The sequence below is a fragment of the Rissa tridactyla genome, chromosome 26, assembly GCF_028500815.1.
Source record: "Rissa tridactyla isolate bRisTri1 chromosome 26, bRisTri1.patW.cur.20221130, whole genome shotgun sequence".
In the NCBI taxonomy this organism is placed as follows: domain Eukaryota; kingdom Metazoa; phylum Chordata; class Aves; order Charadriiformes; family Laridae; genus Rissa; species Rissa tridactyla.
The window spans coordinates 1,989,794-2,060,107 of record NC_071491.1 but is presented as its reverse complement, the minus strand read 5'-3'; the positions used below and the strand labels follow the sequence as shown (position 1 = coordinate 2,060,107).

At 54.5% G+C, this 70,314-nt stretch overlaps 1 protein-coding gene across 1 annotated transcript; it reads right to left on the bottom strand.

The window, feature by feature from the left end:
• Nucleotides 1-48,142: 48,142 nt before the first annotated feature.
• On the bottom strand, nucleotides 48,143-49,105 carry LOC128901552 (olfactory receptor 14A16-like). Its single transcript, XM_054183623.1, has one exon. It carries the CDS (start codon nucleotides 49,079-49,081, stop codon nucleotides 48,143-48,145), a length of 939 nt encoding a protein of 312 aa, XP_054039598.1. The 5' UTR covers nucleotides 49,082-49,105.
• Nucleotides 49,106-70,314: the final 21,209 nt, after the last annotated feature.

Here is a 70,314-nt window from a genome sequence, read left to right as displayed (position 1 = left end):
GCTGTGTTGCGCGGGGCAGAGCTTTCTCGCCCTCCTTCCCAGCCCCCAGGTGTCTTTTTTGATGGCTCTTTGGTTCCAAAGCGCCTGAGCATCCCTTTGGGTGATGGCCACAGTTCCTTCTAGCCCCAGCCTGAGCTGCAGGCAGCGGTGCCCATTTCTGCCCTCCCTGGGGCCATGCTGGCGGGCAGAGGGTGGGGAGCTCTGGGTGGGGGTGGCTGAGCTGCCCTGCTGCCCTCCTTGGGACATCCTTCCCACTCTGCCATCCTGGTGCCCTTCCTGCTGGGGGACAGGGAGGGCTGATGGCCGCGGGGCAGGGGCTGGGGTGGTGATGGGGAGAGGGGCAGGGAGGGGGCGAGGGTCCAGCTCCCTCTCGGGGCACTGGCGGCAGCTCACCAAGCCGAGTGCCTCCTGCATCGCCCGGAGCTCCTCTTCCAGGTGGGACTGCGCCTCCTTCATTGCGCCCATCTCCTGGAGGAGCTCCTCGGAGAGAGCTGTGGCCTGGCAGAAAGGGGTGGTGGGGGTGAGCCCCAGGAGAGGGTCCCTGGGGACCAGGACCATTGCCGCCACTGTGGCCTGCCCAGAGCCGGGGGGCAGTGCCAGGCTGGCAGGGCAGCGCGGGCAGCACGTCCCATCCATCACATCTTCAAGAGCCGAGATGGGGCAGCAGCTCCCCAGAGACCCCCACCCCTGCCCCGGGGGGGCCCGTTGCACGGCCCGGCTCAGCAGGGACGCCCCCAGCCCTGCTGCCCCTGCCAGGCTCCCAGTGAGATCCCTGCAGCCCATCCAAAGGGCAAAGAGCCGCTGCAGCCCCCTCGAGCACAGCCTGGCCAGGGCAGCAGCAGCCACTGCTAACAAAGTGGCCACCATCATCTCCAGCTGCGCGGGGAACCCTCCCTGCCGCCATCTCCCGCGGTGTCCCAGCCCTGGCACGACCTGGCCCGGCAGTGCTGACGGTGGCTCTTTCCTTCAGCCCGAGCTTAGCTCTCCCCACAGGGGATGCTCTGGCGATGCATGGTCACCCATGGCTCAGCACCATGCAGGGTGAGGCCCCTCTCCGGTCCCCACCAGTGCCGGCTTTAGCCCGTGGGCAAGCGGTGGGAGATGAGGCCCATGAGCCTCTCAGCTGCCCCAGGAGTGGATGCGGTACCGGCTGAAGGTCAGGAGCGGGGAAGAGAGGGCTGGAGAGGGTGGTGGGGCCGGACCTCCAGGGTGCCGAGCCTCCATCCAAGGGAGCCAAGGGCACCAGGGACTCGCTGGGTATCGGCCCCACCAGGACCGGCTGACGGCAACGTGGGGAAGACCCAGAGCAAGCGGAGCAGCATTTCAGCCCCAGCTTTTCCTCCCCAAGACTTCACCCCTTTCCTTCACTGAAGCCCCACGTGCCACCCTCAGCTCAGGCTTATACCAGCCCTTGGTCTAAGGGCAGCACAACGGCGGCTGGACCCCGGAGGATGGGGTGTCGTGCAGGGGAGCAGCCAGGGGATGGGCAAGAGCCTCTACCTTGGAGATGCCGCTCTCGTTGGCTTTGATCTTGTCCCTCATCCAGCCCACGTCGGTGGCCACAGAGGCCAGCTGGGGGCTCCTCGTGCTCTCCTGGAGCAAGTCCTTCCCAGGCAGCCACTGCCCCGGTTCCTGGGGCTGCTGCCCCCTGTCCTGGGCCCTGTCGCCCTCCTTCTCCAGCACAGGGGCTGCCTCTGCAGGCTGGTCCCCCTCCCAGAGCAGGGTCAGGCTGTCCCCCTGCTGCTGGGCGGGCAGGTCCCGCAGGCCCAGGTGCCCGAGCATGGCGAGCAGCAGGCTGCGCAACGCCACGAAGTTGACTGCCCCGAGCTCGGGCGTCCCGATGGCCTCGTCCAGCAGCTGGTACAGGCTGAGCTGGGCCATGGCTGCTGCCCTGCCCAAAGCCATGGAGGCACCTGAGGGGGATGGGAACCTTTCTGCCTGAGGGGGGGCCCGGGATGGCTGGAAGGGATGGGCACTTGAAGCCTTCCTCTTCCTCTTCCTCCTCTTCTTCCTCCTCCTCCTCTGCTGGCTCCTCGCAGCAGAGTGGTCGCACCAGTGGGACCGGTGACAAGGGACAAGGCAGCGTCCCCTGTTGCTAGGCGATGCCCCGCCCCCCACAGCCACCTACCAACGGGGACACTGCATTGTCCATTGTCACCCGTCCCACTGCCGAGTGGACGCCCTCATGGCGAAGGTGGAAGCAGACAAGAACAACCTGATGCTGGGACTCGATGTGGTGGGACCAGCCCCATGGGGGTGATGGGGCGAGCAGGGCCACGTAGCCACTTCTCCCTCTCCTCCCAACACGAGAATGTTTCTTCATCTCTGTGCCACGCTGACAGCTGCTCTTTGGGACCTAGCCATTCTGCACACCAGGAATGCTCCGCTCTTCCTAATTTGTCCCTTTTTCCAAGAAGTTCATCAGCAACTCCAACAGCCCACCCATCGCTGGCCTGGGGAATTACTTCCCAGTAGTGGCACCCCGCAGAGAAGCTCTGGGAACATGTCACTTGGCTGATGCGGAATCTCTTGGGCGATGGCTTTAATAACAGTGGATGTGCATCCCTACTCAAAACAGAAAGAAAGCCAACAGCCACCTAATAAACTTAACCCAAAAGTTAAAGATGGCAACAAAGAACCACTTGCCGCTCTCTCGGGCCTTCCCAATACGAGAAGAATCGGAAGAGAAAAGGCAAGACTCTTGGGTTGAGACAACGGCAGTTTAACAGAACAGCAAAGGGAACAAGAAAACAACAACAATCACACGCGGACAGAGGAAGGTACAAACACGATTACGGAACCGCCGCTCACCAACCGGACCCGGGACGCCCCAGCCCGCTCCCCAGCAGCGACTTCCTGGCCCCTCCTCTGGCAGCTCTGCCTGGCCATGGCTCACATGGCATGGAATACCTGTGTCCCTGATGGAGCCCGGGGAGAATTAACCCTGTCCCTGCCAGAACCAGGACAATGACTTGCTTCCTTCTCCAGGAGACCTGGCTCTGCCCCACATGCCCACTGGAGCACGTCCTCACATGGTCACACAGCGCCGCTAACATTGGGGTTTTCCTCTCCTGGGCACTTCCCACACCACTCCAGGCCCACCCTGTCCCTCTCCCACCTTCCCCGCCATCTGCCCAGCCCAGCCCAAAAGAGCCCCCTGGTCTGGACTGGCCCCACAGCAGTGCTCCCCACAGGGAACTGCAGAGCTCTGGGCACTCCCCCCACAGCCCCAGCCCCTCTGAAGGGCACCGCAGCTGCTGGGGGCAGAGAGGGCTCTCAGCCTCCCCGTCACCCCACGGCTGGAGCTGGCCCCAAGGGCCAGCAGAGGCCACTCACTCTCTGGCTCTCCTGCCTTCAGCTGCAGCTGATCCCCAGCCCAAACTGCCTTTGCCCCGCTCTGCCTCCCCGCCTGCCCTGCTCCCCAGGACAGCAGGAGACTCCTGGCCCTGGGGCTCCTCAGGCAGCTCCCGCATCTCTCCAGTCTCCTTTCCCTCTGCCTGATGCATCTTCACTGCCTCCCATGGCCCTGCAGAGTCCGGGCTTGTGGGTACCTGGATTTAGTGATTTGTCCTGGGGGACCTATCTCTGAGACTTAAACTCTTCTGTGTCTCCATTCACTTCCCATCCCAGAGAACATGGAGTGTCCCTGTCCTCTCCTGACCACTCCAGATTCCTTTCCACATGGATTGAAATCTGCCATCAGCCCCATCATACCTGTGACAGCCTGAGGAATGTTACTGGGAGGTCATGTACCATCTCCACTGCCCCTCTACACCAAGAAGACAGCCTTCAACTAAGTCTTGGTGTCTAAAATATGCCAGTGCTACTGTGACATTGTTTCCCAAAACAAGGTGGAATGACGCTTGGAAAGCCCAGTTCCTTAGGCTTGTTCGCAGCCAAAACTGTATCAAGCCGACCCAGCCATCAGGCACCACACTCAGGAGATCCCCTTTTATTGCAGAGATGCTCTTAGGGAGGAAAGAGGTGACACATGGTTCTTCAAGAATGAGACAGAACAGGAAAGAGCCTCAAGAGAAGTGCTATGAACCCAAGCAATCACTTCAAAGGATAATTATCAGAGAAAAAAATAATGGCTGAAGCCTGGCCTAGAGTAAACTTATAGCATGACACAGAGAACGGGAGGCACATTACTTTTACTGCCTCAGGATCCATCAGATGAGTTTCTTCAGGGCATCCTTGAGCTCCCGGTTCCTCATGCTGTAGATGAGGGGGTTCACTGCTGGAGGCACCACCGAGTACACAACAGCCATCACCACATTGAGGGATGGGGAGGAGATGGAGAGGAGCTTCAGGTGGGCAACCATGCCAGTGCTGATCAACACTGAGACCACGGCCAGGTGAGGGAGGCACATGGAAAAGGCTTTGTGCCGTCCCTGCTGTGAGGGGATCTTCAGCGCAGCTCTGAAGATCTGCACATAGGACACCACAATGAAAATAAAACACACAAAGAATAAACAGGCACTAAATACAATCTGGGGGATTTCACAGAAGAACTGGTCTAGGCCATTGCCTTGGCAGAGAGGTATTGAAAATGTACTGACCGTGTGCAGGAGAGCATTGAGAATGCCACTGCCCCAGGTAGCTGCTGCCATGTGGACACAAGCTCTGCTGCGCAGGAGGGACCCATAGTGCAGGGGTTTGCAGATGGCAACGTAGCGGTCGTAGGCCATGACGGTGAGAAGACAAAAGTCTGCTGACATCAAGAAGGCAAAGAAAAAGACCTGGGAAACACATCCCATGTAGGAGATGGTCCTGGTGTGCCAGAGGGAGTTGACCATGGCCTTGGGCAGAGTGGTGGAGATGGCACCCAGGTCGAGGAGGGCGAGGTTGAGGAGGAAGAAGTACATGGGGGTGTGGAGGCGGTGGTCACAGGCTACGGCAGTGATGATGAGGCCATTGCCCAGGAGGGCAGCCAGGTAGATGCCCAGGAAGAGGCAGAAGTGCAAGAGCTGCAGCTCCCGCGTGTCTGCGAATGCCAGGAGGAGGAAGTGGGTGATGGAGCTGCCGTTGGACATATTTTCCCTCTGCACATGGGGGCCTGTCCAAGGAGGAAAAGACAGTGAAGAGTGAGGACAGACAGGTCCGAGTAGAACCTGTTGCACTGGTCACAGTAGAGCCCCCCAAATGACCTCCGTCCGTCCAGGAAGGCGTTTGTGCAGATCCTGGTGTGATGCCTGGTTTGTGCTGGCTGAGGGTGCAATGGGGAGCCCGGGACTCTGCTGTGGGCTGCAGAGGAGTCAGTCGTGCTGTGCAACAAGAGGGAGAGAGGAACCAGGAGTGATCGCAGGGTAACTCTACCCCTGATATAAAAGAGCTTTTGAGCACTGTCACTCCCAGGTCCCCTGGCTGCAGAACAGAGCTGGGGGGCTTGTTTTGTTTATTTTGCTCCGGTTACCCCTGGCCCACTAGAAGAGTCATGTTTGAAGGTAGAAATCCCTGGCATTTCTGCTACCCTATGAGTGCTATTGTGAGAGTCCTGGGAGGCAATAGGACAGACCCTTAGTGCAGAAGGAGGAGAGCTGGTCTCTCCATCCGTCCTGCTCTCAGCTGCTTTTTGCCAGCCCCGCTTTGGTCTGGAGGATGATCCCACGGAGAGCAGAGGAGTCCAGTTCCAAAGTGCAGATCTCCAAACTCCCCTCCCCAGGGAAGAGCTGTCAGCTTTTGGATGCCCAGAAGATGGGGGGCCCTTTCTGGGAGTTACCTTTATCCCCACCCCATGGACTGCATTGCCTAGACACCCAGAGGATAGAAGAGGCCTTGGGCACCAGGGACACATCTGCATGGCAGGACCTGCAGGGTCAGTTGCTGAGCTGCTGATGAAGCCCCCACCCCAGAGAGACTGAAATCAAAGAAGCAGCAGCAGCAGCAGGGACGGGTGGAGAAGCAAGGAGCAATGCCCCGATGCTTCTGCCAAGGGAAACAAGGCCAGGGAGGGACAGAGGGTGCTCAGGAGAGTCCCTTCTGCTGCAGCTACGGCCACAGATGAGGCAGCTGCTGCCCTGGATCCCACGTCCTTGAGGGCAGAAGCTCACTGGGCAGGGTTAGAGTTGGCACTGGCAGGAGGCAGAGTTCCTCTGAAGCACCGGGACCCTGTTCTGAAGGACAGCCCTGGGCACCCCTGGCTGCACACCCACCTTCATGCCCCTGCAACCATCCCCAGGAGAAGGCAGCCACCGTGTCCTGTCCCTCTGACGGTGCTGCAGGGAAGCCCTGCTCTGCAGCACACCCTTCTCCTCCTCTACACCAGAGAAAGATCCCACAGGCTGTGGGCTACGACAGCTTTATGAGAACCCTTCAGGATCGGCAGTGGCATTGCCCTGCAGCCGTGCAGAGGGCTGGGAAGCTTCCTCCCACAGTGAGCTCTCAGCTCTCCTCCCAGTCACGACTGCCTTCATGCTCTCTCTGCATTGATGGTCCCATCCTCGGTGCCTGCAGGCAGTGCCCTCAGCCCTGCTGCCCATTCCACAGGAGCTGCTCCTGGGCAGAGCTGTCTCTCTGCAGCACTGGTTGCCATGAGCTTCCTCCATCCCAGGAGGTGGGCTCAGCAGAGGAGCAGCCCAAGGCATTTTAATGACCCCTCGGGTGGGTTTGGGGCAGAGTCCCTGAACCGCAGACACTGAGAGGAAGTTGAAGAAACCGCTCAAGATGACAAACTCAGATGTAAACTCCGAGGTTTCTTGGAGTGTTAATGGGTCCCACTGAGGACCATTACCAACAAAGCCTCCCCAGGGGCTCGTTAGAGCAGAAAACTGGAGGCAATAATGACAGGTAGGTAAAGGGAAATTAAAGGTGGCTCTGATGCTGAGCAAATCTGAAGGTGTTACTCCTTCGGTGTCCCATACCTGCACCTCTTTCTTTGAAGGCACCCAATTGTCTTTTTGATTTCACCCCAATATCTCACTACCCTTACTGATATCTCTCCATCCTCCCTGGCTGTTCTGGGAAAGACAAAGCCATGGGCTGGTCCAGCCTCCCCCTGGGTGTCCTCTTGTACCACAGCACTGCCCTTGGAGTGACAGTTTCTTCTGGTCATTTCTGGTCTCAACCTCCCAATCCAAACTTTGTGGCATCCTTCCTTTCTCCTGCTTTTTTTTCCACCATGAAGAAAAGCTACGGCATCTCTGAAACCACCCTTCAAGCAGTTACAGGTTATGACTGTGATGCTCTGAGCCCCCACTTCACCAGGCTGAAGGAGACCAGGACCCTCAGCCTCCCCTCACGGGGCGTGTGCTTGAGGCCATGAATCCCATATTGGCAGAGCTTCTCTGGACACTCTCCATTCCTCCCCACTTGTCTAGAACAGGAAGCCCCAGTGAGGGGCACACGAGCCCCGAGGTGGCCACTCCAGGTTTCAGTGGAGTGGGATGACAGCTCCCCTGGTGTGGGTGACCCACGCTCCTCCTAATGCAGCGCCCTCCCTACAATATGAACCACCTGTCCCCTACAATACCACCTCCAATATAGGAACACCTGCCTTTGAGGTTTCAAAGATCATTTGGTACCAATAACGCGCTACTTTTTGCAAAAAGAGATACATCTCAATTGTATTGGTTAGCCTTTATGTCTGTTTAGAATCACAGAATCATAGAATGTGTTGGGTTGGAAGGGACCTCTAAAGGCCATCTAGTCCCACCCCCCTGCAGTCAGCAGGGACATCTTCAACTAGATCAGGTTGCTCAGAGCCTCATCAAGCCTGGCCTTGAACACCTCCAGGGATGGGGCCTCCACCCCCTCTCTGGGCAACCTGGGCCAGTGTCTCACCACCGTCATGGTAAAGAACTTCTTCCCAATGTCTAATCTCAACCCACCCTGCTCTAGTTTAAAACCATTGCCCCTTGTCCTATGGCTACATGCCCTTGCAAACAGCCCCTCCCCCGCTTTCTTGTAGGCCCCCTTCAGGTACTGGAAGGCTGCTCTCAGGTCTCCTCATAGCCTTCTCTTCTCCAGGCTGAACAAGCCTAACTGTATCAGACTGTCTTCGTAGGAGAGGGGCTCCAGCCCTCAGATCATCTTTGTGGCCTCCTCTGGACCTGCTCCAACAGGTCCATGTCCTTCTTGTGCTGAGGGCTGCAGAGCTGGACACACTACTCCAGGTGGGGTCTCATGAGAGCAGAGGAGAGGGGCAGAATCACCTCTCTGGATCTGCTGGCCACAGTTCTGTTGTTGCAGCCCAGGATGCGATTGGCCTTCTGGGCTGCAGGCTCACATTGTTGGCTCATGTCCAGCTTTTCATCTACCAGTACCCCCCAGGCTTTTTTCCGCAAGGTACTAGAGATAGATACTCTCTATCACATCATCCCCCAGCCTGTATCGATAACCAGGATTGTCCCGACCCAAGTGTAGACGTTGCACTTGGTCTTCTTGAACTTCATAAGGTTTGCTCAGGCGCACGTCTCCAGGTCGTCCAGGTCCCTCTGGATGGCATCCTGTCCCTCTGGGCTGTCAACTGCAGCACTCAGCTTGGTGTCATCGGCAAACTTGCTGAGGCTTCAATTGATCCCACTGTCTATGTCATTCACGAAGATATCGAATAGCGCTGGTCCCAAGACAGATCCCTGAGGGACGCCACTTTTCACCCCTCTGCATCTGGGCATCGAGCCATTGACCACTACTCTCTGGATGCGACCCTCCAGCCAGTTGCTTATCCACCGAACAGTCCTCCCATCAAATCCGTATGGCTCCAACTCAGAGAGAAGGATGTTGTGGGGGACCATGTCAAAGGCCTTGCAGAAGTTCAGACAGAGTATATCCATTGCTCTGCCCTTGTCCACTGATGCAGTCACTCCATTGGAGAAAGCCGCCAGGTTGGTCAGGCAGGACTTGCCCCTGGTGAAGCCATGCTGGCTCTCTCGAATCACCTCCCTGTCCTCCATGTGCCTTAGCATAGCTTCGAGGAGGATCTGTGCTGTGATCTACCCAGGCACAGAGGTGAGGCTGACAGGGCGGTAGTTCCGGGGTCCTCCTTTCTACCCTTTTAAAAATGGCTGTAATGTTTCCCTTCTGCCAGTCACCGGGGACTTTACCTGACTGCCATGACTTTTCCAATATCATGGAGAGTGTCTTGGCAACTTCATCAGCCAATTCCCTCAGGACTCTGGGGTGCATCAGGCCCCATGGACTTGTGTATGTTCACGTTCCTCAGGTGGTCACAAACTTTGTCTTCACTTACAGTGGGAGGGACTTTGTCCCCCAGGTCCCCGTCTTGAAGTCCTTCAACTTGGGAGGTATGAGGAGAGAGGCTGCCAGTGAAGACTAAGGCAAAAAGTTGTTCAGAACCTCAGCCTTCTCCTTGTCTGTTGTCACCAGTTTGCCATTCTCAGTCATCAGGGAGGGCACGCTTTCTTTAACCTTCCTTTTCTGGTTTGACCAGCAGGTCCCAACTCAGCCATGCTGGTCACTTCCCTTTCTTGCTTGATTTCTTACACCTGGGGATCGAGAGCCCTTGTGCTCTATGGAAAGCGTCCTTGAAGATCTGCCAGCTCTCTTCTGCCCCCTTGTCCCTGAGGACCATTTCCCAGGGGGTCCTATTGACTAACTCCACGACGATCCGGAGGTTTGCTTTCCTAAAGTTCAAGGTCCTGACTACGCCCTTGTCTGACACGTATCCCTTAGCACTGTGAACTCCACCAGTGTGTGGTCACTGCACACCAGGCTGCCTCCAATCTTGACATCCCCAATGAGCTCACTCGCATGGGTGACTCTCAGGTGCAGTATGGCATCCCCTCGGGCAGGGCTGTCTATTTCCTGTCTTAGGAGGTTATCGTCGAGGCACTCCAGGAACCTCCTGGATTGTCTACGGCTCACCGTGTTACTTTTCCAGCGGGTGTCAGGGTGGTTGAAATCCCCAGCAAGGAGGAGAGCATTTGAGTGCTATGCCTCCTGTAGCTGCAGGAAGAAGGCTTCATCTGCAGGTTCCCCTTGATCAGGCAGCCTATAGTAGACACCAACCACCAGGTTCCCCTTGTTGCCTCTGTCTCTAATGCCTACCCATAAGCTTTTGACTTCCTCTTGGCTGCTCTTTAGGGACATCTCTTCACACTCTATCCCTTGCTTAACAGAGAGGGCAACACCTCTGCCCCTCCTTCCTCAACAGCTTGTAGCCATTGATAGCCACACTCCAGCCATAGGATTCGTCCCAGCAGGTTTCAGTAATGGCCACTAGGTCATAGCTTTCCAGCAGCATGGTAGTTTCCAGCTCCTCCTGTTTGCTACCCATGTTGCGTGCGTTTGTGTAGAGGCACTTCAGCTGGGCTGTTGCCTGTGTTACCTTCTTAGAGGAGATCACCTTGAAGAGTTTCACGCGTGTTTCCCTGTTGACTCCAACAACCTCAGAAGCCCCTGGCTCGTCTCTGTAAGACTTTGACAATGATGCAGTGTTCCCAGCATGCCTCCGGGCAATAGTCAGAGGCCCGTACTAGTGCCCCGTCCCTCTAACCCTGACGTGTTATCCCACAGCTGGTCACAGACAAGCCTGATATTATCATCCCCCTCCCCCTTCACATCTAGTTTAAAGCCCTGTCGATCAGCCCCACAATCTCTTGAGCAAAGACCCTCTTCCCCCTTTGAGAAAGGTGTCTCCCAGGTGATGCCAACAAGCCCGGTGCTGTGTAGGCCATCCCATTGTCAACAAAAATGAAATTGTGGCGGTGACACCAGCCATGGAGCCATGGATTAATAGACTGGATCCGTCTGTTTCTTCCAATGTCACTGCCTGCAACTGGAATGAGTGAGGAAAAAATAACCCGTGTCCCAGATTCCCTCATCAACCTTCTCAAGGCCCTGAAGTCCCCTTTGATTGCTCTTGGTCTATGAGTCACAACTTCCTCTCCACCTACAAGAAAGATCAGTAATGGGTAATAGGCTGAGGACTGTATCAAGCGAGGAAGTTTCCTGGTGATGTCCTTCACCCGGGCTCCAGGAAGACAGCAGACTTCTCTATGAGGAGGATCTACCCGGCATATTGGACCCTCTGTTCTCCTCAGGAAGGAGTCACCAACGAGCATAACCCTTCTTTTCTTCCTTGGGGTTGTGGTTGTGATACAGGCGGTACGCCATTCTGACTGTGGAGACGTCTCTGGTGTGGATTGCCCATCATCCAAATCCTAATTTGACTGGCCTTCCTCAACCAGAACCTCAGATCTGTTCTTCAGAGGTACCGGGATGGGGGACATCGTGGGCAAGGAGGGAGTTCGCCTGCTGCCCCGACCATGAATTTCCCTCCATTCACTCTTTTCATTTAGGCTTCTGCCTTCTGCCTGACAGGGCAGGATACAGGGGTCCCTGGATCCCGATGACTTTCTGATAGGTGCTCCTGCTTCTGTTTCAAGGAGGGCAGAGCCTGGCTCCACCAGTCCTTTTCTTGTTCAGCCTCCCTAATGCTCCTTAACCTTTCGACTTCCTCTCACAGCTCTGACACCAGGCTGAGCAGATGGTTCACCTGTTCACAACGCACACAGCAGCTGTTACAGCTGCCCCGCGTTACCAGTGAAAGGCTCTGGCACCCCCTGCAGCCTGTGACCTGGACGGCTGTACGTTCCTGTGGGAGCTCTCTCTGGGTTCCCACATCCATCCTGGCTAAGGTTGAGAGCACGACCTTCTGCCGGGTGGAGACCAGAGCTAAACTCCATCCGAGAGGGTGATGACCGCCTTGTTGTGGTGCTCCCCGGTGACGCCCTGGGTGATGCCCATGTGCTGCGTGCTTACTCAGTGCGCAGTGACCAGGTCGCTGTGCTCCCCAAAGGCTTCTTTTATGAGGGGGGAAGTGGTCCCAGCGAGTACGCCTCCTTCAGATCTGCCGCCGGTGCTGCTGGCTCTGCCCACAGCTCCTCAGCAGACCACCCACGAGCGGCCGGTTTCCGGCACAGGCTGGCCGCTTTTCCTCACTTCAAAAAGCCCCCAAAGGAGCCCCTCGCTGACCCTTTTTGCCATGATTCCCTTCCCCAGTGTGGACTTCCCTGCACAGAGATGGTCACCTCAGCGACTTTCTGTGTGTGCAATTCTATTTAGAAAACTATTGTAAGTCTTGTGGTTGCGAGTGTCTGATTTAATTCAGGAAAGTGTCGTACCTGTCCCGTGAACCTTTCCTTTTTTCAATCTTTAAATATGTCACTGTGTTGGCTATAGCAAATTTTGATAAATCACTTTGAGAACTGGCAAATGATGAAGTATTGTTAGAATCATATGACTTAACCACGTGTTACTAAATCTTAAATTGGTGCCCCCTCAAAGTTGGGCAGGATCCCAAATCAACATTCACAACGAGAGTGGACATGAGAAGAAAGAAATGTCCCATGAAGGACAGTGCTGTGACTGCTGAGGTCACCCAGAGGGAGCCTGGATCAGCGCAACGCTGGGTGTTCCAAGGAACAGGCAGGGAGGAAGAAGAGCTGCCAGGAAAGGCGAGGAGATGCCCCAGTGGGAGCAAGGGGAGGAAAGAGGTTGGGTGTCCACAGCCTGCAGGTCTTTGTCCCCTTGGCTGTGGCTGTTGTCTTTGCTACCGAGGCCTGAAAGGAGACACCTTAATCTCATGGAACCGGGGCCTCACTGCTTCCTCGCACCCCCCAGGGAGGCCGGGAGGTGTGGTGCCGTTGGCCTTCACTCGGCATTGCACACCTCACACCTCACTGCCCCAGGAGGAGCCCTGAGCCAGTGTGAGGGACAGGATCCCCCTTCCCAGGGCTGGCTGCTTGGCGGGATAAAATACAGCAAGGCTTTACTCAGCATCGGCTCCACCTGCACAGTGCCTTTGCCTCCCTGTAATCACAGCCTCCAGTTGCCTGCTCGAACAAATCCATGGGGAGGCTTGGTCTGTCATGGCCCTCAGTGGGGACAATTAATGCTCCAAGACACTTTGGCGTTTGCTTCGGACTTGAATTCCTGCACAGGTTGTTCAAGCTCCTCTCAGTATCTGGCATTCCTGGGCTCAGCAGCAAATACCCCATGGGGCTCGTTGAAGTGCAGAAAGCCCTAAGGAGCCACAGCTCTTCCATGATTTTCTTCAGGGCTTCTAGCCTGGTACAGCTCAGTGGAGAGGTCTCAGGAGTCTACTTAAAGTGGAAGGTTTCAAGAAGCACTTAATAAAAAGGTAATTTTTCATTTGGAAAGGGCTTTTCATTAGTCTTTTTATTTTTCCAGAGGAAATGCTTGCAGCTTTCTCCAGCTGATACTGAACCAGAGGGTCTCCTAAGGAGGACTGGAGAGGTAGCAACTGCCATCTCCTCGAGGTCCCCCCACTGTATGGACAACTTGCCCCCCCACCTCCTCCTCCCCACCGTTTCTCTTGGGGCTGCCTGGGACTTGCATTCTTTTCCTACATCAGACTTGTGCGCTGAGTCTGCAGCTGAATGTTCACAGCTCCTTTGCACCAATTCCTGCCCGATTCCCCCGCAGACTTGGCTGTAAATAGACAAGGGATTCTTATTAAATCTGAACAGCCAGAAGGAAAAAATGATACCAATGAATTAAAGAAACCCAATGCATTCCTCCACTATATGCCAAGTCCAAGCCTCCAATAAGCTCCACCTTCCTCAAACCATCAACATAAAAGAAATATGTTGGAGAGATTGATAGGAAATTCTAAGTATACGCACAGTTAGTGAGTTGGCTAAAGAGACAGTGTGGCAGATTAAGTAAACTTTGCCTTATTCTTGGCCAAATTTCCATCCCAGAGCCTTGTCACCCACTCATGTCTCTAGTGATGTCCCTAGAGGCCCATGTTACATTATGTGCTTGTTAAACAAAACTTTTCTTCTCCAGCAAACTCGGGCAAAACTCTTCCTTGGAGACAGTCTCTCCTCAAAGTCCCCTTGCAACCATACGGTGAATTGAGATGCAAGAATAAACTCATTACAGTTCCTTCACGTTAACGAGCTCCCAGGGGAAAGTCACGCAGTGTGGAGGGCCCTGGCAGGAATAAAGAGCCTTGGAGGTTCAGCAGGGTCTGCTGAGGGCTGTGGCTGACAAAGCTGCTTCAGGAAATTGAAGCGTGCCTCCCTGGGGGCTGATTGGAGCAGAAAACCAGAGGCAGTGATTTCAGGGTGACAAAGAAAGGAGGCAGAGACATCCTGTGTGCTGTAGCCCCCTGGATGTGCCCTGCCAAGAGAAGGGGCCCAGTGCTAATCCCCAGTTCGTTGCAATGGGGATGCTTTTGGTCATCACCACATGAGCTTTCCCTCTGCTCACCACCAGGGCCCATACACGCCGAGTGCCTTCCACACTCTTGCCCCTCAGACTCGGCACGACGCAGCTCCCCCTAAGCCTTTGCCTGGACCCTAACCCTAATCCCTCACCTGCAACTCTCATCTGTAGCCCTTCCCTGAACACCAACGCCAAAGCTGAAACCCTCACCACATGCCTCACGCCTAAACCCAAACCCAGCTCCCTCGTCCTGTCACCAACTCAGAGATACTTATTGGAGAGGCCAAGACTGGTGGCAGCCTGGGCTGCAGTGATCAGCCCCTGGTGGAATTCATGATCTGAAGGGATATATGCCAGCTGAAAACTATAGTCAAGACCCTAAACCTTGGGAAAGGAACTCTCAGCTGTTTTGGTCACTGGTAAATGGGACACGTGTGACCCTCTGGAAGTGCAACAAGGCCACGTGCAAGGTCCTGCACCTGGGTCGGGGCAATCCCCAGTATCAATAGAGACGGACTGATGAATGGATTGAGACCAACCCTGTAGAGAAGGACTTGGGGATGCTGGTGTGTGCAACATTGGACAAGAGCCGGTAATGTGCACTTGCAGCCCAGAAAGCCAATCATAGCATGGGCTGCATCTACAGAAGCGTGGCCAGCAGCTGGGAGGGATTCCCCCTCTCTACTCCAATCTCATAGGACTTCATCTGGAACACTGTGTCCAGTTCTGTGGGCCCCAGCACAAGAACGACATGGACCTGTTAGAGCAGATCAAGAGAATGATCATCAACAATCATGGGAGGGCTGGAAGACCTCTCCTAAGGAGAAAAGCAGAGAGAGTTGAAGTTGTTGAGTCTGGAAACAAAAAGCTCCAAGGAGACCTTCTTGCAGCCTTTTAATCTATGAGGGAGCCTTGTAAGAGAGAGAGAAAGATATTTTATCAGGGCCAGTAACGACAGGACAAGGGGCAATGGCTTTACACTGAAAGAGGGTGGATTTAGATTGGACATAGGGAAGAAATTGTTCACAATGAGGGTGGTGGGACACTGGAAAAGGTTGCCCAGAGAAGTTGTGGATTCCCCATCATTGGAGGTGTTCAGGGTCAGGTAGGGCGGGGCTTTGAGCATCCTGATTGAGTCGCAGATGTCCCTAAAAAACAGGGATTGGACAAGATGATCTTTCAAGGTCCCTTCAAACCCAAACCATTCTGGGATACTATGAGTGCAGATGTGGCCACACCAGTGCTGAGTCAAGGGGGACAATAACTCCCCTTGTCTGGATGGCCACGGTCCTTCTAACACCACCCCACATGCAGCTGGCCGTAATGGTGCTGAGCCTTTACCAGAGGCTCACATGGCATCCCTCAAAGTCCCCAGGCCCGGCTCCTCAGACTCACTCCTTGTCGGGGGCGGCTAGCAGAAAAGTACAAGTATGCAAGAAATTCGAGGGCATGCCGACCTTGCAGACCTGAGACAAATAACTCTGAGGAGCCAGGGAACAACTGGCCTTGCGGGTCTGAGATAAATAACCTTGAAGAAGCAGGGAGTAGGCAACAAGTTATCACTGTAGCTTTTAGCACATTCCAAAACTGTAGCTTCTAGCATGTAGCGAAACCGCAAGTAGGAGGGATTATTGTAATGAAACATTTAGAGCTAAGCCGATTAGAAATGATAGAATTTGTGTAATTTATGTAACTGTTAAGTAGCTGTATAAAAAGCTTTCCGACGCGTCTAATAAACCGACATCTTGCTTGCATCAAGCAGCGTCCCGTCTCTCAATCGCGGCATCTCCCAACCTTCTCTCCCTCCCTGACCTCCTCCTCCTGGCCCCAGCCGTGCCCCAGGGCCTGGCCCTGGGCGAGGGCAGCCCCGGGGAGGCGGCCATGGTTCCCGCGGGGTCAGAGGGCAGGAGGGGGCACCCCGGGGCACGCTGGGAGTTGTGGACCCGGCACAGGGCTCCCGGCGGCCATCTTGTGTCGGCTGAGGGGAGGCTGGCACAGGCCGACAGGACAGATCTGCAGAGCCGGGAGCTGCGGTGAGTCCTGGGCCCTTGGGCTCCTGTCAGCCCTCTTCTGCCTCCCTGTTCCTCCCTGCCCTTCCCCTTTCCCTCTGGGTCCTGTTTTTCGCCTCCCTGTACCTCCCTTCCTCTCTCCTGCTGTGCTCTGCTCCCTGTCGCCCTTTCTCTTCTCTCCAAGTCCCTCTCTCTCTCTGTCATCCTTCCTCTCCCTCTACTTTCCCCGTCGCCCTTCTTTCCTGCTCCCTGGGCCTCTTGGTTTCTCTCTCTCTCTTCTGCACAGAGGCCCCAGGCTGAGTGTGCAGCTCGCACTGTGCAGTGAGGTCAAACCCATGTGGCTACTGGACAGACCTCTCTCTCCCTGCTGAGCACAGAGTAACTAGGTTTGGGGTGTTTTTAGCTGCCTCAATTAAGGAACTCCAGTTAGATAGGATGAACCCTGGCTTCAGAGTTTTACTCTGTGACCAGTTAATGAAGATATGCCACTATTATGTACTGGTAAACAGTGGGTTCACTCATTTGTCTTCCTATTATGTCCACAATGAACAAACAGGCTCTATTAAGACTAGCTATATAACACGAGCTTTACAAACTAGCTTGACTAGTCCCTGTGAGCCAAATCATGCTTGCTTTACTTACAGGATTGTCCCCCCAGTCATTCTGCTTGCGTGAGAGGCCCTTCAGATGAGCTTCTATTTTTGCATTTTCTCTGAGCTATGCCATTAGCTGGGATTTGTTTGTTAAGTGGAAGATTAATGTCAGGCAATTTTAACACGTAATCTGATCTGGAATACTTGTTTACTGGAATTGTTTACCCAATGGTAGATCGTGGACAAGATCAAATCATTTATTGTTCTATTCAAAAAAAAAAAAGGTTCTGAATGTGAATGGAAAACCGTTTTCTGTATTCACTTACCTTTCTGTTCTGATGTATTTACTGATGACTGTCTTTATTCCCAGTCATGGAATTCATAGAGTCGGTTCTGTGTGAGTAGCACGCAGTCAGTTTGGTTTGAACTAAGCCGTGGGCAGAGCACTAGCGTAAGGTTTGGACCCAGAAATGTGCACTCTTGTGGGCCTTGTGTCAAATCATCTCTTTGTGCACAGAAATAAACCACACAAAATCATTTTCTAAAAAATTTCAGGCTGCTCTTAGTTTCACCTTTGCCTCTTCTCCGCTAATCAACATTATTTTTCTTGCTACAAGGTGTACAAGGAGTTACATTCTGGGTAAGAGCTAGAGTCAGGGGGATTTGTGTTTTCATTGCTGTTTTGCCCTCAGAGGGCTGCTGAGAGTCATGGTCACCGTCTTGTCAATCTTCTCAACCTCTCCTCTTCTGGGGAGGAGCAAGTAAGCGAGCCAGTATCAGGATGTCTTTTTAAGGGAAGAACCTTAGTTGAAGACAAGAGGATGTATTTACACTGAGACTGACACAGGCCCTTTCCTGTGCCGTCATTAACTTAAACAAAGTCTGAGCTGAGCTGAGCGGAACAGAGCATGTGCCTCTCATGTTCCTGCACAGGGGCTATAGGGTAGAAAGGCGTGGAGTTCACAGCACCAGGAGGGACAGTGCCTGACAAGAGAGTGGGATTTTCCTGAAAAGGGAGGAATGAGCTGAGAAAATAAATAAAAGTGGAGGGAAGGATGGGGCTACTCCCACAAGAAACCTTTGCCTTTTGTCAGATCTACAGGTGCAAGTAAACAAAACCCAGATCCTTCGGCAAGTTGGAAGGCACCTTGTGACCTTTCACTACCACAAGTTTTATGCACAGTTTTGACTTACTTAGGGGGTGGATGATGAGAGGGAGTAGACAGCTGAGATCAGATTTAATTTACTTATTAATTACTTGCTAAACTTTGTGTCAATTAAGAAATAGCGCTGTTGTGAAGACAGAGGGGTTTTGTGGCCAGAGAGGAGGCTGCTAAACTAGGTTGATAGTCTCTCCTAATCGGTCTTCCTTGTCCTTTTCTCCTTTTCACTGATTTCTCTGACTCTTCCTTGTGCTACTTCCCTCTTCTTAAAGCAAGGATCATTTGAATTCATATTCTTGCAATGCCAGTACCTCTTTCTGTGATGTTCTTCAATGGAAGGGTTTGAGGCAAGTGACAAATACCACCATGAAAAGTATATATGCAGTGGCGTTATGCACATGCCTGGAATACTGTTGCCATTTCTGTCATTATAGGTACTAGATATGGGGAGTGTCTGTTGCCAAGATCATATGCATAGTTAGCATCTTGTATTTTGCCTGTAATCAATCATCCGTCCTACGAGGGTATTGCCTGGACCTTTCCAGTGCGTCTCTAATTGTGGTGTTTAAAGCCTGGGTAGCTCTCTGTTGGAATGGGAGCCATCACTGGCAGAGCAATCACTACCTTTGTTTGATAGTATTTGCGCTTGACATTAGGATGAAGGGTGTTTGGCATTTCTCGCCAGCTGGATGTGTTGGAAGTGTGGACAGCTGTAATGTGGTGGTGCAAGCATAAGAAACTGATAAGTCGTTTTGTTTGTTATAGCAACTGCGTGGGCTGATGGCTGAGCACAAGCCTCATATAGGTAAGATGGACAAAACTGGGCCTCAGTTGCTGGAGCTGAGCCCAGGGGAAGGTTTTTCTATCCAAGTGGAATATGTGGCAGCACTACGTATCAAAGGCACCCCATAACCTATGGAGCCAGAATGAGAGGTTGTAATGACTTGCATTTTCTTCCTTTTAAGTTCTAAAACACCTCGTCTCATTCATTGAAATACGAGTACAAGGAAGCCCACTGAATGTACCAACAATTTTAAAATTTAATATATAGCTCTCCTAAAATTAGACCTGAATAGTGCCAATTTAATTTCCGTCTTTGCCACTTTTGTAAGGTTTTGTTGCTGCAATCAGTTTTCCAGAAGTCCGGAAGGTGGGAAGGCTACTTATCTTCCATAACACATTTTGCTGGCTCGTATGATATTCGCACTTCTAACAAAAACACTGAGTCCGTAACGTTGGTCACGGTGTCTGATGTGAAGTGGGTTGTGTGGTGGGAAAAAGTCATTACATTCGCATTGCCTGTATTCCTTTGCATAGAAAGGATGTAGCTATTTGTTCCCATCAGGCAATCTTGTTTTGCTGTGCTCTTTCTGGCACCTTTCCCAAGTGTAGTCAAGAGTGCTTTTTGTAGATCCCGGAGGGATTGTTAAATGCACCCAAGGTTTACTAATTTCTGTAAATTGAAAGGGGCACGGTGGTGAGGTGTTTTTAGGAGTCTCTAGGGATCCAAAAGCATATAGTAAAGGCTATCTTTGGACCTATACCAAAGGGTGAACCATGTTACAGAGCTGTAATTGAGTTTCTGGACACCTCCCTGGGCTCGGTCAACTGTGGGTCAACATAACACACGCTGTTGTGTGCTTTTAGTTGCAGAAAGTAACGTTCCTTTACTGCAGTAACAAGCATCACCTGGGCACTAACAGACGTCTTTTTGAATGACCATACATATTGAATCTTAACCAGTGGTTATATGCCAGTGTATTGGTCCTGATATGAAGAAGTATGTATTTACTACTCAGGTAAACAGCTTGCTAAAATGATGAAATGGCTCATGAAAGAGCCAACGAGTCATGGCTCTCCAAAATAAGGTACAACCTACTGTATGAATGACACAGGACTAAAGGCAAGTAGATTCTGCTCTATGTATAGTATCTTCAGATGGAACGTCTCAGGACTGAAACCGGACTTCATAGTAAAATTCTTCAATCTGAGAGGAAGTACCATTTTGCAAGGTCATTTTTGTAATGTAGATATTGAGAGAGGGGAAGAACCACGAAGGGCGGTATTGCAAGTGGCACATACGTCTGTTGGCTAGAGATGTTAAATATGTTAATTTTAAAGTACATTTTTCCAAGACAATTTGAAATGCCATTTTTCAGTTGTTTTTTTTTTTCCTAATTTCTCTGCCACTTCTTTCTGTCCTTTACCACCCTACCAGTTTCATGACAAGACAGATTTGACTCTTGAGAGTCTGAAAGGCACAGCTGAACGTCTGAGGCAGCCACCTTCAATCTCAGCAGAGGTTGAGAAGATTAAAGAGCAAATCAGTGAAGATAAGAACGTGTCAGTGGATCTGGAAAAACTTCAGCCGGTGTATGAGACGCTTAAACAGAGAGGGAAGGAAATGATTGCTCGCTCAGAAGGAGCCGATAAGGATATACCTGCTAAAGGTAATAGATGGAGGAAAGTTTCACGTAGTGGAAATGCAGCAAGCTGCAGCATATAAAAATGTTCATTTCTGATGACCACTGATCTGGGGATTGTGTTCTCCTGGAGAAGCTGGAGAAGATGTATAAAAGCAAAGTATTTGTTTAAAATAATTCATTGTGGATATGACCTTTGTTTTATTTTTTAAGGTTATGGTGGTTGTTTCCACTTAAGGTTATGAGTCGTCCTGTAAAGAAACAATTTTACAGTCTAAATTTTAAAAGATACCCATATGTTTCTGCTGTAGAACTGTAGAGAGATTTTTGGCCAAGAATCGTTTGCCAAGGTAGTAATCTAGTTCCTCTGTTGTTTAGCTGTTCAAGATAAACTAGACCAAATGGTCCTCATTTGGGAAGCCATCCAGACCTTGACTGAGGAGAGGGAGGCCAAATTGTTGGATGTAATGAAACTAGCCGCAAAGTTGGTGGTGTAGTCACGTGGCTCTTGCAGCTGCTATTAAAGATACTCAGGAGCTCATTGGAGAACTGGAGGGACCTGGAGTTGACCCATCTGTAGTCAAGCAACAGCAAGAAGATGCTGAGGTCAGTAGAAAGTATTTTGTTGACTTAAAGTATTTTATTTACGGTATGCGGAGAAAAGACAGAATTACTATGAAATACCACAGGAGGCTATTTTTTTAGAGACCAAGAGGGATAATTGTGTAGGAATTTACTATAGTGATATCTCAAGAGTCTGTGGTAAATAACATGTACCAGTTCTGAATTGCAATGAGCATGCAACATGTGCCTGTCCTTATATTTGCATATCTGCTTATAAACACGTATATAATAAGCACGTCACTGGGACTTCTGAAAGTGATACGTACTTGAGATTCCCTGAGTAATAGGTAACATCTAAATGAAAGGTGTACGCATGTATCGTGCTCTATGTATTATGCTCTAAGCCTGTAATTATTCATGCTGATAGTTAAAGATTTTGAGGGTTGACTGACAACCTCTGAAAAAGAAAACACTCTGATTAAAGAAATCTAATTGAAAACTTCCTGTTTACTTTTTTTCATCTCATGTAAAGTGACATCATAAGCCATTGTTCTAATTTAGACTGGTGTCAGTTGATTTCACTCTGACCCTGCAAAGGGATGCTTGTGTTTTAAGCGTCAGATTGTAAGTCCAAGGGACTTTAAAGAAACCACAGGCCGAATCCTGCCATGTCCTATCTTGAAAACAAGCTGTACATAGATTATTAAAGTTAGTGTGAGCGGCATTGATTTTTTTTCTCTTTGTAGGCTGCTAAAGAAGAAATTGATGGACTACAAGAGGAACTAGCAACAGTTCTGAGCCTTGGCTCTGACCTTGTAGCTGCTTGTGGAGAGCCTGACAAACCTATTGTCCACAAGAGCATAGATGAGGTATGGGAAATGCAGGTGCTTGAATCTGCTACGCCAGGTGCTTGTTCAGCTGAAATTGGTATATCCTCCCTGACCCCAACAAATTTTGCAAATAGACATTTTGCGGCAAATGCAAGATACCCCTGAAGCTTTTATGATAACATAAGGGTTGCTTTTCAAGTAAATGGATCTTGGCTCGTATTAGTTTAGAATGTATAGACAATTTTATTGTATTGATTTATGGGTTAAAAGTTCTGTAAAAGACAGAAAGGTTTTTTGTGGAAATAGTCACTGATTACTGCAATAGATGGCTACTTTTTGCAATAGGAATGCTGGAATAAATTTGAAAGGTATCTGGTTTATGCCAAGTGCAACATCTTGACTGAGACAATCCTGCTTGGATGGCTACAGAGTACTGACAGTTTCTCCAGTGTTCAGCAGGGTATGTTTCTTTTAAGCTACCTTTTTGATAAGGATGCAGTTCCAAATGATTTAATACTATTTCCCATATTGACTGTAATCCGTAGGTTAAGAAAACTATTCAGTATCAGTATTGAATTTTACAGCTTTTGTCATCGAGAACATCGAGTGCGTTCTGAAGGAAAGTAACTATGCAGTGATAAGGAGAACAAGAGTTTTAACATGGAATTAATGTGAACTATTCATGCTTAGTTTATTGGTGTTATTGATGAGTGAATAATGAGTGAACGCACATTATACAGCAGCAGTAACATTCTTTTGTCCATTGGAGTAAATTTCACCTACTTGCAGCTGAATTCTGCCTGGGATGCCTTAAGCAACACAAGGAAAGAACGGGCAGATAAGCTTGTTGAAGCTCTGCAGGCAGCTGTTCCATACCAAGAAGGACTGCAGGTAAGATGGTGTGATACACCTAACCCAATCTTGAGTCAATAGGACTTAATGTGGTTGTAGTAAAAAATGTTACGTGATTGGGAAGGTGACGTGTGTCACTGATTATAGCGACTGTTTTCTTCAGTAGGCAGATATTTTTTCTCGGGGTTGGTTGGGTTGGAGGTTTTTCTTCCATTAAAGACTAAATCTGTTCTTTTCTGCATGTAGTTGTTCACATACTCCTCTATGTATAGATTGGAAATTGATGTCCCCTTTATTGGTAAGACACAAGTTTATAGTAATCCTGCTCACATTTCCTGGTGGGAGTCAGTACGTAACATAGTAGGCGAGTTGAAGGTGTGACATGTTTACATGATCCAAAAGGAACAGAATACAGGTCCGTATACTCACCTGCAGCTGTTTTCTTTGAGTGGAGGACAGTGAAAGAACTTCAATTTTATTCCACCTTTTTTATAAGTCAAATATTTCAGTTTGACTATTTTAAGCCCAAAATAGTAACATAATGTTACTGGACCATTACATGAATTCTTAGCGTAATTATACTAAGAATATAGACATACTGGAGCATCATACTAATTCTTACCGTAATTTATCCAATCACAATACTTTGGAAGATGATTCACTTTTAAAATGGGTAGGTAAACTTTCCAGCAGTTTTTTAAGATATCTTTTCTCTATATGCGCTGTATTTTATTTCATTTTTTTGCCTATTCTTTGCAAGTTTTGGCTGAGTGGCAGGCCTCATGTCTTTTGTCAGTGAATGGCTGGAAGATGGAAACAGTAGAAGGGTTTTCATGGTCAGATTTTGCAAAGCTGTCTTTTTGCCCAGTGGAATTACTGTCTTTCTTGGTTCATTAGATCTTTAAAAACAGAGTTTCACATGACACTGAGGGCAGTTGCTTGTGTGTTCGGTGCAGGCCAAGCAGCAGAACACATCTTAATAATAATGCAACATCTTGTTTTCCATGTTTTTTTCTCCAAGGTCTCTTATTTTCATACTGCACAGAGGTTGACTTGTAGGGTTACATTAGGAACATTGCCGTTGCTTTGAGAGCTTTGTATTTCCTGGGGCTGCACCTTGTACATCCTACAAGCTTGGTACTTTGTACAAGAACTGTATTTAACTGCTGCCTTACGCTCATTTCAATAGACAATATTAAAAGTGTTGTGGGCAGATTGTTAGCTACAGCTGCCTCACCCTGCTGAGCGTGTTGGGGGGGTTAGTTCTCCTTTTCCCAAGGAGTTGTGTAGCAGTGGGCAGCTCTGAGAAGCCGTCCTAAGCCCTTCTCCGTAATGAATCACAGATAACAGGCAGGAGGAAAAAGGGCCTGGCAGAGGTATTTTTTTCCTCTATGTAATTAATTGCCCAGAGTGCTATAGGTGTTCTTAATCTTTAACTGGAGTGTTCTTGAGGTCGTTCTGCATTATATCAGGAGTAAGGGAAGTACCCACAAAGCCTCAGAACTGGGGAGACTTCATTTGTTTTTTGAAGTTCCAACTGCCTTATCCTGAGGAGATTCATTCAAGCTCAGGTATTGGCCATCACTGTCTAATCTGTACTGAATGGGTCGTGTTCCATCTTCCTGATACAGATACCGTTATCCTTCAACAGAAGTTCTTTTGTCATCATCATTTAAAGTGTGTTATCATTCAGCTACCACCTTCCATCTTTGCTCCAAAGGAGTGCAGAACAGACTTTGTCTTGTATTTAACCTTTCGGGGTATTCATAAAAATTGCTGATTTTACTCCAGAAGTAGAGTACTAGTCCGCATGAATAGTACTGGCAGGATATTGCTGCTAATAGGGGTTCAGTCTTGCAGCATGTACATTCTCGTAACCATTACGTGGAATACTTTAGTTAATACTGGATCCCTTGTATTGCAAAAAACCCCTAGGTTCCGCTGAAGAAAGCTGTTTGGTTTTGTTTTGCTTCGTTTTGTTTTCAAAGCGCACAGCAATATTATTCTCTGGAGTAAAAAATTCTGGTATTTTACTTAATGCAACTTTGAAATCTGACACTATTTCTCTGCTCATGCTTCAATTTCATACTGTGATTTTCAGGCAATGTTTGACTGGGTGGACATTGCTGGCAGCGGGTTGGCATCTATGTCCCCAGTTGGAACAGGTCTGGAGACAGTGAAGCAGCAAACTGAGGAACTTAAGGTATGAACGAGCAATTGATTTCATTTCTATTTTCATCGGTCTGCATTTTCCTGTGGTGTTTAGTATTTTTCTGTATTTTTCAAGAGTCAAAAGCAATTTTCAACTTCTAGTAGAAAAGAATCTGTATGAAAATTTCAGATAACATTTCGTTGCACACTTTTCATTTTAAAATGTGTTTAATTTTAAAATCTATTCCAAATTTTGGTGAAAGTATATTTTATTTTGTGAGTGTGTTCCAATAGCCAAGAAATACTTGTAGTGGCATTCCTTGTCTTTCACAGGCTGTAAGGTTATTATGTGCAGGGTTCTTTTGCTGTGACTTTTACGTGTTCTGGTTTCTACCGTGAACAGCTTCCTTGAGGCTCTGAAAGAATGCCTCCACAGCTTCACTTCTGCAATTACAGGCTTTACCTAAATGCTCACACAGATCACAACATTCCCAGTACATTAGTAAGCTGAAAATCAAAATTTCAGGCTAACTTAGACCTTCAGAAGCCTGTCTTTGTGGATCTGTGACTTGAGCATGCTCCTGACGTCGGTAGGCTGTTATGCGATATATAAAAACCAGGGATGTGTAACGATCAGGTAATGTCCTTGGTTTCATGGCTCGCTTGTACTTTTTTTGGCTGTGGGCAGGTTGTTTAGTCTATCTATTTTATGATGTAACTTCAAATGAACCATAATCTTACGTACTTCAGAAGAACACACCTAGGCGAGTTGTTCAGAGTGCTGTCCCAGTTGCATGTACCAGAGAGGGTGTTCTACTGAAGAAAATTTGCTTTCAGGTCTTCTGAAAAACAATTCTATCTGAAGTTTCACGGATGGTATTATCACAACCCCCAGAGCTAGAAGTGACCCCAGATGCGTTCTGCCTTTTGTACAGACCAGAGAGATCGTTGGAGAATACTTTCCTATTAGCCATCTTTGCCATTCTGTGGTCACAGTTAGCAATACCTGCTAGAACATTAAGACACTGCTGCAGATTCTCAGTTTGCTGCGACCGTCGGGGTGATCGGTGTCTTACAAGCATTTTTACCCTGGATGACAATCCCCCAAACGTACGAAAGCTGAGAGGGATGCATTGGTATTGCAAATACTGCTGTACTGTGCTGTATTCCAGAAGGTCACTACTTGTGATAAGTTTACGTGTATTCTTTTTCTATTTACCGTAGCAATTTAAGACAGAAGCTTATCAGCAGCAGATAGAAATGGAAGGACTGAGCCGTCAGGCAGAGCTGTTGCTGCAGAAGGTAACAGAGGAGAGTGACAAGCACACAGCTCAAGACCTTGTCTCAGAGCTCAAACTAATGTGGGAGAGCCTAGAAGAAAAAGTCATCAATAGACAGGTAAATAAACTTGAAGGTGGGGGCTTTCTTCATGACTTAGATTTTTGAGAAAAGCTTCTTAGTGTGTATCATGTTTGCATCAATTTACACATTTATTCCTTTTGGTTTGGAAATTACAGAGCTATAATCCAAAGGGAAATGGTGAGGGACCTGCTTCAGCACCTGGAGGTGCACAAATCTATGGGGCCGGATGGGATCCACCCAAGGGTACTGAAGGAGCTGGCGGAAGTGCTCGCCAGGCCACTTTGCATCATTTATGAGCAGTCCTGGATAACCGGGGAGGTCCCAGCTGACTGGAGGTTGGCAAATGTGACACCCATCCACAAGAAGGGCCGGAAGGAGGATCCGGGGAACTACAGGCCAGTCAGCCTGACCGCGGTGCCTGGGAAGGGCATGGAACAGATCATCCTCGGTGCCATTGCACGGCACATGCAGGAGAACAGGGTGATCAGGCCCAGTCAGCATGGGTTTGTGAAAGGCAGGTCATGCCTGTCAAACCTGATCTCCTTCTATGATAAGGTGACCCACTTAGTGGATGAGGGAAAGGCTGTGGATGTTGTCTACCTGGATTTTTGCAAAGCTTTTGACACTGTTTCCCACAGCATCCTCCTGGAGAAACTGGCTGCTCATGGCCTGGAGAGGTGTACTCTTCACTGGGTAAAAAACTGGGTGGACGGCCATGCCCAGAGAGTGGTGGTAAATGGAGTTAAAACCAGTTGGTGTCCGGTCACAAGTGATGTCCCCCAGGGCTCGGTGCTGGGGCCAGTTCTCTTTAATATCTTTATCAATGATCTGGATGAAGGGATCGAATGCACCCTCAGTAAGTTCGCAGGTGACACTAAACTAGGCGGGCTTGTTGATCTGCTTGAGGGTAGGTTGGCTCTGCAGAGAGATCTGGACAGGCTGGACCGATGGGCTGAGGCCAATGGTATGAGGTTCAACAAGGCCAAGTGCCAGGTCCTGCACTTGGGTCACAACAACCCCATGCAGCGCTACAGGATTGGGGCGGAGTGGCTCGAAAGTTGCCTGGCAGAAAAGGACCTGGGGGTGTTGGTGGACAGCCGGCTGAATATGAGCCAGCAGTGCGCCCAGATGGCCAAGAAGGGCAACAGCATCCTGGCCTGTATCAGGAATAGCGTGGTGAGCTGGACTAGGGAAGTGATGGTGCCTCTGTACTCGGCACTGGTGAGGCCCCACCTCGAGTACTGCCTTCAGTTTTGGGCCCCTCACTACAAGAAGGACAGTGAGGTGTTGGAGCGTGTCCAGAGAAGGGCTACAAAGCTGGTGAGGGGTCTGGAGGACAAACCTTATGAGGAACGGCTGAGGGAGCTGGGCATGTTTAGCCTGGAGAAGAGGAGGCTGAGGGGAGACCTTATCACCCTCTACAACTCCCTGAAAGGAGGTTGTAGAGAGATGGGGGCTGACCTCTTCTCCCTGGTGACAAGTGATAGGACAAGAGGAAATGGGTTCAAGTTATGTCAGGGGAGGTTTAGATTGGATATTAGGAAACATTTTTTCACTGAAAGGGTTATTAAACATTGGAACAGGCTGCCCAGGGAGGTGGTGGATTCACCATCCCTGGAGGTGTTTAAAAAAAGGGTAGATGTGGTGCTTAGGGACATGGTTTAGAAGTGGTTTTTGTCAGGGTACGTTAATGGTTGGACTTGATGATCTTAAAGGTCCCTTCCAACCTCAGCGATTCTATGATTCTATGATTCTATATATAATATAATTTGAATTTTACAATTTATTGAGTTGCTTTTGTGGTTTTTAAACCCTAAGCAGTATTTTTTGTCACTTCCTCTGTCAGCAGTGCCATCTTGAATCATTATTATTTCATTTTGATTAGTTGATGATATCTTAAGTAGCGTTTGAAAACATGTTTATATGTGCAAAAGTAATATTAGCTGCTGAACTGAGCAGTTTAAAAAAAAAAAAAGACACAACTTAATCCTTAACTGTTTCAGTGCTCTTTCCTTAAGTTATCAAAGTGAAAGAGAGATTTAAAGATGCAGTGCTTTGAAGTGTATTTTTTTTCCTAAATTGAACCATTTCACAACAAAGAAAAGGTTTTAAAGATCATGCAGCAAATTGCATTTCTATTGAAATTCTGTTGTAAGTGATAAAAAACTACTGTCATATCTCCGACGAGAGAACCTTCCAGCTTAACTCTGCTCTGGCTACATGGGGTCTCTGAAGGTTAGGGATTTAAGCCTGGCGTGTGAGGCTTTACAGGGGAATGGCAACCTCGGCTCTGAGTATGAAGCTGTTGCTTGTCTTGGATGACTGTTTCTCCCTGGGTTTATGATATCAGATGCACGGACGCTGCTCTGGATTGTGGTGACTAATGCTAACATAAGCCAATTCAATAGCATTGTGAAACCATTTCCTTGTTAATTTTATTTTTACTCTAGCGCAAGCTGGAAGGTGCCTTGTTCGCCTTGGGGCAGTTCCAGCGCGCCCTGGATGAGTTGCTGACGTGGCTGACGCATACAGAAGACTTGCTGAATGAACAGAAACCTCTGGGTGGAGACCCCAGGGCTATTGAAATTGAACTTGCCAAACATCATGTATGTAATTATGATGTGCATTAACTGAAATGTTCCTTTGATGTTTATCTGAGTGATGAGTCTTGTAGTAAAACTTAGCACTCCATAAATAATTCTCTAGAGATTTTCAAGATGCAGAGTATAGCTGAAACGCAGGCTTGGATTAACTAATATTTTTCCTCTTACTCCTCCATATTCTTTCCTTCCTTTGCGTGTGCCATGCAAGTGACATAGGTTTTAGCTAAACAGAGCAACTCACCCTAGTCTCCACTTTTATTCACCTTAATTTGACCCAGGGAACTTAAAAGTTATTGAACCTGCTGCTGTCCCTGAAGCAGTAACCTCCTTGATTAGTTCTGTTTAAGCCAGGTCTCACAAAATGTATGCGGCCATTACGCATCTTTCGTTCTTGTTTCTTCCTTCTCAGAAAATAGCCATTTGCTGGTTTGAATTCTGCAGAATTTTATCCCGATTGGATCCAACTAACAAGAAGAATGGAAAGCTTCTCTGAAAATCTCAGCCAACTTTAGGAAGGTGTCCATGCCCCCATCTTCTTCTCTTGTTACATACAATTTAGGGGTTTTTTTAAATATGTTTTTTAGTATTTTTACTGATTATTGTGCCTGTGGAGCCCACGGAAGCATGCTTCTGTTGTGCCTTTTATTTTGAAGAGTGCCTCCCAGGAGCAAGAGATCTTCTCTGCCTCCTTGTGTGACTTGGTGTGCTGTCCATGATGATGTGTTGTTCCTAGGCCTGAAGATTTCAAACTAACCTCCTAAATCCTCTCCTTTCCTTTCAATCTGCCATTTAATTTCTGGCCTGCAGATGATGTGAAAAGTATTCAGAGTCCCTTTTGGATGTAGAGAGAATTGATAGAAGTTGACGGGACACGGATAATTAAGGCATTTTCCTTGTTTGTGGTAATGCAGCTCTGCAGCTGCTGAAGCCTTTTGTGTGGTCGGTTGGAACTTGAGCAGAGAAGATACCTACGTGCCCTGTGCAACTACTGTTAGAAACAGGCCCTCAAAAAAAAATAAAGTCACAAATCCAGCGTCCGCTCCATGAACCTTTTATATTCTTATCTAACGGAAGTGGTTTACTCTGAAGAAGCGTCCAGACGTCGTTTGTGGCTTCATCTGCCTTCAGTGCTGAAGGAGTTCAGCAAACACATGAGTGAATCTGCCTCCTTTTTGTAAAACGGAGTTTATGGGTTAGGAAGTTCACACAGGAGTGCATCCTGTGGTGGCCTGGAAAAACATCCATCTCTGGAATAACTTTGGCAAGAATAGACCTTGTTCCTAGTGAGCCTCATCAGGAAGGACGGGAAAAGATGCATCTGCTTCTGTGAATGTCCCTCTTTTTCGCCCTGTTAGGAAAATAAAATAACGAATACCTTCCAGTGCTTAGCTTAGAAGAACTAAATCAAACGAGACGCGCATTTATCCATTTATGTGGATCCAATTAGGAAGTGTGTTCAGTGAAGTCGAATGGAAAGTGAATCATCAAGTGAGGAAATTGCTTTTTGCGTTTTTAGATATGCTTACCCGTTGTACTTTATACTTACCCGTCCGTGGAACCTGCTTCCAAAATCAGGTTGTTTACCTTTCAGCTCTCTGGGAGGTCTGCAAAGATTCGATTTAACCTGTGTGGCTTCACTAGTGCAGCCACTACACAAAAAATACTTCAAGAACCACGTGGTCCTTCCCCAGCGATGGTAAAAGAATACAAACAAAAAATCCCACCAGATGCAATCCGATCAGGGTATGGGCTCGTTATCTGGGACAGGAAGGAGTAGTTTGAGGAAGGTCAAGTACCCTTCGTGTGAATGTTTGTTTTGTTTGAACTGAGTGAGACTTAACCCATTTTGTCATGTTTTAACAGGAAAGCGTTCCCCAGCACCAGGCACGTATCTGTCAGCAGCCCAGGCGCAAATGGAAACCCAGAATCCACGGGCAAACCTTCTAGTCAGCAAATGGCAGCAAGTCTGGCTTCTGGCCTTGGAAAGAAGAAGAAAACTGGAGGATGCTTTGGACAGACTTGAAGAGGTCAGAAAAGGAATATATTTACTTTATGCATAATTTTGTTTACCCTTGGTTAAATGGTAAATACTGTCAACGACTTCCACATTTGTTGCATTCTATTGTGTGATGCAGCTAACTGAAAGCATTGCGATACACAGGGTCCCACCCGCAGGGAGGAGCAGAGGGGACAGGTGACCCCAGACTGACCAACAGGGTATTCCATCCCATCTGCATCACGCTCAGTATAAAAGCTGAGGGATGAAAGGGGCAAAGGGGGCTCTGGCTCGTTTTTTCTTCAATGGCCGACGTCTGAGGAGGACCCTGTCTGTTCATCTGCCTTTGATCCCGATCCGAGCACTCCGGACTCTAGTTCCGGAATTCAGCTCCTGTCTGTCGCTGAGTCCAGTCTGGAACTTTCCCTGTGTCTGCTGCTGACGCCATCGTCATCCTGGGAGCTGGATACGGTTTTGTATATATTGTACACTTTTTTCCTTTAATTTTTATTATTCTATTACTATTTACTATTTTCTTATTTATTATTATTTTCATTAAAGTAGTTTAGTTCTTTTTCTAAACTCGTAAATCTCCTTATCTCTTCCTCTCCTCTCTGAGGAGAGAGTGGGGGGAGGGCCATCTGTCGTTCTGATCGGCCAGTCTGGCCAAAACCACGGCACGTTTTTACAGAACTATTTTTACAGTCAACACAGAGTACTACAGCCGTAGCTGAAAACATAAAACAAGTGTTTTTGCTGATCAAATGTGCAAGAACATGTCCCAGTGAACGGGTGACTATGTCAGTTCTATTGAGGGAAGCGTCCCATTTATTATCGGCACATTTTTTAGTACGACTGTGGTTAGGAATAAGATCCGTCCTGTAAGGTAGCAAGTACCTTGCCCTTCACGCTGGAGTGCGTGAGTCCGTCGTGGCTGTTTCCTCAGCTGTGCCTGTTAAATGTTTCCATGTGCTCAGGATGCAGTCATTGGTGCTTGGTTGAGGATTTCTGCTGATTTGCAGGATTGAACTTTGGTGAAAGTTTATCGTGTGGCTGTTGGTTTTCTTTCTGTTTTGAGTAGGGATGCACATCCACTGTTATTAAAGCCATCGCCCAAGAGATTCTGCATCAGCCAAGTGACGTGTTCCCAGAGCTTCTCTGCGGGGTGCCACTACTGGGAAGTAATTCCCCAGGCCAGCGATGGGTGGGCTGTTGGAGTTGCTGATGAACTTCTTGGAAAAAGGGACAAATTAGGAAGAGCGGAGCATTCCTGGTGTGCAGAATGGCTAGGTCCCAAAGAGCAGCTGTCAGCGTGGCACAGAGATCAAGAAAGATCAAGAAACGTTATTCTGCAAGGATAAACCATTGAAGGTTGGAGTTTTGCTGGAGCTACAAAAGAAGACCGTGTCCTTTTATTCCATCGCTGACAAAGAAATGCTTTTGCACACCTTCGGAATCAATACCTCACCTCCTCTTTACCCTGCTTTCTGGCTATATAGTCTAGAAAGAAATGGATCTTTAAGTCAGAAAAGTGACAATTTTGGCTGTGACTGCAGAGCTTCTGTACGAGCTTCAGTGTCTCGCACAGGAATTTACCCAGGAGTGTGTAGCGACCCAGGCCTTCCTGGGAATCAGCAGCTGATACTTGGCTCTGCTTTTCTTCCCGCTCTGCTCTGCTGTAGCTGAACACTGAACTGCTGTCCCCGAACACCCTGGAAGCACTCTGGACTGACTGCGCGTCTGTAAGATGCCAGCGGTGCGTGTGTCAGCTTCTACAAGAGTGGGGGTGGCTCTCTCAACGTTGCCAACAGTGGATGCACAGCTGGTGGCTGCTGCCTCTTGTTAGGGCTGAGGCGTCCCTTCCTGGTGCATCTGGAGCAAGAACAGGGCCAGCACGATGAGCTGCGTGGGCACCTCTAGGTTTGCACGTACAAACTGTGCTGCAGTGCTCAGGAGCAGCAATTTGTTGCGCTTTGATCATAAATCACCGTGCCATGTAAAAGGGAGTGTGTTGTGTCGCTCCTGGTGTTCCTGTGCGTCGGAGGCGCTCACTCGGCAGGCGCAGCACTGCAGCCAGCGCCGTTCCATTACAGCGCTTGAAATCTGCATCGTGGCTCCCAATGGCAGAAAGCTGCGTCACCATCCCAGGGAAGCCCAGAGCAGAACTCCCGCGCAGAGGCGACAGGAGCCCACAAGCCCACTGCCTGCTGTATTTCCCACTGGGCTCTGAGGGGCGAGAGCGGAACTGGGGGCTGTGATTTGTCAGGGGGATGCCCTCTCTGTCCCTGTGACCGCCGTTCATGGCCAAAACAAAGGGAAAAAAAAACCAACACAAAATAATATCAAGGGCTTTTTATTAGTTAAATAAGAAATCACTTTCTGGAGAGCAGCTGTCCCTGCCCAGCTGCCCGGCTCCTGGGTCTGTCCCGCGGGGGCCTTGGTGCGTGAGGGAGGTGGCAGTCGGACGAGTCGCTCTTGCTCTCCGCTGCCTTGTGCAGCCCGGGCTGGTGCTGTGCTGGCCCTGTCAGGCAGCAGGGGTGGCAGGAGAGAGCAGAGTGAGCTGGGGTGGGGGCACTGGGGGGGACACGGGTGGGGAAAACCCAGCACCTCGTGGGTGCCCTGCCCTCCCCGCTGCCCCTTCACACCCATGGGATCCTCTCCCCAAGCCAGCCCCGGCCGTACCCTCTTTGTCCGTGAGCACGGGACTGTCCAGCTGCTCCCTGGACATGCAGCCATCCTTTGCCAACAGGTCCACCACGTTGCACTGGGAATGAGAGAGCGGGCTGGCTGAGCCACGGGGCCGAACTCGGCATCCCTTGGCAACCCTGCCACAGCCAGCTCTCCCTGGGGAAACTGAGGCACAGATGCCCCCCCAGCCCCTGCAGAGGCTCGGCCTCAGTGGCCCCCGCCGTATCCCTACCTTTGTCATCCCTACCTTGTTGGGGAGCAGGAGCGGCTGGAGGCGCCGGGAGAGCTGGAGGCCCTGGCGGCGCTGCAGCGGGGTGGTGACAGTGTGGCGGCCCCCGCAGCTCCGCGGCACGGTGGGGTACTTGACCTCGGCTGGCGGCTGCCTGTGGGACGGGGTACGCGGATGCTCAGTGCCCGGCACCGTGGCAGCCCGTGCTTCAGCCTGCTACGGCAGGGAGGGGGCCAGGGGCTGCTCCCCGGTGGGGTCTGTCCCTCCCGGCTCCCCTCCGCCTGCTGCAGGAGAGCCCCCGGCCGTCCTGCTGGATCTGCTCTTTCCCCACAGCCCCCGGGAGCTGGCCGTGGCAGTGGCAGGTCCCTGCACCCCACGCCAAGGACAGCAGGAGGCAGGAGCTGGGCTGTCCCGGCTGCAGCGCTTGAGTTCAGCAACTTGTTTGGGAGAAGGACCCTGACCTCCCTAAGCCCGAAGTCAGGCTGAGACCAGACACAACTCATCGCACGTGGCTTCAGCGCCCTTGAGACAGAGACTTGGGCCAGACGGGCAGCGAGGGGGGGCTGTAAAACCCCTCAGAGGCGGGGTAAGCACAGCTGACCCTCTGCAGCACAGCTCTGCTCCCCTGCCCTGCCCAGGTCCGCCCGGACCCCTGCACCCCCACCTGGGGAAGAGCTCTCCCTCGCCGGGGCCAGGCCACCCTGCACCCCAGTGGGACAGGGATGGGTCCCCGTGTCCCCTACCTGTGCTCGTGCTGCTGTTCCTGCTCTGGCTTGAGAATGGTACGGGGGTGCTCGGCGAGGCGGGGGGACAGCGGCGGCAGGGATGGGATGGTCACGATGTGCCTGGGGAGGGCAGGAGCCGTAGATGGGTGACGCGGCAGTGCCCTGAAGCCCATGGGCTTGTAGCCCACGGCACCCCCTGCTCCCCGGGGAGGGCTCTGCGTCCCCCTGCTGCCAGGCAGGGCCGCGAGGGGGCTGGGCAGGGTCAGACCCCCCAGGCAGAGCCCCGAACCCCTGTGCCTGGCACGGCGGGGCACTGCCAGCACCCATCGCCCCCCCGTCCCGCCCACAGCGCCAGGTGCTACTCACGGGCCAGGCACCGACATGTCGAGGGGCCGGTCGCAGGACAGGCAGTGGAAATGGGTCAGCAGCGGGCTGGAGTGGGGAGAAAAGGGCTGGGTGAGCTCCTGGGGGGGACACAGGCAGGCAGCTCGCAGGCAGCAGCGAGGTGTCCCTGAAGCCGCCGCCGTCCCCATTGCACTCACTTCTTAATGCCAGCTGCATCATCAGCCCCTGCCTGTGAGCCCTTCTGGAGCTGCTTGAGGTTGCTCTCCCAGTGCCCCTCCAGCTGCTTCTGCAGAGCCCCCAGCTCCTGGCGGCCCAGCTGTGGACAGGTGCCCACCCTCAGCAAGCTGCCCCGGGATGGGACATGGTGGTCCCCGGCTGGGACAGCTGGCAGAGGGATCCTCGGAGGGATGCCAAGCCCTGAAGGAGCAGGTTTTGCGTGGCAGAGACGAGACACCCCTCACCTTGGAGGCCACCTCTTCACTAAGCTCTTGCTGGACCTTCTCCTGGCCCGTCTGCCGGCTCAGCACCTCCTCGAGCATCTCAGTCAGCCGCTCCATCCTTGTGTCGAACTCGCTGCGGTTGACTTTGCCAGCCAGGCTGGTTTTGTCTGCTTTCTAGCGAGGGAAGGGCAGGAGAGCGGTGGGGAAAGGACGAAGGTAGCCTAGGCAGGGCCAGCTCGTGTTGGGAGGAGAGGGAGAAGTGGCTACGTGGCCCTGCTTGCCCCATCACCCCCATGGGGTTGGTGCCAGCCGCCAAAGGGACCCGTGGGGAGACAGAGGGACCTGGCGAGGGACGCGCAGCCAGTCTGGAAATCTTCCCTCCCCCCGGCAGGTTCTGCCACCAAGCACCCAAGGGACAAGGGGTGATTGCCACCCTGCCTGGGACCCCCTTGGCTGCTGCTGGGGACCCTCCAGGCCATACCACATCGAGTGCCAGCATCAGGTCATTCTTGTCCGCTTTGCCCTTCACCAGCTTCTCCAGGGACTGGAACAGAGCCTGCCAACACAGAAAGCACCCCATGATGCCACGGCAGCGTCGCAGCTGCCTCCCGGCCAGTTCAGTGCCCCCCATCCATCTCCCACCCCCCTTAAAAACCTGCGGGAAAGGGACAAATCCCTTGTGGTGCCCAGGCTCTGCCTGGAGGATGCTCTGACCCCGTGGGGCTTTCAGCCACCCACCTTGGTATCTTGCTGCTGCCGCTGGCTGTCACGCAGGAGGTTCCCCACGACGGAGCTGAGCTTTTCGTAGCTGCCTTGCACCTGCACAAGGGTGGCCTGGACGCGCTTCAGCACCTCCTCATCCTGCTGCAGGGAGGAAGATGACAGGGCGGTGCTGTGCAAGGGGGGACTGGCTGCCCCGTGGCGACAGAGCCAGGTTACTTGGCCGGTGGCCAAAGGCTCTCGGTGCCAGCAGGACATTTGCACCAAGGCTTTCATTTCCTTCCGTGCTGCTGACTTGTACAAGGCAATGTGGGGAGCAGCGAGGGGCTCCCCCATGTTACAGCAAAGCATGACCAGCCAGGGGAGTCCTGGCAGCCCCCTCCCAAGCCCCCCATGCCGCCATCTCCCTACCTGGCTCTGCCTCGGCAGCTGCCTCGGCACCTTGCCTGCCGCCCGCCGGGACATCAGGGAGTCCACCACCTCCTGGAGCTTCTCGTAGCGCTGCAGGAGCTGCCCCACCTGCGCTCCGGTGTCCCCACAGCAGGCAGGGCATGCTGCCTGCGCCTCTGCCTGCTCCTGCCCTGCGCTCTCCATCGCCTTCAGCTTGTCCTGCTGCAGGAAGGGGAGAAGGGATCGGCTCTCAGATGGAATGGATGCAGCCAACAAGCCAAGATGCTGTGGAGGCTCGCTGGCTGCAGCCGGCCAGGGGCCATGGCCGGGAACCCTGCCAGGACCCCCCGACCCAGCCGGCGGGCAGTGGGAGCACTCCCCCTAGACCTCACCTGAGCCTGCATCAGCTCGGCCACCTCTGTCACCAGCTGCTTCAGCGTGGCCTCGGTCATGTCCTGGTGTTCTCCCAGCTCCTTCAGCTCATGCTTTATCTTCTGTAACTCCAGCTCCTTCAGCTCCAGCACCTCTTGCTTTAACTCCTGCAGTCCCAGCTCCTTCAGCTCCAACACCTCTTGCTTTAACTCCTGCAGTCCCAGGTCCTTCAGCTCCAACACCTCTTGCTTTGTCTCCTGCAGCATGGACCTGGCCAGCAAGATGGGCGCACAGGCAGGCTGAGCCTCATCGGGGCCACTCAGGGGGGTGTCCCTCACCCCCCAGACTGGGATGCTCCCAGCCACTGCGCTCCCTTGCAGCCCTGTGGGGTAGCAAACCCTCTCCCGTCCTTTTACCCCAGTTGCAGGGCGATCTGGTCGCTGCCATCTGCTCTCCAGTCCGCTCCAGCCACCCACGACTTTCCAAGGGCATCCTCCAGCTGCCTGATCTGGGAACGGCGGTGGTGGCAGAGTCAGGGCATGGCACCCCGTGCTGTCCCTTTTTGGTGGTGGGGGGGGCCCTTTGGCTGCCCCCTCCCTCTCCAAATCCCCCCTGGCATCCCTGCAGCCCCCTCGGGCACTGCCACAGGCTCACCTTCTCCTTCACCTCCTGCAGCTCGCTGGCGAGGCTCTGCAGGAAGGACACCTGACCCCGGAGGGCGATGCTGTTGTCATCTAGAAGGACATGGTCCAAGGGGACATGCTGTCAGTGAGGGGGTCTCACCCTTGAGGCCAGGCTCTGAGCACGATGAGCCCCCAGCCCAGGGCGTTCCCACGCTAAACACCCCCCACCAGCCCCCTCACGGTTCCTACCTCCCTCCGGGAAGAGCAGGTGCCTCTGCTCACGCTCGGTGTGGTCTGACTTGGTGGCTTCCAGGTGGGCCACCTGCTCCTTCGGGTGGCCAAGCTGCCCAGACTGGCGGAGAGCCTCCACCGTCTCCATGCCAATGCCAGAGGCACTGCTGGAGGCTGAGGACCCCCAGGGCATTGCTGGCTCTTGCAAATGGGACGTGCTGGGGGATCCTAGCTGCACCCCTGGGGTGGCGGTCCAGGTGCCAGGGGACCCTGGCTGCTTTCCTGGGCTGGTGGTCTTGATGCCAGGGAATGCTGCCTCCATCCCTGGGGTGGTGATTTGGGTGCTGGGGGATCCTGGCTCCGTCCCCTGTGTCATGCTCTGAGTGCCAGGGGCCCCTGGCTGCATCCTGGGGGTTGTGGCGCTGGCATCAGAAATGCTCTTCCCATCTGAAGGAGCGCCTGCCGCCTTCTCAGGGCTCACTGGTGCTCTGTGTGTCCCTGCTTGCGTCTCCTCGGAGCCAGGCTGTGTCCCGGGAGCCCCCTTGCTTGCGCTGGGCACAGGCTGTGCCCCTGGTTCCTCCATCCCCGGCACGGAGCTTGCCCCGTGCTGGGTGTCCACGTCCGCCTGGGGGGACTCGGTGGGGGAAGAAAGGCTGCCACTGCCCTCCTGGGAAGAGGAGGCCAAGGGGAGCAGGGTTACAGGCAGCCATGCAGCGGCAAGGACAGAGCCCAGGCCCCCCCGCCATGTCCCCACTGCCTGTCTCCAAGGCACCGCCTCCCGGGGCCAAACTCAAGGACACCACGAGAGCCCCAAGGCAAAGGCTGCCCCCCCCGCACAGAGCCCCGGGGCCCACGGCCACAGCCTCCCGCAACCTCCCCAGCCCCCTTAGTGCTTTGCTGGCCTCTGGGCCGGCAGCGTCTGAGCAGTCGAGCCTGGGGAGCGGCAAACCCTCCCTGACTCCCCGGGCCACGGCAGCGAGGCCTTTTGCTCTCCAGCAAGGGCATTCGGTGCTCCAGGCCTGCTGCCCAGACCCGCTTCCCAGCCCAAGGGGCTGCGCTGGTGTTTCAGGAGCAGCAGCCCCCGGCGGGACTTGGAAACCATCTCCCAGTGCCAAATGCTGGCATCTGCCCCCTCCTCCTCCCCCTTCTGCTTCGCTGCCCACCAGGCGAGCCACCCCCCAGCACCTCCCAGCCCACCATGCTGCGCACCTCCTCCGGGACTGGGCTGAGGCTCCGCATTTCCTCCAGGCTTTTCTGGGGAAGGAAGGGATCAAGGGCTCAGCCCGGCCACGTAGCTGGCAGGGACGGCCCCCTCGGGGACAGGACCCCCCAGCATCACTGCCCAGCACCCACCACCCATGGACCATGCCCCAGCACAGGAGGGATGGTCCCCCCAGGGGAGCTGGGGACACAGCTACCTCCTGTCTCAGTGCAGGATCCAGGACCCCCCGCGGCCATACTTCACCACGACACTTCTTGTGACGGGGGCCTGGCAGCTGGCTGGCGGCGTCCTGGAGTTTCCCCTGGAGCAGGGAGAGGACAGGGACACCAGTCTGGCTGTGGGAGCACATTTCAAAGGAGCATCCCCACATTGCCTTGGGCACAAGAGAGAGGGGCGCTGGGAAGGGCTGTGCCCGGGGGCTGTGGCTGTGTTGCGCGGGGCAGAGCTTTCTCGCCCTCCTTCCCAGCCCCCAGGTGTCTTTTTTGATGGCTCTTTGGTTCCAAAGCGCCTGAGCGTCCCTTTGGGTGATGGCCACAGTTCCTTCTAGCCCCAGCCTGAGCTGCAGGCAGCGGTGCCCGTTTCTGCCCTCCCTGGGGCCGTGCTGGCGGGCAGAGGGTGGGGAGCTCTGGGTGGGGGTGGCTGAGCTGCCCTGCTGCCCTCCTTGGGACATCCTTCCCACTCTGCCCTCCTGGTGCCCTTCCTGCTGGGGGACAGGGAGGGCTGATGGCCGCGGGGCAGGGGCTGGGGTGGTGATGGGGAGAGGGGCAGGGAGGGGGCGAGGGTCCAGCTCCCTCTCGGGGCACTGGCGGCAGCTCACCAAGCCGAGTGCCTCCTGCATCGCCCGGAGCTCCTCTTCCAGGTGGGACTGCGCCTCCTTCATTGCGCCCATCTCCTGGAGGAGCTCCTCGGAGAGAGCTGTGGCCTGGCAGAAAGGGGTGGTGGGGGTGAGCCCCAGGAGAGGGTCCCTGGGGACCAGGACCATTGCCGCCACTGTGGCCTGCCCAGAGCCGGGGGGCAGTGCCAGGCTGGCAGGGCAGCGCGGGCAGCACGTCCCATCCATCACATCTTCAAGAGCCGAGATGGGGCAGCAGCTCCCCAGAGACCCCCACCCCTGCCCCGGGGGGGCCCGTTGCACGGCCCGGCTCAGCAGGGACGCCCCCAGCCCTGCTGCCCCTGCCAGGCTCCCAGTGAGATCCCTGCAGCCCATCCAAAGGGCAAAGAGCCGCTGCAGCCCCCTCGAGCACAGCCTGGCCAGGGCAGCAGCAGCCACTGCTAACAAAGTGGCCACCATCATCTCCAGCTGCGCGGGGAACCCTCCCTGCCGCCATCTCCCGCGGTGTCCCAGCCCTGGCACGACCTGGCCCGGCAGTGCTGACGGTGGCTCTTTCCTTCAGCCCGAGCTTAGCTCTCCCCACAGGGGATGCTCTGGCGATGCATGGTCACCCGTGGCTCAGCACCATGCAGGGTGAGGCCCCTCTCCGGTCCCCACCAGTGCCGGCTTTAGCCCGTGGGCAAGCGGTGGGAGATGAGGCCCATGAGCCTCTCAGCTGCCCCAGGAGTGGATGCGGTACCGGCTGAAGGTCAGGAGCGGGGAAGAGAGGGCTGGAGAGGGTGGTGGGGCCGGACCTCCAGGGTGCCGAGCCTCCATCCAAGGGAGCCAAGGGCACCAGGGACTCGCTGGGTATCGGCCCCACCAGGACCGGCTGACGGCAACGTGGGGAAGACCCAGAGTAAGCGGAGCAGCATTTCAGCCCCAGCTTTTCCTCCCCAAGACTTCACCCCTTTCCTTCACTGAAGCCCCACGTGCCACCCTCAGCTCAGGCTTATACCAGCCCTTGGTCTAAGGGCAGCACAACGGCGGCTGGACCCCGGAGGATGGGGTGTCGTGCAGGGGAGCAGCCAGGGGATGGGCAAGAGCCTCTACCTTGGAGATGCCGCTCTCGTTGGCTTTGATCTTGTCCCTCATCCAGCCCACGTCGGTGGCCACGGAGGCCAGCTGGGGGCTCCTCGTGCTCTCCTGGAGCAAGTCCTTCCCAGGCAGCCACTGCCCCGGTTCCTGGGGCTGCTGCCCCCTGTCCTGGGCCCTGTCGCCCTCCTTCTCCAGCACAGGGGGTGCCTCTGCAGGCTGGTCCCCCTCCCAGAGCAGGGTCAGGCTGTCCCCCTGCTTCTGGGCAGGCAGGTCCCGCAGGCCCAGGTGCCCGAGCATGGCGAGCAGCAGGCTGCGCAACGCCACGAAGTTGACTGCCCCGAGCTCGGGCGTCCCGATGGCCTCGTCCAGCAGCTGGTACAGGCTGAGCTGGGCCATGGCTGCTGCCCTGCCCAAAGCCATGGAGGCACCTGAGGGGGATGGGAACCTTTCTGCCTGAGGGGGGGCCCGGGATGGCTGGAAGGGATGGGCACTTGAAGCCTTCCTCTTCCTCCTCTTCTTCCTCCTCCTCCTCTGCTGGCTTCTCGCAGCAGAGTGGTCACACCAACACGGGACGGGTGACAAGGGACAAGGCAGCGTCCCCTGTTGCTAGGCGACGCCCCGCCCCCCACAGCCACCTACCAACGGGGACGCTGCATTGTCCATTGTCACCCGTCCCACCGCCGAGTGGACGCCCTCATGGCGAAGGTGGAAGCAGACAAGAACAACCTGATGCTGGGACTCGATGTGGTAGGACCAGCCCCATGGGGGTGATGGGGCGAGCAGGGCCACGTAGCCACTTCTCCCTCTCCTCCCAACACGAGAATATTTCTTCATCACTATGCCGTGCTGACAGCTGCTCTTTGGGACCTAGCCATTCTGCACACCAGGAATGCTCCGCTCTTCCTAATTTGTCCCTTTTTCCAAGCAGTTCATGAGCAACTACAACAGCCCACTGTCGTGCTTTAGCCTCAGATGGCAACTAAGAACCACGTGCCGCTCACTCGGGCCTTCCCAATACGGGAAGAATTGGAAGAAAAAAGGCAAGACTCTTGGGTTGAGACAACGGCAGTTTAACAGAACAGCAAAGGGAACAACAAAACAACAACAATCACACGGACAGAGGAATGTACAAACACGATTATGGAACCGACGCTCCCCGCCACTCCCTGACCGGACCCGGGACGCCCCAGCCCGCTCCAAGCAGAGATGTCCTGCCCCCTCCCCCAGCAGCTCAGGGTGGGCATGGCTCACATAGCATGGAATGCCTGCGTCCTGGGGAGAATTAACCCCGTCCCCGCCGGAACCAGGACATTATCCACCCCTTATTCCAGACCATCTATGCCATGCCCACATCTTACAGGTTCCAGTGAATTGCCACCACTTTCCCCTGTCATGTATATATATACCTATATATTCATGCAGATACAATGCCCTTAGTCTATGGGCCATCCCTCCAAAGTGTCCGTTGAGTTCATTTCTTCCATGGCTCTGGGCTCCATCTGTTAGAACAGTCTCTCAGGGCAGGTGAGATGCTGGGTGATGCTGGCCTCTTGCATGCTGTATTGTCGGAGCTTGTGACTGGTGCACCCGGTGTGGCTCATGCACACAGTCCGTGGGCTGAAGATGTAGATCTTGAGGACAGTTTCTGGGCACCACCTGCTGAGGTCAGTTCTGATCCCATCACCCCTGTGCCTTACTCCTAGTACAGCTGATAGCAATTATAGTAATGAGGACATACAGTGACAGTGTTACTTAGCAATTAACAACACACAATTTGATTCATTGGCTATTCTCACCCAAAATCAGATCCCCATGAGGTACACATCGGAGCTGCCCATCCTTCCGCATCACCCACCAAGTGCACCCAGGCCCTTGGGCAAAAGCAGTCCCACGGATGGGTTTGCCTTTGCCTGAGGCAGGACTGACCCAGACTGTCTTCCCTGGCATATTCTTCATGAGCACTACGGGGACTTTATCCCCTTCTACGCTACGTGGAAGTTTTGATTGGGCAGGGCCAGCCCCATTGGTAGATCCCCTGGGGTTAACTAGCCAGGTAGCCTTTGCTAAATGTGCATCCCAGTGTTTTAAAGTCCCACCACCCATTGCTCTCAGTGTAGTTTTTAACAGCCCATTGTATCGTTCCATCTTCCCAGAGGCTGGTGCGTTACAGGGGATGTGATACACCCACTCAATGCCATGCTCTTTGGCCCAGGTGTCTATGAGGCTGTTTCAGAAATGAGTCCCGTTGTCCGACTCAGTTCCCTCTGGGGTACCATGTCGCCACTTGTTTTTCAAGGCCCAGGATAGTGTTCCGGGCAGTGGCATGGGGCACAGGGTATGTTTCCAGCCATCCAGTGGTTGCTTCCACCATTGTGAGCACACGGCGCTTGCCTTGACGGGTTTGTGGCAGTGTGATATAATCAATCTGCCAGGCCTCCCCACATTTGTATTTCAGCCATCGCCCTCCATACCAAAGAGGCTTCAAACGCTTGGCTTGCTTGATTGCAGCGCATGTCTCACATTCATGGATGAGCTGTGCAACAGTGTCCATGGTCAAGTCCACCCCTCAGTCATGAGCGCATCTATATGTCGCATCTCTTCCTTGATGGCCTGAGGAGTCATGGGCCCACCGAGCTATGAATAGTTCACCCCTATGTTGCCAGTCCAGATCCAGCTGAGCCACTTCAATCCTAGCAGCCCGATCCACCTGCTGCTTGTTCTGATGTTCCTCCGTGGCCCCATTCTTCGGTACATGGGCATCTACTTGGCGTACTTTCACAACCAGATTCTCTATCCGGGCAGCAATATCTTGCCATAGTTCAGCAGCCCAGATGGGTTTGCCTCTGCGCTGCCAGTTGCCCTGCTTCTGCTGCTGTAGCCACCCCCACAGAGCATTTGCCACCATCCATGAGTCAGTGTAGAGATAAAGTACCGGCCATTTTTCTCGCTCGGCAATGGCCAAAGCCAGCTGAATGGCTTTCACCTCTGCAAACTGCCTCGATTCACCTTGTCCTTCACTGGCCTCTGCAACTTGTCGTGTAGGACTCCACACAGCAGCCTTCCACTTTCCATGCTTTCCCACAATCCGGCAGGACCCACCAGTGAACAGGGCATCTTTCTTCCCATTTTCTGGCAGTTTATTATATGGTGGGGCCTCTTCCGCACGCGTCACCTCCTCCTCTGGTGACATTCCGAAATCTTTGCCTTCTGGCCAGTCCGTGATCACCTCCAGAATTCCTGGGCGACTGGGGTTTCCCATTCGAGTTCGCTGTGTGACCAGTGCAATCCACTTACTCCCTGTGGCACCAGTTGCATGATGTGTGGTGGGGACCCTTTCTTTGAGCATCCAGCCCAGCACCGGCAGTCGAGGTGCTGGGAGGAGCTGTGCTTCTGTACCAACCACTTCCAAAGCAGCTCGAACCCCTTCATATGCTGCCAAGATCTCTTTTTCTGTTGGAGTGTAGGGGGCTTCGGATCCTGTGGATCCCTGACTCCTCCAAAACCCCAGGGGTCGACCTCGGGTCTCCCCTGGTGCTTTCTGCCAGAGGCTCCAGGTAGGGCCGTTCTCCCCGGCTGCGCTGTAGAGCATGTTTTCAACGTCTTGTCCTGCCCGGGCTGGCCCCAGGGCCACTGCATGGACTATTTCCTGTCTGATTTGTTCAAAAGCTTGTCGCTGCTCAGGACCCCATTTAAAATCGTTCTTCTTCCGGGTTACTTGATAGAGAGGGATTACAATTAGTCTGTAATCTGGGATATGCATTCTCCAAAACCCCACAACGCCTAAGAAAGCTTGTGTTTCCTTTTTACCAGTTGGTGGAGACATAGCTGCTATTTTGTTGATCACATCCATTGGGATCTGACGGCGTCCATCCTGCCATTTTATTCCTAAAAACTGGATCTCCTGCGCAGGTGCCTTGACCTTACTTCGTTTTATGGTAAAACCCACTTTCAGAAGGATTCAGACTATTTTACTCCCTTTCTCAAAAACTTCTGCTGTGTTTCCCCATACAATGATGTCATCAATGTACTGCAGATGTTCTGGAGCTTCACCCTGTTCCAGTGCAGTCTGGACCAGCCCATGGCAAATGGTGGGGCTGTGTTTCCACCCCTGGGGCAGTCGATTCCAGGTGTACTGGATGCCCCTCCAAATGAAAGCAAACTGTGGCCTGCACTCTGCTGCCAAAGGGATCGAGAAGAATGCATTCGCTATATCAATCGTGGCATACCACTTGGCTGCCTTGGACTCCAGTTCGTACTGCAGTTCTAGCATGGCCAGCACCGCAGCGCTCAGCGGTGGCGTGGCGTCATTCAGGCCACGATAGTCTACAGTTAGCCTCCACTCTCCATTAGATTTCCTCTGTGATGTGGGATATGCATTCTCCAAAACCCCACAATGCCTAAGAAAGCTTGTGTTTCCTTTTTACTCGTTGGTGGAGACATAGCTGCTATGTTGTTGATCACATCCATTAAATACCCACATAAAAATACCCTCTGCTGACGTAATCTATACCAAGGATGCACGGAGCCTCTGGGCCAGTCACAATGGGATGCTTTTGCCACTCATTCCCAGTTAGGCTCACTTCAGCCTCCAGTACAGTCAGCTCTTGGGACCCCCCTGTCACCCCAGAAATACAGATGGGTTCTGCCCCTCTGTAGCTTGATGGTATTAGGGTGCACTGTGCACCCGTGTCCACTAGAGCCTCATACTCCTGTGGGTCTGATGTGCCAGGCCATCGAATCCACACCGTCCAATAAACCCGGTTGTCCCTTTTCTCCCCCTGTTCGGAGGCAGGGCCCCTCTAATCCTGGTCATAGTATCCGTTACTCACTTCTTGCAGAAATGACTTGGAAGTTCCTTCAAGAGGATCAGAAGTAAGATCAGACCTTCTGCTCTGTCTGGGGAACTGCCCCCTGGAAACCAGGGCGGCACTTTTCCTGGAGGGATCCTCTTTTGTGGTTGTCCTTCCTTGCAACTCCTGTACCCGTGTCCACAGGGTCGAAGTAGGTTGTCCATCCAACTTCCTCATGTCCTCCCCGTGGTCACGCAGGTAGAACCACAGGGTGCCTCGTGGTGTGTACCCTCTGCACTCTCTCTCTTGAGTGGGGAAACGCCTGCTCCTAATAGCTGAGATGCTGGCCCATACAGGTGGGGAGTAGGACATATTCTCTTCAAGTTGCTGGACCTCCCGCGACAGTTTCTCCACAGCTGAGACAAGGCGGGAAGAGAGACTTTCTTCATATGGCCGGAGCCGGCCAGCCACCTCATCCACCATTGGTCCCTCTTCGCCTTTCCATTCCATTACTGCCAGTGAGTTGGCATATGACGATGGTGCGCTCCGTACAAACTTCCGCCACATGGGCCTTGTGCGTTGCACCTCATCAGGGTCTGTGGGTAAGTCTGCATCATCCAGGTGACAATGTGCTCGCCTGAATGTCGGCTGAAATCTTTTCGCATATCCCGCAGCTCACTCAAGGATGGGGATCGAGTAATTATCTCTGGTTCTTCCTCTTCCTCCTGTTCTCGTGATGGCCCTGGTTCATCGTCATCCCTTACTAAGAGAACTGATTTCTTCGTGTACTTCTTCTTCTGTATGGGGGCAACTGATACTGGCGCGGGTTGGTTCCCTGGTTCAGTGGCAGTGGCTGCCGCAGGGGTTGCAGTAGCCGCAGTGTCCGTCGCAGGGGTTGCAGTAGCCGCAGTGTCTGTCGTCCTGGTCTCCATCTCTTCCCCCTGAGGGTGCTGCGTAACACTGAGCAGGGCCTGGTAGATACTGGCCAGGGCCCAGCACAGCGCGGTGAGTTGTGCCTCTCCAGAATAGCCACAGCATTTTCCCTTCAGATATTCTACCACTCTGTCAGGGTCCTGTAATTGTTCAGGGGTGAAGTCCCAGACCATTGGAGGCGAGAAGTTCTCTAGGTACCTGCCCATGTTCTCCCACATGCCGTGCCACCCCTGACTGTCCAGCCTCGGAGCAGGTCTCTGGGTGGTCGTCTTAAATAGTCGTTTAACCCTGAACAGGACCTGGAACACATTCAGCAGACATAACAATAGGACCAGGCTGGTTTGAGCATCCCAAGGATATTCAAAATTCTCAAAAGCTGTCATACCTGACCCGAAGGAGAAAATGGAGGCAAAAGAGCTGGGGAAAGTGTCCCCCCATTTCCCCCACAGACTGGGTGTAATTATTAATAAATTGTGAGAGGCGGTGCCCAAGGTACGGACAGGACAGCAATACCACTTAAACGCCCCCAAGTAACTGTCTAACAAGTGATGTTCTCATATCATAAGCCAATACCACACAGGACAGTAAAATGACAATCCTGATCCCTCTCTCAGAGGTGATAAACAGCATTGCAGGGAGTACATAAGCCATAGAGGAATTTACATGACACAGCCACGAGAACAAACCAAGCAACATGGTGACCAGTGACTATTTACCTAATACAATAAATGCATACAACAAATTCGTTTTTCAAAGCTCTAGTTGGATTCTGTTGTTATCTCAACCCTTCGAGCCCCACGTTGGGTGCCAAAAAAGGACTGTCGTGGTTTGGCCTCAGACGGCAACAAGGAACTAAGTGCCGCTCGCTCGGGCCTTCCCAATACGAGAAGAATCGGAAGAGAAAAGGCAAGACTCTTGGGTTGAGACAACGGCAGTTTAACAGAACAGCAAAGGGAACAAGAAAACAACAACAATCACACGCGGACAGAGGAAGGTACAAACACGATTACGGAACCGCCGCTCACCAACCGGACCCGGGACGCCCCAGCCCGCTCCCCAGCAGCGACTTCCTGGCCCCTCCTCTGGCAGCTCTGCCTGGCCATGGCTCACATGGCATGGAATACCTGTGTCCCTGATGGAGCCCGGGGAGAATTAACCCTGTCCCTGCCAGAACCAGGACAATGACTTGCTTCCTTCTCCAGGAGACCTGGCTCTGCCCCACATGCCCACTGGAGCACGTCCTCACATGGTCACACAGCGCCGCTAACATTGGGGTTTTCCTCTCCTGGGCACTTCCCACACCACTCCAGACCCACCCTGTCCCCGTCCTCTCCTGACCACTCCAGATTCCTTTCCACATGGATTGAAATCTGCCATCAGCCCCATCATACCTGTGACAGCCTGAGGAATGTTACTGGGACGTCATGTACCATCTCCACTGCCCCTCTACACCAAGAAGAGAGCCTTCAACTAAGTCTTGGTGTCTAAAATATGCCAGTGCTACTGTGACAGTGTTTCCCAAAACAAGGTGGAAAGACGCTTGGAAAGTCCAGTTCCTTAGGCTTGATCGTAGCCAAAACTGTATCAAGCAGACCCAGCCATCAGGCACCACACTCAGGAGATCCCCTTTTATTGCAGAGATGCTCTTAGGGAGGAAAGAGGTGACACATGGTTCTTCAAGGATGAGACACAACAGGAAAGAGCCTGAAGAGAAGTGCTATGATCCCAAGCAATTACCTCTAAGTATGATTATCAGGAAAAAAAAAAAGCAGAAATTTCTCTGAAACGTGATTTGAACACTATGAATGAAAGGGGAAGAAAATTACTGTTGATGGTGCAGGATCCATTGGGTCTGTTTCCTCAGGGCACCCTTGAGCTCCTGGTTCCTCAGGCTGTAGATGAGGGGGTTCACTGCTGGAGGCACCACCGAGTACAGCAGTGACACCACTAGGTCTAGAAATGGAGAGGAGATGGAGGGGGGCTTCAGGTGGGCAAATATGCCAGTGCTGACAAATAAGGAGACCACGGCCAGGTGAGGGAGGCACGTGGAAAAGGCTTTGTGCTGTCCCTGCTGCGAGGGCATCCTCAGCACAGCCCTGAAGATCTGCACATAGGACAGCACAATGAAAACAAAACATGCAAAGACTAAACAGGCACTGAGTAGAATAAGCCCAACTTCCTTGAGGTAGTCTGAGTCTGAGCAGGAGAGCTTGAGGATCTGGGCGATTTCACAAATGAATTGGTTTAGGCCATTGCCTTGGCAGAGAGGTATTGAAAATGTATTAGCTGTGTGCAGGAGAGCATAGAGAAAGCCACTGCCCCAGGCAGCTGCTGCCATGTGGACACAAGCTCTGCTGCCCAGGAGGGACCCATAGCGCAGGGGTTTGCAGATGGCCACGTAGCGGTCATAGACCATGACTGTCAGAAGATAAAACTCTGCTGACATCAAGGTGAGAAATAGAAAGAGCTGTGCAACACATCCAGTGTAAGAGATGGCCCTGGTGTTCCAGAGGGAATTGGCCATGGCCTTGGGCAGAGTGGTGGAGATGGCACCCAGGTCGAGGAGGGCGAGGTTGAGGAGGAAGAAGTACATGGGGGTGTGGAGGCGGTGGTCACAGGCTACGGCAGTGATGATGAGGCCATTGCCCAGGAGGGCAGCCAGGTAGATGCCCAGGAAGAGGCAGAAGTGCAAGAGCTGCAGCTCCCGCGTGTCTGCGAATGCCAGGAGGAGGAAGTGGGTGATGGAGCTGCCGTTGGACATCGGATCCCTTTGTTCCCGAGGTACTGCCAAAGGAGGAAAGCACACTCACAAGTCAGGACAGCTCTGAGCAAATCTCTTCCCATTGCCTGCCTTCCAAACCCAAACACGGATTCCTGCTGCCCAGCCAACCCCCATTTCTATACTGAGCATGACGTCTGTGGTATGGAATATTCCTATGCCCAGCTTGTCCTGCCTCTGCTCCCTCTCGTTTTCTACGGGAAACTGAAAAAGTCCTTGACTTAACATACACACTACTTAGCAACAACTCAACCAAAATGTCTCATCATCATTAGTCTCATACTAAATCCAAAACACAGCAGCTTCTAGGAGGAAAATGAACTCTCTCCCAGCTGAAACCAGGACAACTCCCAGGTAGCGCTTGCCTTGAGGTGCTTCTGGAAAAGTCCCTGTGAAATGTCTACTCTGTCTGATGGTGGAGCAGAGAATCTCTGATCTTGGGCATGTCCTCCTGCGCTACACAGGAGAGAGATCCCATAGGTTTTGGGCTATGAGAGCTTTAGGAGATCCCTGCAGGAACTGCAGCGGCATTGCCCTGTACCCAGAGACTTACCGTGTCGAGGGCTGTGAAGATTTCTCTCTCTGTGAGCTCTCAGTGTCCTCCCACTCCCAGCTGCCTTTAACCTCTCTCTGCCTGCTCGTCTCCTCTCCCGCTTTGCAGAGGAGCTCTTTGCCATGAGTTTCCTCCATCCCAGGAGCCTGGACCAGTTTAGTGGCAGAGGACCAGCACAAGGCATTTTAACGCCCTCTCTGGTGGTTTTGGTGCTGAGTCCATGAAGCTCAGACACAGGGGAGGCTGATGAAACCTCTCCAGAAGTCAACGTCAGCTGCAAACTCCAAAGTTTCTTGGAGCGTTAATGGGTCCCACTGAGGGCCATTAATGCCAAAGGCTCCTGGGGGCTTGTTCAAGGGAAAACTGGAGGCGGTGAGGGCAGGTAGGCAAAGGCAATGGAGAGGTGTCTCTGACGCTGGCTAATGCTGAATGTGTGAGAGGAAGGCAAAGGGCCAAGCCCTGGCCTCCAGCCCCTGGGAAGGGAGATCCTGCCCCACAAGCACAGCTCAGGGCTCTTCCTGGGGCATTGTGATGGGAGGACGTGCAATGCCAAGGGCAAAAAGACAGAATGACGGCTCCCGGGTGGGGAAGAGGAGGCGCTAAGGCCCTAGTGCTTTAGGGATAAGGTGTCTTCTGGTAGCCTTGGTGGCACAGACAACAGCCACAGCCAAGAGGACAAAGACATAAGCACTGTTGGGGGATTTCATCCTTGCCAACTGCCTTGATCGTCTCCACCACAGACTGTGCTATGGTGTCCCACATCTGCTCCTCTTCCCCTGCAGGCTGCAGACATCCCCCCTGCTTCCCCGTGTTGCTCTCCCCTCAGCATCTCACTGCCTTTGCTCATCTCTCTCCATCGTCCTTGGCTGTTCTTGAAACACAACGCCTTGGGCTGATCCCGACTCCCTCTGGGTGATCTGTTGCAGCACAGCGCTGTCCTTGCAGTGGCATTTCTTTCTCCTGGTGTCCAGTCTCCACCTCCCAAGCTGCCCTTTGTTGCATTTTTTCTTTCTCCTGCTGTTTCCCACCAAAGAAAAGATCCATTGTCTCTGAAAAAACCCTCAACCAGGTTCAGGCTATTCCAATAGTGCCCAGAGCCTCCCTGCCACAGGGCCAGAGAAGCCCAGGTCCCTCAGCCTCTCCACCAAGCGCACGTGCACTGGGCCCTAAAGGCCATCGTGGCAGACCTCCTCTGGACACTCTCCAGGTCCTCTCCACTTCTCCAAAATGGGGAGCCGCACGCTGGGACACAGCTGTGTGCGTTGGGCCACAGCAGTGCTGAGTCAAAGGGGAAGGTGACTCAAGTTGCCAGGGGGACACACGCTCCTCGTCCTGCAGCCCTTAGACAGCCGGCCTTGTTCATAGTGAGCGTGCACCACTGGCTCATGAGGCGTCCCTCAGGGTGCCCAGCCCCGTCTCCGCAGGGTCCCTGCTCAGCACATCAGGTCCCAGCCTGTCCTGCTGCATTGGGGTTATTCTTCCCCGGGATGCAGGACTGGACACTTCTCCTTGAAAGACTTCAAGACATTTCTGTTGGCCAAATCCCAGCATTTCCCCAGCTGCCCTTGGACTCAAGCTCCATTTGGTCAGCTGTTTGTGTGCAGAAGGTCACCCTGATGCTTGTTCCCCGGGGCTTGGTATTGGGGCCAGTTCACTTTAAGATCTTTATCAATGATCTGGACGAGGGGATTGAGTGCACCCTCAGTAAGTTTGCAGACGACACCAAGTTGGGTGGGAGTGTCGAGCTGCTTGACGGTAGGAACACATTGCAGAGCGATCTGGAGAGGCCGGATTGATAGTCGAAGGCCAATGGCATGAGGTTCAAGAAGGCAAGTGCCGGGTCCTGCACTTGGGTCACACCAACCCCATGCAGCGTTGCAAGCCTGGGGAGGAGTGGCTGGAGAGCTGCCCTGCAGGAAAGAACTTGGGGGTGTTGGTCGACTGCTGGCTGAATATGAGCCAGCAGTGTGCCCAGGTGGCCAAGAAGGCCAACAGCATCCTGGCCTGTATCAGGAACAGTGTGGTGAACAGGAGTAGGGAAGTGATCATCCCCCTGTACTCAGCACTGGTGAGGCCGCACCTCGAGTACTGTGTCCAGTTTTGGGCCCCTCACCACAAAAAAGATATTGAGGTGCTGGAGCAGGTCCAGAGAAGGGCAACGGAGTTGGTGAGGGATCTGGACAATTGTTTTATGTGGAGCAGCTGAGGGAGTTGGAATTGTTTAGCCTGGAGAAAAGGAGGCTGAGGGGAGACTTCTGACTCTCTACGACTCCCAGAAAGGAGGTTGTAGAGAGGTAGGGATCAGTCTCTTCTCCCAAGTAAGAGGGAATTGGACAAGAGGAAAGGGCCTCACGTTGCGTGAGGGGACATTTAGGCAGGATATTAGGAACAATTTTTACACTGAGGGGGTTATTAAGCATTGGAACAGGCTGCCCAGGGAAGCGGTTGAGGCAGCATCCCTGGAGGTATTTAAAAGACGGACAGACATAGTGCTTAGAGCTATGGTTTAGTGATGGTTTTTGTCAGAGTTAGGTTGATGGTTGGACTAGGTGATCTGAAAGGTCCCTTCCAACTAAGCCAATTCTATGATTCTATTCAGCTTTCATGCCCTTTTCCACTCTTTTCCACCCTCAAGTTCTTCTCTTGGATCATCCTCATCCCCTCCCATACAAAGAGCCAACTCTTTTTCACCATTTCCTTGTTGGCCCTTCCCTTGGTGTTTCTGAGATGGTGGCAGTGGCACTTTCCACCTTCCTCATGACGTCCTTTACACTAGTAACCCCTTTTCTTACCTCTGCTGTCCTACAGCTACTCAAGTTGTCTTGTTAGAGGAACCACAACTCAGCATGAGCCATCTGCACATGCACTTTAAATGCTGATGTTCTGGAGCTTCAGTGCACAGGGACCTCGAGACACCTGGGGATGTGGCCAACAGAAACCTCCTCAAGTTTTTCTAGGAGAAGGGGCAAAGTGGGAGAGGACGAGGTGAGGAGTGAGTCTGAGGAGCCAGGCCTGGGGACTTTGAGGGATGCCATGTGAGCCTCTGGTAAAGCACCAGTAAGGCCAGCTGCATGTGGGGTTAGAAGGACCGTGGCCATCCAGACAAGGGGAGTTATTGTCCCCCTTGACTCAGCACTGGTGTGGCCACATCTGCACTCATAGTATCCCAGAATGGTTTGGGTTTGAAGGGACCTTGAAAGACCATCTTGGCCAATCCCCGTTTTTTAGGGACATCTGCGACTCGATCAGGATGCTCAAAGCCCTGCCCTACCTGACCCTGAACACCTCCAACGATGGGGAATCCACAACTTCTCTGGGCAACCTTTTCCAGTGTCCCACCACCCTCATTGTGAACAATTTCTTCCCTATGTCTAATCTAAATCCACCCTCTTTCAGTGTAAAGCCATTGCCCCTTGTCCTGTCGTTACTGGCCCTGATAAAATCTCTCTCTCTCTCTTATAAGCCTCCCTCATAGATTAAAAGGCTGCAAGAAGGTCTCCTTGGAGCTTTTTGTTTCCAGACTCAACAACTTCAACTCTCTCTGCTTTTCTCCTTAGGAGAGGTCTTCCAGCCCTCCCATGATTGTTGATGATCATTCTCTTGATCTGCTCTAACAGGTCCATGTCGTTCTTGTGCTGGGGCCCACAGAACTGGACACAGTGTTCCAGATGAAGTCCTATGAGATTGGAGTAGAGAGGGGGAATCCCTCCCAGCTGCTGGACACGCTTCTGTAGATGCAGCCCATGCTATGATTGGCTTTCTGGGCTGCAAGTGCACATTACCGGCTCTTGTCCAATGTTTCACACACCAGCATCCCCAAGTCCTTCTCTACAGGGTTGGTCTCACTCCATTCATCAATCCGTCTCTATTGATACTGGGGATTGCCCCGACCCAGGTGCAGGACCTTGCACGTGGCCTTGTTGCACTTCCAGAGGGTCACACGTGTCCCATTTACCAGTGACCAAAACAGCTGAGAGTTCCTTTCCCAAGGTATAGGATCTTGACTATAGTTTTCGGCTGGCATATATCCCTTCAGATCATGAATTCCACCAGGGGCTGATCACTGCAGCCCAGGCTGCCACCAGTCTTGGCCTCTCCAATAAGTATCTCTGAGTTGGTGACAGGACGAGGGAGCTGGGTTTGGGTTTAGGCGTGAGGCATGTGGTGAGGGTTTCAGCTTTGGCGTTGGTGTTCAGGGAAGGGCTACAGAGGAGAGCTGCAGGTGAGCGATTAGGGTTAGGGTCCAGGCAAAGGCTTAGGGGGAGCTGCGTCGTGCCGAGTCTGAGGGGCAAGAGTGTGGAAGGCACTCGGCGTGTATGGGCCCTGGTGGTGAGCAGAGGGAAAGCTCATGTGGTGATGACCAAAAGCATCCCCATTGCAACAAGCTGGGGATTAGCACTGGGCCCCTTGGCTTGGCAGGGCACATCCAGGGGGCTACAGCACACAGGATGTCTCTGCCTCCTTTCTTTGTCACCCTGAAATCACTGCCTCTGGTTTTCTGCTCCAATCAGCCCCCAGGGAGGCACGCTTCAATTTCCTGAAGCAGCTTTGTCAGCCACAGCCCTCAGCAGACCCTGCTGAACCTCCAAGGCTCTTTATTCCTGCCAGGGCCCTCCACACTGCGTGACTTTCCCCTGGGAGCTCGTTAACGTGAAGGAACTGTAATGAGTTTATTCTTGCATCTCAATTCACCGTATGGTTGCAAGGGGACTTTGAGGAGAGACTGTCTCCAAGGAAGAGTTTTGCCCGAGTTTGCTGGAGAAGAAAAGTTTTGTTTAACAAGCACATAATGTAACGTGGGCCTCTAGGGACATCACTAGAGACATGAGTGGGTGACAAGGCTCTGGGATGGAAATTTGGCCAAGAATAAGGCAAAGTTTACTTAATCTGCCACACTGTCTCTTTAGCCAACTCACTAATGGTGCGTATATTTAGAATTTCCTATCAATCTCTCCAACATATTTCTTTTATGTTGATGGTTTGAGGAAGGTGGAGCTTATTGGAGGCTTGGACTTGGCATATAGTGGAGGAATGCATTGGGTTTCTTTAATTCATTGGTATCATTTTTTCCTTCTGGCTGTTCAGATTTAATAAGAATCCCTTGTCTATTTACAGCCAAGTCTGCGGGGGAATCGGGCAGGAATTGGTGCAAAGGAGCTGTGAACATTCAGCTGCAGACTCAGCGCACAAGTCTGATGTAGGAAAAGAATGCAAGTCCCAGGCAGCCCCAAGAGAAACGGTGGGGAGGAGGAGGAAGATGAAAGGTCATCATCGTTGGTGACTCCTTCCTGAGGAGAACAGAGGGTCCAATATGCCGGGTAGATCCTCCTCATAGAGAAGTCTGCTGTCTTCCTGGAGCCCGGGTGAAGGACATCACCAGGAAACTTCCTCGCTTGATACAGTCCTCAGCCTATTACCCATTACTGATCTTTCTTGTAGGTGGAGAGGAAGTTGTGACTCATAGACCAAGAGCAATCAAAGGGGACTTCAGGGCCTTGAGAAGGTTGATGAGGGAATCTGGGACACGGGTTATTTTTTCCTCACTCATTCCAGTTGCAGGCAGTGACATTGGAAGAAACAGACGGATCCAGTCTATTAATCCATGGCTCCATGGCTGGTGTCACCGCCACAATTTCATTTTTGTTGACAATGGGATGGCCTACACAGCACCGGGCAGATCACGGAACAAATCCTCCTCGAAGCTATGCTAAGGCACATGGAGGACAGGGAGGTGATTCGAGAGAGCCAGCATGGCTTCACCAGGGGCAAGTCCTGCCTGACCAACCTGGCGGCTTTCTCCAATGGAGTGACTGCATCGGTGGACAAGGGCAGAGCAATGGATATACTCTGTCTGAACTTCTGCAAGGCCTTTGACATGGTCCCCCACAACATCCTTCTCTCTGAGTTGGAGCCATACGGATTTGATGGGAGGACTGTTCGGTGGATAAGCAACTGGCTGGAGGGTCGCATCCAGAGAGTAGTGGTCAATGGCTCGATGCCCAGATGCAGAGGGGTGAAAAGTGGTGTCCCTCAGGGATCTGTCTTGGGAGCAGTGCTATTTGATATCTTCGTGAATGACATAGACAGTGGGATCAATTGAAGCCTCAGCAAGTTTGCCGATGACACCAAGCTGAGTGCTGCAGTTGACAGCCCAGAGGGACAGGATGCCATCCAGAGGAACCTGGACCAGCTGGAGAGGTGCGCCTGAGCAAACCTTATGAAGTTCAAGAAGACCAAGTGCAACGTCCTACACTTGGGTCGGGACAATCCTGGTTATCGATACAGGCTGGGGGATGATGTGATAGAGAGTATCTATCTCTAGTACCTTGCGGAAAAAAGCCTGGGGGGTACTGGTAGATGAAAAGCTGGACATGAGCCAACAACGTGAGCCTGCAGCCCAGAAGGCCAATCGCATCCTGGGCTGCAACAACAGAACTGTGGCCAGCAGATCCAGAGAGGTGATTCTGCCCCTCTCCTCTGCTCTCATGAGACCCCACCTGGAGTAGTGTGTCCAGCTCTGCAGCCCTCAGCACAAGAAGGACATGGACCTGTTGGAGCAGGTCCAGAGGAGGCCACAAAGATGATCTGAGGGCTGGAGCCCCTCTCCTACGAAGACAGTCTGATACAGTTAGGCTTGTTCAGCCTGGAGAAGAGAAGGCTATGAGGAGACCTGAGAGCAGCCTTCCAGTACCTGAAGGGGGCCTAGAAGAAAGCGGGGGAGGGGCTGTTTGCAAGGGCATGTAGCCATAGGACAAGGGGCAATGGTTTTAAACTAGAGCAGGGTGGGTTGAGATTAGACATTGGGAAGAAGATATTTACCATGAGGGTGGTGAGACACTGGCCCAGGTTGCCCAGAGAGGGGGTGGAGGCCCCATCCCTGGAGGTGTTCAAGGCCAGGCTTGATGAGGCTCTGAGCAACCTGATCTAGTTGAAGATGTCCCTGCTGACTGCAGGGGGGTGGGACTAGATGGCCTTTAGAGGTCCCTTCCAACCCAACACATTCTATGATTCTGTGATTCTAAACAGACATAAAGGCTAACCAATACAATTGAGATGTATCTCTTTTTGCAAAAAGTAGCGCATTATTGGTACCAAATGATCTTTGAAACCTCAAAGGCAGGTGTTCCTATATTGGAGGTGGTATTGTAGGGGACAGGTGGTTCATATTGTAGGGAGGGCGCTGCATTAGGAGGAGCGTGGGTCACCCACGCCAGGGGAGCTGTCATCCCACTCCACTGAAACCTGGAGTGGCCACCTCGGGGCTCGTGTGCCCCTCACTGGGGCTTCCTGTTCTAGACAAGTGGGGAGGAATGGAGAGTGTCCAGAGAAGCTCTGCCAATATGGGATTCATGGCCTCAAGCACACGCCCCGTGAGGGGAGGCTGAGGGTCCTGGTCTCCTTCAGCCTGGTGAAGTGGGGGCTCAGAGCATCACAGTCATAACCTGTAACTGCTTGAAGGGTGGTTTCAGAGATGCCGTAGCTTTTCTTCATGGTGGAAAAAAAAGCAGGAGAAAGGAAGGATGCCACAAAGTTTGGATTGGGAGGCTGAGACCAGAAATGACCAGAAGAAACTGTCACTCCAAGGGCAGTGCTGTGGTACAAGAGGACACCCAGGGGGAGGCTGGACCAGCCCATGGCTTTGTCTTTCCCAGAACAGCCAGGGAGGATGGAGAGATATCAGTAAGGGTAGTGAGATATTGGGGTGAAATCAAAAAGACAATTGGGTGCCTTCAAAGAAAGAGGTGCAGGTATGGGACACCGAAGGAGTAACACCTTCAGATTTGCTCAGCATCAGAGCCACCTTTAATTTCCCTTTACCTACCTGTCATTATTGCCTCCAGTTTTCTGCTCTAACGAGCCCCTGGGGAGGCTTTGTTGGTAATGGTCCTCAGTGGGACCCATTAACACTTCAAGAAACCTCAGAGTTTACATCTGAGTTTGTCATCTTGAGCGGTTTCTTCAACTTCCTCTCAGTGTCTGCGGTTCAGGGACTCTGGCCCAAACCCACCCGAGGGGTCATTAAAATGCCTTGGGCTGCTCCTCTGCTGAGCCCACCTCCTGGGATGGAGGAAGCTCATGGCAACCAGTGCTGCAGAGAGACAGCTCTGCCCAGGAGCAGCTCCTGTGGAATGGGCAGCAGGGCTGAGGGCACTGCCTGCAGGCACCGAGGATGGGACCATCAATGCAGAGAGAGCGTGAAGGCAGTCGTGACTGGGAGGAGAGCTGAGAGCTCACTGTGGGAGGAAGCTTTCCAGCCCTCTGCACAGTAAGTGTGAGGCTGCAGGGCAATGCCACTGCCGATCCTGAAGGGTTCTCATAAAGCTGTCGTAGCCCACAGCCTGTGGGATCTTTCTCTGGTGTAGAGGAGGAGAAGGGTGTGCTGCAGAGCAGGGCTTCCCTGCAGCACCGTCAGAGGGACAGGACACGGTGGCTGCCTTCTCCTGGGGATGGTTGCAGGGGCATGAAGGCGGGTGTGCAGCCAGGGGTGCCCAGGGCTGTCCTTCAGAACAGGGTCCCGGTGCTTCAGAGGAACTCTGCCTCCTGCCAGTGCCAACTCTAACCCTGCCCAGTGAGCTTCTGCCCTCAAGGACGTGGGATCCAGGGCAGCAGCTGCCTCATCTGTGGCCGTAGCTGCAGCAGAAGGGACTCTCCTGAGCATCCTCTGGCCCCCCCTGGCCTTGTTTCCCTTGGCAGAAGCATCGGGGCATTGCTCCTTGCTTCTCCACCCGTCCCTGCTGCTGCTGCTGCTTCTTTGATTTCAGTCTCTCTGGGGTGGGGGCTTCATCAGCAGCTCAGCAACTGACCCTGCAGGTCCTGCCATGCAGATGTGTCCCTGGTGCCCAAGGCCTCTTCTATCCTCTGGGTGTCTAGGCAATGCAGTCCATGGGGTGGGGATAAAGGTAACTCCCAGAAAGGGCCCCCCATCTTCTGGGCATCCAAAAGCTGACAGCTCTTCCCTGGGGAGGGGAGTTTGGAGATCTGCACTTTGGAACTGGACTCCTCTGCTCTCCGTGGGATCATCCTCCAGACCAAAGCGGGGCTGGCAAAAAGCAGCTGAGAGCAGGACGGATGGAGAGACCAGCTCTCCTCCTTCTGCACTAAGGGTCTGTCCTATTGCCTCCCAGGACTCTCACAATAGCACTCATAGGGTAGCAGAAATGCCAGGGATTTCTACCTTCAAACATGACTCTTCAAGTGGGCCAGGGGTAACCGGAGCAAAATAAACAAAACAAGCCCCCCAGCTCTGTTCTGCAGCCAGGGGACCTGGGAGTGACAGTGCTCAAAAGCTCTTTTATATCAGGGGTAGAGTTACCCTGCGATCACTCCTGGTTCCTCTCTCCCTCTTGCTGCACAGCACGACTGACTCCTCTGCAGCCCACAGCAGAGTCCCGGGCTCCCCATTGCACCCTCAGCCAGCACAAACCAGGCATCACACCAGGATCTGCACAAACGCCTTCCTGGACGGACGGAGGTCATTGGGGGGGCTCTACTGTGACCAGTGCAACAGGTTCTACTCGGACCTGTCTGTCCTCACTCTTCACTGTCTTTTCCTCCTTGGACAGGCCCCCATGTGCAGAGGGAAAATATGTCCAACGGCAGCTCCATCACCCACTTCCTCCTCCTGGCATTCGCAGACACGCGGGAGCTGCAGCTCTTGCACTTCTGCCTCTTCCTGGGCATCTACCTGGCTGCCCTCCTGGGCAATGGCCTCATCATCACTGCCGTAGCCTGTGACCACCGCCTCCACACCCCCATGTACTTCTTCCTCCTCAACCTCGCCCTCCTCGACCTGGGTGCCATCTCCACCACTCTGCCCAAGGCCATGGCCAACTCCCTCTGGCACACCAGGACCATCTCCTACATGGGATGTGTTTCCCAGGTCTTTTTCTTTGCCTTCTTGATGTCAGCAGACTTTTGTCTTCTCACCGTCATGGCCTACGACCGCTACGTTGCCATCTGCAAACCCCTGCACTATGGGTCCCTCCTGCGCAGCAGAGCTTGTGTCCACATGGCAGCAGCTACCTGGGGCAGTGGCATTCTCAATGCTCTCCTGCACACGGTCAGTACATTTTCAATACCTCTCTGCCAAGGCAATGGCCTAGACCAGTTCTTCTGTGAAATCCCCCAGATTGTATTTAGTGCCTGTTTATTCTTTGTGTGTTTTATTTTCATTGTGGTGTCCTATGTGCAGATCTTCAGAGCTGCGCTGAAGATTCCCTCACAGCAGGGACGGCACAAAGCCTTTTCCACGTGCCTCCCTCACCTGGCCGTGGTCTCAGTGTTGATCAGCACTGGCATGGTTGCCCACCTGAAGCTCCTCTCCATCTCCTCCCCATCCCTCAATGTGGTGATGGCTGTTGTGTACTCGGTGGTGCCTCCAGCAGTGAACCCCCTCATCTACAGCATGAGGAACCGGGAGCTCAAGGATGCCCTGAAGAAACTCATCTGATGGATCCTGAGGCAGTAAAAGTAATGTGCCTCCCGTTCTCTGTGTCATGCTATAAGTTTACTCTAGGCCAGGCTTCAGCCATTATTTTTTTCTCTGATAATTATCCTTTGAAGTAATTGCTTGGGTTCATAGCACTTCTCTTGAGGCTCTTTCCTGTTCTGTCTCATTCTTGAAGAACCATGTGTCACCTCTTTCCTCCCTAAGAGCATCTCTGCAATAAAAGGGGATCTCCTGAGTGTGGTGCCTGATGGCTGGGTCGGCTTGATACAGTTTTGGCTGCGAACAAGCCTAAGGAACTGGACTTTCCAAGCGTCTTTCCACCTTGTTTTGGGAAACACTGTCACAGTAGCACTGGCATATTTTAGACACCAAGACTTAGTTGAAGGCTCTCTTCTTGGTGTAGAGGGGCAGTGGAGATGGTACATGACCTCCCAGTAACATTCCTCAGGCTGTCACAGGTATGATGGGGCTGATGGCAGATTTCAATCCATGTGGAAAGGAATCTGGAGTGGTCAGGAGAGGACAGGGACACTCCATGTTCTCTGGGATGGGAAGTGAATGGAGACACAGAAGAGTTTAAGTCTCAGAGATAGGTCCCCCCAGGACAAATCACTAAATCCAGGTACCCACAAGCCCGGACTCTGCAGGGCCGTGGGAGGCAGTGAAGATGCATCAGGCAGAGGGAAAGGAGACTGGAGAGATGCGGGAGCTGCCTGAGGAGCCCCAGGGCCAGGAGTCTCCTGCTGTCCTGGGGAGCAGGGCAGGCGGGGAGGCAGAGCGGGGCAAAGGCAGTTTGGGCTGGGGATCAGCTGCAGCTGAAGGCAGGAGAGCCAGAGAGTGAGTGGCCTCTGCTGGCCCTTGGGGCCAGCTCCAGCCGTGGGGTGACGGGGAGGCTGAGAGCCCTCTCTGCCCCCAGCAGCTGCGGTGCCCTTCAGAGGGGCTGGGGCTGTGGGGGGAGTGCCCAGAGCTCTGCAGTTCCCTGTGGGGAGCACTGCTGTGGGGCCAGCCCAGACCAGGGGGCTCTTTTGGGCTGGGCTGGGCAGATGGCGGGGAAGGTGGGAGAGGGACAGGGTGGGTCTGGAGTGGTGTGGGAAGTGCCCAGGAGAGGAAAACCCCAATGTTAGCGGCGCTGTGTGACCATGTGAGGACGTGCTCCAGTGGGCATGTGGGGCAGAGCCAGGTCTCCTGGAGAAGGAAGCAAGTCATTGTCCTGGTTCTGGCAGGGACAGGGTTAATTCTCCCCGGGCTCCATCAGGGACACAGGTATTCCATGCCATGTGAGCCATGGCCAGGCAGAGCTGCCAGAGGAGGGGCCAGGAAGTCGCTGCGGGGGAGCGGGCTGGGGTGTCCCGGGTCCGGTCAGGGAGCGGCGGTTCCATAATCGTGTTTGTACCTTCCTCTGTCCGTGTGATTGTTGCTGTTTTGTTGTTCCCTTTGCTGTTCTGTTAAACTGCCTTTGTCTCAACCCAAGAGTCTTGCCTTTTCTCTTCCGATTCTTCTCGTATTGGGAAGGCCCGAGTGAGCGGCACGTGGTTCTTAGTTGCCATCTGAGGCTAAAGCACGACAGTGGGCTGTTGTAGTTGCTCATGAACTTCTTGGAAAAAGGGACAAATTAGGAAGAGCGGAGCATTCCTGGTGTGCAGAATGGCTAGGTCCCAAAGAGCAGCTGTCAGCACGGCATAGTGATGAAGAAACATTCTCGTGTTGGGAGGAGAGGGAGAAGTGGCTACGTGGCCCTGCTCGCCCCATCACCCCCATGGGGCTGGTCCCACCACATCGAGTCCCAGCATCAGGTTGTTCTTGTCTGCTTCCACCTTCGCCATGAGGGCGTCCACTCGGCGGTGGGACGGGTGACAATGGACAATGCAGCGTCCCCGTTGGTAGGTGGCTGTGGGGGGCGGGGCGTCGCCTAGCAACAGGGGACGCTGCCTTGTCCCTTGTCACCGGTCCCACTGGTGCGACCACTCTGCTGCGAGGAGCCAGCAGAGGAGGAGGAGGAAGAAGAGGAGGAAGAGGAAGAGGAAGGCTTCAAGTGCCCATCCCTTCCAGCCATCCCGGGCCCCCCCTCAGGCAGAAAGGTTCCCATCCCCCTCAGGTGCCTCCATGGCTTTGGGCAGGGCAGCAGCCATGGCCCAGCTCAGCCTGTACCAGCTGCTGGACGAGGCCATCGGGACGCCCGAGCTCGGGGCAGTCAACTTCGTGGCGTTGCGCAGCCTGCTGCTCGCCATGCTCGGGCACCTGGGCCTGCGGGACCTGCCTGCCCAGAAGCAGGGGGACAGCCTGACCCTGCTCTGGGAGGGGGACCAGCCTGCAGAGGCACCCCCTGTGCTGGAGAAGGAGGGCGACAGGGCCCAGGACAGGGGGCAGCAGCCCCAGGAACCGGGGCAGTGGCTGCCTGGGAAGGACTTGCTCCAGGAGAGCACGAGTAGCCCCCAGCTCGCCTCCGTGGCCACCGACGTGGGCTGGATGAGGGACAAGATCAAAGCCAACGAGAGCGGCATCTCCAAGGTAGAGGCTCTTGCCCATCCCCTGGCTGCTCCCCTGCACGACACCCCATCCTCCGGGGTCCAGCCGCCGTTGTGCTGCCCTTAGACCAAGGGCTGGTATAAGCCTGAGCTGAGGGTGGCACGTGGAGCTTCAGTGAAGGAAAGGGGTGAAGTCTTGGGGAGGAAAAGCTGGGGCTGAAATGCTGCTCCGCTTACTCTGGGTCTTCCCCACGTTGCCGTCAGCCGGTCCTGGTGCGGCCGATACCCAGCGAGTCCCTGGTGCCCTTGGCTCCCTTGGATGGAGGCTCGGCACCCTGGAGGTCCGGCCCCACCACCCTCTCCAGCCCTCTCTTCCCCGCTCCTGACCTTCAGCCGGTACCGCATCCACTCCTGGGGCGGCTGAGAGGCTCCATCAGCACCTCATGGGCCTCATCTCCCACCGCTTGCCCACGGGCTAAAGCCGGCACTGGTGGGGACCGGAGAGGGGCCTCACCCTGCATGGTGCTGAGCCACGAGTGACCATGCATCGCCAGAGCATCCCCTGTGGGGAGAGCTAAGCTCGGGCTGAAGGAAAGAGCCACCGTCAGCACTGCCGGGCCAGGTCGTGCCAGGGCTGGGACACCGCGGGAGATGGCGGCAGGGAGGGTTCCCCGCGCAGCTGGAGATGATGGTGGCCACTTTGTTAGCAGTGGCTGCTGCTGCCCTGGCCAGGCTGTGCTCGAGGGGGCTGCAGCGGCTCTTTGCCCTTTGGATGGGCTGCAGGGATCTCACTGGGAGCCTGGCAGGGGCAGCAGGGCTGGGGGCGTCCCTGCTGAGCCGGGCCGTGCAACGGGCCCCCCCGGGGCAGGGGTGGGGGTCTCTGGGGAGCTGCTGCCCCATCTCGGCTCTTGAAGATGTGATGGATGGGACGTGCTGCCCGCGCTGCCCTGCCAGCCTGGCACTGCCCCCCGGCTCTGGGCAGGCCACAGCGGCGGCAATGGTCCTGGTCCCCAGGGACCCTCTCCTGGGGCTCACCCCCACCACCCCTTTCTGCCAGGCCACAGCTCTCTCCGAGGAGCTCCTCCAGGAGATGGGCGCAATGAAGGAGGCGCAGTCCCACCTGGAAGAGGAGCTCCGGGCGATGCAGGAGGCACTCGGCTTGGTGAGCTGCCGCCAGTGCCCCGAGAGGGAGCTGGACCCTCGCCCCCTCCCTGCCCCTCTCCCCATCACCACCCCAGCCCCTGCCCCGCGGCCATCAGCCCTCCCTGTCCCCCAGCAGGAAGGGCACCAGGAGGGCAGAGTGGGAAGGATGTCCCAAGGAGGGCAGCAGGGCAGCTCAGCCACCCCCACCCAGAGCTCCCCACCCTCTGCCCGCCAGCACAGCCCCAGGGAGGGCAGAAACGGGCACCGCTGCCTGCAGCTCAGGCTGGGGCTAGAAGGAACTGTGGCCATCACCCAAAGGGATGCTCAGGCGCTTTGGAACCAAAGAGCCATCAAAAAAGACACCTGGGGGCTGGGAAGGAGGGCGAGAAAGCTCTGCCCCGCGCAACACAGCCACAGCCCCCGGGCACAGCCCTTCCCAGCGCCCCTCTCTCTTGTGCCCAAGGCAATGTGGGGATGCTCCTTTGAAATGTGCTCCCACAGCCAGACTGGTGTCCCTGTCCTCTCCCTGCTCCAGGGGAAACTCCAGGACGCCGCCAGCCAGCTGCCAGGCCCCCGTCACAAGAAGTGTCGTGGTGAAGTATGGCCGCGGGGGGTCCTGGATCCTGCACTGAGACAGGAGGTAGCTGTGTCCCCAGCTCCCCTGGGGGGACCATCCCTCCTGTGCTGGGGCATGGTCCATGGGTGGTGGGTGCTGGGCAGTGATGCTGGGGGGTCCTGTCCCCGAGGGGGCCGTCCCTGCCAGCTACGTGGCCGGGCTGAGCCCTTGATCCCTTCCTTCCCCAGAAAAGCCTGGAGGAAATGCGGAGCCTCAGCCCAGTCCCGGAGGAGGTGCGCAGCATGGTGGGCTGGGAGGTGCTGGGGGGTGGCTCGCCTGGTGGGCAGCGAAGCAGAAGGGGGAGGAGGAGGGGGCAGATGCCAGCATTTGGCACTGGGAGATGGTTTCCAAGTCCCGCCGGGGGCTGCTGCTGCTGAAACACCAGCGCAGCCCCTTGGGCTGGGAAGCGGGTCTGGGCAGCAGGCCTGGAGCACCAAATGCCCTTGCTGGAGAGCAAAAGGCCTCGCTGCCGTGGCCCGGGGAGTCAGGGAGGGTTTGCCGCTCCCCAGGCTCGACTGCTCAGACACTGCCGGCCCAGAGGCCAGCAAAGCACTAAGGGGGCTGGGGAGGTTGCGGGAGGCTGTGGCCGTGGGCCCCGGGGCTCTGTGCGGGGGGGGCAGCCTTTGCCTTGGGGCTCTCGTGGTGTCCTTGAGTTTGGCCCCGGGAGGCGGTGCCTTGGAGACAGGCAGTGGGGACATGGCGGGGGGGCCTGGGCTCTGTCCTTGCCGCTGCATGGCTGCCTGTAACCCTGCTCCCCTTGGCCTCCTCTTCCCAGGAGGGAAGTGGCAGCCTTTCTTCCCCCACCGAGTCCCCCCAGGCGGACGTGGACACCCAGCACGGGGCAAGCTCCGTGCCGGGGATGGAGGAACCAGGGGCACAGCCTGTGCCCAGCGCAAGCAAGGGGGCTCCCGGGACACAGCCTGGCTCCGAGGAGACGCAAGCAGGGACACACAGAGCACCAGTGAGCCCTGAGAAGGCGGCAGGCGCTCCTTCAGATGGGAAGAGCATTTCTGATGCCAGCGCCACAACCCCCAGGATGCAGACAGGGGCCCCTGGCACTCAGAGCACGACACAGGGGACGGAGCCAGGATCCCCCAGCACCCAAATCACCACCCCGGGCATGCAGCCAGCGTTCCCTGGCATCAAGACCACCAGCCCAGGAAAGCAGCCAGGGTCCCCTGGCGCCTGGACCGCCACCCCAGGGGTGCAGCCAGGACCCTCCAGCACCCAAATCACCACCCCAGGGATGGAGGCAGCATTCCCTGGCATCAAGACCACCAGCCCAGGAGAGAAGCCAGGGTCCCCTGGCACCTGGACCGCCACCCCAGGGGTGCAGCTAGGATCCCCCAGCACGTCCCATTTGCAAGAGCCAGCAATGCCCTGGGGGTCCTCAGCCTCCAGCAGTGCCTCTGGCATTGGCATGGAGACGGTGGAGGCTCTCCGCCAGTCTGGGCAGCTTGGCCACACGAAGGAGCAGGTGGCCCACCTGGAAGCCACCAAGTCAGACCATGCCGAGCGTGAGCAGAGGCACCTGCTCTTCCCGGAGGGAGGTAGGAACCCTGAGGGGGCTGGTGGGGGGTGTTTAGCGTGGGAACGCCCTGGGCTGGGGGCTCATCGTGCTCAGAGCCTGGCCCCAAGGGCGAGACCCCCTCACTGACAGCATGTCCCCTTGGACCATGTCCCTCTAGATGACAACAGCATCGCCCTCCGGGGTCAGGTGTCCTCCCTGCAGAGCCTCGCCAGCGAGCTGCAGGAGGTGAAGGAGAAGGTGAGCCTGTGGCAGTGCCCGAGGGGGCTGCAGGGATGCCAGGGGGGATTTGGAGAGCGAGGGGGCAGCCAAAGGGCCCCCCCAGCCCACCAAAAAGGGACAGCACGGGGTGCCATGCCCTGACTCTGCCACCACCGCCGTTCCCAGATCAGGCAGCTGGAGGATGCCCTTGGAAAGTCGTGGGTGGCTGGAGTGGACTGGAGAGCAGATGGCAGCGACCAGATCGCCCTGCAACTGGGGTAAAAGGACGGGAGAGCGTCTCCTACCCCATGGGGCTGCAAGGGAGCCCAGTGGCTGGGAGCATCCCAGTCTGGGGGGCGAGGGACACCCCCCTGAGTGGCCCCGATGAGGCTAAGCCTGCCTGTGCGCCCATCTTGCTGGCCAGGTCCATGCTGCAGGAGACAAAGCAAGAGGTGTTGGAGCTGAAGGAGCTGGGACTGCAGGAGTTAAAGCAAGAGGTGCTGGAGCTGAAGGAGCTGGGACTGCAGGAGTTAAAGCAAGAGGTGTTGGAGCTGAAGGAGCTGGAATTACAGAAGATAAAGCATGAGCTGAAGGAGCTGGGAGAACACCAGGACATGACCGAGGCCACGCTGAAGCAGCTGGTGACAGAGGTGGCCGAGCTGATGCAGGCTCAGGTGAGGTCTAGGGGGAGTGCTCCCACTGCCCGCCGGCTGGGTGGGGGGGTCCTGGCAGGGTTCCCGGCCACGGCCCCTGGCCGGCTGCAGCCATCGAGCCTCCACAGCACCTTGGCTTGTTGGCTGCATCCATTCCATCTGAGAGCCGATCCCTTCTCCCCTTCCTGCAGCAGGACAAGCTGAAGGCGATGGAGAGCGCAGGGCAGGAGCAGGCAGAGGCGCAGGCAGCATGCCCTGCCTGCTGTGGGGACACCGGAGCGCAGGTGGGGCAGCTCCTGCAGCGCTACGAGAAGCTCCAGGAGGTGGTGGACTCCCTGATGTCCCGGCGGGCGGTGGGCAAGGTGCCGAGGCAGCTGCCGAGGCAGAGCCAGGTAGGGAGATGGCGGCATGGGGGCTTGGGAGGGGGCTGCCAGGACTCCCCTGGCTGGTCATGCTTTGCTGTAACATGGGGGAGCCCCTCGCTGCTCCCCACATTGCCTTGTACAAGTCAGCAGCACGGAAGGAAATGAAAGCCTTGGTGCAAATGTCCCGCTGGCACCGAGAGCCTTTGGCCATCGGCCAAGTAACCTGGCTCTGTCCCCACGGGGCAGCCAGTCCCCCCTTGCACAGCACCGCCCTGTCATCTTCCTCCCTGCAGCAGGATGAGGAGGTGCTGAAGCGCGTCCAGGCCACCCTTGTGCAGGTGCAAGGCAGCTACGAAAAGCTCAGCTCCGTCGTGGGGAACCTCCTGCGTGACAGTCAGCGGCAGCAGCAAGATACCAAGGTGGGTGGCTGAAAGCCCCACGGGGTCAGAGCATCCTCCAGGCAGAGCCTGGGCACCACAAGGGATTTGTCCCTTTCCCGCAGGTTTTTAAGGGGGGTGGGAGATGGATGGGGGGCGCTGAACTGGCTGGGAGGCAGCTGCGACGCTGCCGTGGCATCATGGGGTGCTTTCTGTGTTGGCAGGCTCTGTTCCAGTCCCTGGAGAAGCTGGTGAAGGGCAAAGCGGACAAGAATGACCTGATGCTGGCACTCAATGTGGTATGGCCTGGAGGGTCCCCAGCAGCAGCCAAGGGGGTCCCAGGCAGGGTGACAATCACCCCTTGTCCCTTGGGTGCTTGGTGGCAGAACCTGCCGGGGGGAGGGAAGATTTCCAGACTGGCTGCGCGTCCCTCGCCAGGTCCCTCTGTCTCCCCACGGGTCCCTTTGGCGGCTGGCACCAACCCCATGGGGGTGATGGGGCAAGCAGGGCCACGTAGCCACTTCTCCCTCTCCTCCCAACACGAGCTGGCCCTGCCTAGGCTACCTTCGTCCTTTCCCCACCGCTCTGCTGCCCTTCCCTCTTGCCAGAAAGCAGACAAAACCAGCCTGGCTGGCAAAGTCAACCGCAGCGAGTTCGACACAAGGATGGAGCGGCTGACTGAGATGCTCGAGGAGGTGCTGAGCCGGCAGATGGGCCAGGAGAAGGTCCAGCAAGAGCTTAGTGAAGAGGTGGCCTCCAAGGTGAGGGGTGTCTCGTCTCTGCCACGCAAAACCTGCTCCTTCAGGGCTTGGCATCCCTCCGAGGATCCCTCTGCCAGCTGTCCCAGCCGGGGACCACCATGTCCCATCCCGGGGCAGCTGGCTGAGGGTGGGCACCTGTCCACAGCTGGGCCGCCAGGAGCTGGGGGCTCTGCAGAAGCAGCTGGAGGGGCACTGGGAGAGCAACCTCAAGCAGCTCCAGAAGGGCTCACAGGCAGGGGCTGATGATGCAGCTGGCATTAAGAAGTGAGTGCAATGGGGACGGCGGCGGCTTCAGGGACACCTCGCTGCTGCCTGCGAGCTGCCTGCCTGTGTCCCCCCCAGGAGCTCACCCAGCCCTTTTCTCCCCACTCCAGCCCGCTGCTGACCCATTTCCACTGCCTGTCCTGCGACCGGCCCCTCGACATGTCGGTGCCTGGCCCGTGAGTAGCACCTGGCGCTGTGGGCGGGACGGGGGGGCGATGGGTGCTGGCAGTGCCCCGCCGTGCCAGGCACAGGGGTTCGGGGCTCTGCCTGGGGGGTCTGACCCTGCCCAGCCCCCTCGCGGCCCTGCCTGGCAGCAGGGGGACGCAGAGCCCTCCCCGGGGAGCAGGGGGTGCCGTGGGCTACAAGCCCATGGGCTTCAGGGCACTGCCGCGTCACCCATCTACGGCTCCTGCCCTCCCCAGGCACATCGTGACCATCCCATCCCTGCCGCCGCTGTCCCCCCGCCTCGCCGAGCACCCCCGTACCATTCTCAAGCCAGAGCAGGAACAGCAGCACGAGCACAGGTAGGGGACACGGGGACCCATCCCTGTCCCACTGGGGTGCAGGGTGGCCTGGCCCCGGCGAGGGAGAGCTCTTCCCCAGGTGGGGGCGCAGGGGTCCGGGCGGACCTGGGCAGGGCAGGGGAGCAGAGCTGTGCTGCAGAGGGTCAGCTGTGCTTACCCCGCCTCTGAGGGGTTTTACAGCCCCCCCTCGCTGCCCGTCTGGCCCAAGTCTCTGTCTCAAGGGCGCTGAAGCCACGTGCGATGAGTTGTGTCTGGTCTCAGCCTGACCTCGGGCTTAGGGAGGTCAGGGTCCTTCTCCCAAACAAGTTGCTGAAATCAAGCGCTGTAGCCGGGACAGCCCAGCTCCTGCCTCCTGCTGTCCTTGGCGTGGGGTGCAGGGACCTGCCACTGCCACGGCCAGCTCCCGGGGGCTGTGGGGAAAGAGCAGATCCAGCAGGACGGCCGGGGGCTCTCCTGCAGCAGGCAGAGGGGAGCCGGGAGGGACAGACCCCACCGGGGAGCAGCCCCTGGACCCCTCCCTGCCGTAGCAGGCTGAAGCACGGGCTGCCACGGTGCCGGGCACTGAGCATCCGCGTACCCCGTCCCACAGGCAGCCGCCAGCCGAGGTCAAGTACCCCACCGTGCCGCGGAGCTGCGGGGGCCGCCACACTGTCACCACCCCGCTGCAGCGCCGCCAGGGCCTCCAGCTCTCCCGGCGCCTCCAGCCGCTCCTGCTCCCCAACAAGGTAGGGATGACAAAGGTAGGGATACGGCGGGGGCCACTGAGGCCGAGCCTCTGCAGGGGCTGGGGGGGCATCTGTGCCTCAGTTTCCCCAGGGAGAGCTGGCTGTGGCAGGGTTGCCAAGGGATGCCGAGTTCGGCCCCGTGGCTCAGCCAGCCCGCTCTCTCATTCCCAGTGCAACGTGGTGGACCTGTTGGCAAAGGACGGCTGCATGTCCAGGGAGCAGCTGGACAGTCCCGTGCTCACGGACAAAGAGGGTACGGCCGGGGCTGGCTTGGGGAGAGGATCCCATGGGTGTGAAGGGGCAGCGGGGAGGGCAGGGCACCCACGAGGTGCTGGGTTTTCCCCACCCGTGTCCCCCCCACTGCCCCCACCCCAGCTCACTCTGCTCTCTCCTGCCACCCCTGCTGCCTGACAGGGCCAGCACAGCACCAGCCCGGGCTGCACAAGGCAGCGGAGAGCAAGAGCGACTCGTCCGACTGCCACCTCCCTCACGCACCAAGGCCCCCGCGGGACAGACCCAGGAGCCGGGCAGCTGGGCAGGGACAGCTGCTCTCCAGAAAGTGATTTCTTATTTAACTAATAAAAAGCCCT

Excerpts from the sequence above, each read along its gene's own strand:
- LOC128901552 (XM_054183623.1), bottom strand. The coding sequence starts at position 49,081 with ATGTCCAACGGCAGCTCCATCACCCACTTCCTCCTCCTGGCATTCGCA.